This window comes from Haliotis cracherodii, unplaced genomic scaffold (assembly GCF_022045235.1).
Source record: "Haliotis cracherodii isolate W230 unplaced genomic scaffold, xgHalCrac1.p SCAF_29, whole genome shotgun sequence".
NCBI lineage: Eukaryota > Metazoa > Mollusca > Gastropoda > Lepetellida > Haliotidae > Haliotis > Haliotis cracherodii.
Genome location: NW_027266285.1, coordinates 4,207,571 through 4,279,659, shown reverse-complemented (window position 1 = coordinate 4,279,659; position 72,089 = coordinate 4,207,571). Strand labels below are relative to the sequence as shown.

The 72,089-nt window shown below is 39.5% G+C and overlaps 3 protein-coding genes across 3 annotated transcripts; all 3 read left to right on the top strand.

Annotated features, from left to right (window-relative positions):
- The first annotated feature begins 9,048 nt into the window (after positions 1-9,048).
- LOC139473464 (lysozyme 3-like) lies at positions 9,049-12,445 on the top strand. Its single transcript, XM_071256054.1, has 4 exons — positions 9,049-9,152; positions 9,451-9,485; positions 10,209-10,320; positions 12,193-12,445. Exons 1-4 carry the CDS (start codon positions 9,104-9,106, stop codon positions 12,390-12,392), a joined length of 396 nt encoding a protein of 131 aa, XP_071112155.1. The 5' UTR covers positions 9,049-9,103; the 3' UTR covers positions 12,393-12,445.
- Positions 12,446-18,847: 6,402 nt separating this feature from the next.
- LOC139473438 (putative nuclease HARBI1) lies at positions 18,848-38,143 on the top strand. The gene is made up of 2 exons (XM_071256009.1): positions 18,848-18,866; positions 37,437-38,143. Exons 1-2 carry the CDS (start codon positions 18,848-18,850, stop codon positions 38,141-38,143), a joined length of 726 nt encoding a protein of 241 aa, XP_071112110.1.
- Positions 38,144-45,587: 7,444 nt separating this feature from the next.
- LOC139473474 (dnaJ homolog shv-like) lies at positions 45,588-69,669 on the top strand. Its single transcript, XM_071256072.1, has 10 exons — positions 45,588-45,678; positions 52,423-52,579; positions 55,733-55,824; positions 56,000-56,126; positions 58,071-58,213; positions 59,914-59,996; positions 63,423-63,480; positions 63,762-63,873; positions 65,609-65,768; positions 67,039-69,669. The coding sequence occupies exons 1-10, from the start codon at positions 45,608-45,610 to the stop codon at positions 67,101-67,103; spliced, it is 1,068 nt and encodes a 355-aa protein (XP_071112173.1). The 5' UTR covers positions 45,588-45,607; the 3' UTR covers positions 67,104-69,669.
- The last annotated feature ends 2,420 nt before the right edge of the window (positions 69,670-72,089 follow it).

Below are 72,089 nucleotides of genomic sequence, written 5' to 3'. Positions count from 1 at the left end.
GATCTGCCACGCGCTTTCGGCGTGATGGTGACATACAACTGAATAGGGCCATAAATAAATCCATTACATTTTACGCAAAAATCGGTGGATTGTTTTAAAATCACCTACGTCTCTGCAGTTAAATTATTTTTTAAGTAAATAGTGAGAAAAGTTCAACATTACCTCCCAATTGCAGCAGATATCACATGCGGCCCTTGTAGTGGTCAAGAGGGGATATTGCTTAACCGCGAGAAAGCGATAGAGCGAGAAAGCGATGTCCCCTCTCGGCCACCATACCTAACACATCGAACCGCATTACAAACAACCCTCAATCTAAACAAGGCTCTCACTCTAGAAGCAATACTAAAACCCACAAAATAAACTAGAAAACTTCAAGGCCTTAGGCGTATTCTTAATCAAAACGGAACTAATAAAACGCATCTAAAAACAAAATAATCTACCAAATCAAAATCACATAAACAAACAAACATCCACCATACCCAGCTCCCTTAGTTCTCCTCCCCAACCCCATCGGCATCTATTCCAAATCTTAAAATTCCCAAATTCGATATAAGCAACCCCTAAAGCCCCCTCTTGGGTTGCACACACCACTTTCGCCCCTTTCGGAAACACATTAAATGGCCTGGCCGGGCCCGTTTGCGAAATACGCATCAGTCGGAAAGCGCACGTTAAATCTCCAAAGTAAGTAAGTAAGTAAGCTAATAACTATGGTATTCGAATAAGACTTTTTGACGGCTATAAGCCGTCTCCTTTGTCTAAATTCCAAATCGTTTATTACAATTGTTTATATTTTAATATATCTAGAAGTTGTATTTCAAATGATGTAGTTTATGTATCACAGTGTAGCGGCAACACACATGCAGGTATATTAAAAGCATAATGATATCCTCCGATGCTGAGTGAGTAACGCAGTTCCGGAGGCTGTGTTGCGATCTAGTGTTTTATTGAACTCCCCTCAACTCGATTTGTATATAATCCATATTACCCATTCAACAGCCTTCTCAAACTCTATAATCTATGACAAATATAAACCTCATTTTAGGTATCCATGTGTCTGTGGTGACATTAATACCTCTTGTAAAGATTCATTTATGGTCTTTTTATTGATTAAGCTTCAATTTATATCCATAAACGTGCAAACGAGACAAAGAACGTGTTATGTGTACTAATATCTGACCTGATTTACAGGGGCTATATGTGGGTGAAACTAATCAATATGAAATATATTTGCAAATTGAAATAAGAATCCTGCTTCATTCTCTAGTTGATAACCAGCACGGACATGGAAACTTGCATCTAAATACTAGCATAATAATTCCACACCACTGCTAACATTTGATAGCAATACATTCCTTTTTCATGGCAATGTTGGAAAGCAATGCGATCGTACATACTGTGAATGAGTACATATGTACTGTCTATATCAATAACACAACTTTGATATTTTCTGAGAGTAATAACATTGAATGATACATTACTTTTGAAATATCAACTTCTACAGTGTGTACGTGCGCTTTCACGTATGGGGTGATGTTATATCAAGAGAACCACTTCCCTTTTCTTGATAAAGTCCTGTTTTGCACCACTATTCTGTCAGTGATATCTATAATATTATATACTCATACGCAAAAGAAACGCAAGTCGAGTATGCAGTATACATGTTATTTATTTTCAACAGTAAAGGCAAGAAATACTAATAGGGCAAGATTGACAAAAAATTGACTGAAGACAGTTTAATGGATTATAAGGCAGATGACATAATTGGGTTTTTTTCAAATGTTAAGGGCTTACACAGTTTCAGGTCAATACCCAAAATGTCAATACCTGGTGTGACCACCATTAGCATTGATCACTGCCACACATCTTCTGTACATTGAGTGGATCAGACGATTTGTAAAGGCCCTAGGGATCCTCCTGCACCCATCCAGAGCAGCTGTGCGTAGTTCATTGGCAGTCGTAGGGACTGGGCGCACATTGTGCAGACGCCTTTGAACCTCATCCCACAAGTGTTCAATGGGGTTCAGATCAGGGCTGTGGGCTGGCCACGGTAGAACGCGGATGTTGTGTTTTTGCAGAAAGGCCATGGTAGCTCTGGCAACATAGGGACGAGCGTTTTCCTGCTGGAAAATGTGTTGATGTTGTGCAAAAAATGGAACAACGTTGGGTGTGATCACTTGGTCGATATACCGCTGAGCATTGACGCCGTGTCCCCGACCTTGACCAACATTCAGAAAGCACATGGGTCCCAGTCTCGCTTTAAGCCCAATCCCTGCCCATATCATGACGCTAGGTCCAACCCATGGATCCCTTCTCACAACGTTTCTGTCAGCGAAACGATCAACTCGGCGCCGCCAAATTCCGACTCTTCCGTCTGCCTGGGAGACACAAAAGCGACTTTTATCAGAGAAGATGACACGCCTCCACTCACGATGATGCCAATGGTTATGTTAACGTTGAAATGACGGGCAACATCTTGGACAGACTCTCCAGCTTCCAAACGTCCGATAGCCTGGTTTCTCTGAATTTGAGTTAGGAGTGGCATTGTTGACCAAGGAGTGGTAGGTCCAAGAAACGGCCACAGTTTTATACCCACTACAGTTCGTGCATTTTCGATTTCACGAGAAATGGGTGCATAGTACCCAAGTATTCATTGAAATGGTGCGTTTCGGCGATTCGTTTTTTATGTTGTGTTTTTACTCGGGGCTTCCAAAATGCAACCAAAAATATTGATAACACCATCAGGCTTCACTACATGCTAAAACTTGTATCAATTTATGATTCCGTGTTTGTTACCTATTTGCTTAAAACCACTTGCGTTTCTGTTGCGTGTGAGTATATATAACAAGTAACGTTTGATACCATTCACTAACATAACATGAAGCATGACTTAGCAGCGTTTTGAGAAAGACAGAACCACAAATCTGAAAGCGAGGTAAGGTGCTTCAGCATTTAACACATTTAATTTGGTCAGTGGAAGACCATGTTGCATGTTTCTAATGTCCATGAAGTGATAATAAACATGAAAATCCAGACAGGTATTCAGTGATATGTGATTCTCACATTCACAGATTTATCCAGTGATATGTGATTCTCACATTCACAGATTTATCCAGTGATATGTGGTTCTCACATTCACTGAACACACAGAGGTATTCAGTCAAATATGTTTCCTCACATTCACAGATGTACTCACTTATATGTGAGGTATTCAGTGAAATTTGGTTCCGAAAATTCAAAGAACATACAGAGGTATTCAGTGAAATGTGTTTCCGCACCTTCACAGTTAACACAGAGATAATCAGTGTGGGTGGTTCGCAGATCACACAGAGGTATTAAGATATATCTGGTTCGTCACATTCACAGAACACACAGATTTATCTAGTGATATGTGGTTCCTCACATTCACAGAGCATACAGATATTAAAACAAGAGTTGGGGAATCTCTCTTCGCAGAGGCACCATTGTACACGACAACCCACATAACAACACAAGACCTGAGTGAATAAACAGTCAGTTTATTTAACAACCACAGAATAGGTTTATGATCAGTCAACAATAGAATGTTTACATTCCACTATTAGAGAAGATTTACAATCATGTATATATCTACATGTACAACATTAGTCACGATACATATTCCAAGGTACACAACGTAAAACATCAGTTTATATATAATTGAATATAATTTGCCCGACACACTTTAACTAATACATTACCCGAGTGTGCACTCACGCAAGACAGATTCTAGTTCAGCCATGTATTCCAGAAGTTAAACAGCGTAACAAGGTCGACAGAATTGGCATCATCTATTTACAGCAGTAGTAAAATGGGATTATCTAAGAAATACACACATCTATGATATTTTCAGTTACCAATTAAACTCTCAGGTACTGCCAAGGGTAATAACATATAGTTAAGATTTAATATAGTACAAGATAGTAACCTTTCTTACCCGAGTGAATGAAGTATTTGTTTATTAGACAGCCACAGAATGTTTGTGACTGCCTGTCTGTACACCTATTCAAACTACTACAAATAATCTCATTTACTGATTAAATTGACGATAAAGTTGTTATTGTGAACATTAATGGCGCTATCCAGACAAAATTATATTATAGGTGATCAAGGTGTTTATGAGTGAAGTTTAGTAAGAATAATAACTTACCAGTTGCTAGTATGACACGAATGTATACGTGGTACGGGTGATTTGATAAGGGTGGATCATAAACAGCTGTAGATACAAGATAAAGATGATAACGTCTTACATTTGTTCGCTTACCTCTATCTGACCAGCACAATGAGAGATACTGGTTCTGTCCGATGTGCGTTATCTGGTTGACCCTTGGCAGTTTAAAGACAATGGAACGTGGTCGTTTGTGGTCACTATTGCCTAATTTCAACATGTGAAATTCCCTTATTAATATGTGGCATTTTTCGTGACAAAATATGTGTCAAACTTTGTCCATTTGCCCATGTTGATACAGAGGTATTCAGTGATATGTGTTTCCTCACATTCACAGAACATACTGTTGTATTCAGTGATATGTGTTTCCTCACATTCACAGAACATACTGTTGTATTCAGTGTTATGTGTTTCCTCACATTCACAGAACATACCGTTGTATTCAGTGATATATCGTTCCTCACATTCACAGAACATACCGTTGTATTCAGTGATATGTCGTTCCTCACATTCACAGAACATACCGTTGTAATCAGTGATATGTCGTTCCTCACATTCACAGAACATACCGTTGTATTCAGTGATATGTCGTTCCTCACATTCACAGAACATACCGTTGTATTCAGTGATATGTCGTTCCTCACATTCACAGAACATACCGTTGTAATCAGTGATACGTCGTTTCTCACATTCACAGAACATACCGTTGTAATCAGTGATATATCGTTCCTCACATTCACAGAACATACCGTTGTAATCAGTGATATATCGTTCCTCACATTCACAGGACATACCGTTGTAATCAGTGATATATTGTTCCTCACATTCACAAAACACAAGGCGGTCCTCAGTTATAGCTGTTTCCGCACAATCATATTTGACACAGAGATAAACAGTTGTGTGTGGTTTTGCATGTTCACAGAACGCGGAGGTATTCAGTTGTATGTGGTTCATCACACTCACAGATCACACAGAGGTATCCAGTAGTATGTGATTCCTCACATTCACAGATCACACAGAGGTATTCAGTTGTATGTGATTCCTCACTTTCACAGATCACACAGAGGTATTCAGTAGTATGTGGTTCATCACAGTCACAGATCACACAGATGTATTCAGTTGTATGTGATTCCTCACAGTCACAGATCACACAGATGTATTCAGTAGTATGTGATTCCTCACAGTCACAGATCACACAGAGGTAATCAATTGTATGTGGATTTGCATGTTCACAGAACACAGATGTAATCAGTAGCATGTGGTTCCTCACATTCACAGAACACAAGGAGGTATTCAGTTGTATGTGATTCCTCACATTCATAAGTCACACATATGTAATTAGTTGTAAGTAGTCCCTCATATTCACAGATCACACAGAGGAATTCAGTTGTATGTGGATTTGCATGTTCACAGAAGACAAGGAGGTTCTCAGTTGTATATGTTTTTTTGGCACATTCACAGTTAAAACAGAGGTAGCCAGTTGTGTGTGCTTTCGCATATTCACAGAGCTCACGCTCATATGAGATTGTTTTGATAAGCATAGTTAATTAAATAATGAGTAGAACGTATTTACATGTCCTTTGTATCTTGACATTACTTAGTGCATTTCAACATCGATGTGTCTGCACAAAACGGACGCGAGCTGCTGAGGAAGCCCGGGGAGCTGGGCACTTCTAATTGGGCAATATTATACTATATTGACTGGTAGAAGAAACAACACATGATCAAAGGTAGTGTTATATGGCAGTATATTATATTGTTTAACAATGATTGCAACTGTGTTACATTGTTTCTGTACAGATACGGTAGGTGTTCATTGCATAGTATTTGGGCAGTGATTAGTCGTCAGGAATGTAGTTCTAGTTAATGTAAGCAATCATCAGTAAGTTACGATGTTTAGATGCTAGAGTGGTGTGGTAACTTCCGGAAACGGCGAGACTCGTCCAGCATTATACAGAGCCTTACGGCATTGTCTAGGACGTCGTGGAAGCTAGTTGGACGGTACATAAGGGGACAAGAGCATGCCTCTCGGATCTCTCACACATTTCATCTATCACGCATTTCCATCGCTTCAAAACCAGCTTTCATGTGAGGATCGCTAATCATCTCTGATTCCCTGCCTAGCCCATCACGGAACTTGACCACTGTCAAGATTCAAGATTCAAGATTCTTTATTCAGTATTTAGGGCCATGTGGCCTAGAGTACAATTACAATCACAATAATTGCTGCGTCACGTGGTGTCAGGAAATTATATACAGGTAGTCTTATTTCACATTAAATACATGATTTAAGTATAAGGACAAAGCCTTTACAATGTTGATATGTTTGGAGTTGAGTAGATTACATAAACTGTAATTATCATGATGGACATTGGATAACCAAGGCAAATAGTGGTTTCTGACAGAAGAATATTTTGAACATATAAACAACACATGAAATTCATCCTCTAATTGCCTCCCTTTACATTGGGTACATAGATATAGACTCAAGTCTTCATTTGTATGTTTTAATTTTCGTAGCATGTTAATCTTAAAACCGTGTAGCGATATTCTGAATTTACAATATGCTCTCCTGAGTGATTTATTCGTGAGATTATTGATGTAAAATTCTGGCTGTAAAAGTGATTTCAAATTTGCATGATGTGACAGATATTTTGATGAAGAAATAGAGTCATGCCACTCTTGTGAATACGTGTCAATCAGCCTTTGTTTTATTTTTATTAAAAGTGACTCCAGTGTTTACTGCCATCGTAATTGCTGTGTAGTAATTTGTATTGATTTGTGAATTTAGTGAATTTTGTAATATATTTGTTGATTGTATACCACTTGTTGGGTGTTTGTTGGTTTCACACTAGGTTACGACAAAATTTCTGGATTAACACATTGTTTTAATTTGGAAATCGACACGTAACAGTAGTAAGTAAACTAAGCGTCAAAAGAAAGACGGCGCTCGTGCGGAGACAAAAAAAAGAGAGAGAGACATCGATATGGCCGAAATGGGGGCAACACAGGTCCAAATTGCCAGAAGGTTTGCTTGTACACCATTGACAGTAGCCAGGCTGATTCAACGGCACAGGCAGACAGGGAGGACACGGGGCAGGCCTAGAACCGGACGATCCCGAGTAACAACACTACTGGAAGACGGTCAGATACGGCCCATTCACCTGCGAAACAGATTCGTAACGTCCCATTAGCCAACGTACAGTACTACGACGACGTCGTGCTGCTGGAATCCGAGCGTATCATCCTTTCCTAGGAATGGTACTGACTGCTCAACATCGACGCCTGAGACTGCGATGGGCGAGGCAGGTTCGACGCTGGCAAGTGAGAAATTGGCGTCGAGTGCTGTTTACTGATGAAAGTCTAGTAACTTGTTTAACTTGTTTCGAAATTACGGCAGAGAACGAGTTTATCGATACAGAGGGGAATGTTTGGCTCCGGCGTGTATTCGAGAGGTCCATCCATTCGGCGGGTTAGGTGTCATGTTGTGGGACGGTATTTGTGGAGATGAGAAGACACATTTGGTGATTATACAGGGAAACCTGAACGCTGTGCAGTACAGAGGCCAAGTGTTGCAGCCAGTTGTGCTTCCGTTCTTACAAAACCAACAGCAGGGGACATTGTTTCAACACGACAATGCCAGGCCCCATACTGCAAGACTGACTCGGTACTTTCTAAACCAGCAGAACGTTGACCTGCATCTGTGGGATCATCTTGACAGACAGATTAGAGCACGCCATCAGCCTCCCATCAACAGACAAGAATTGCAGCAGGCCCTGAGAGACGAGTGGCAACAGATTCCAGTCCACGTCATCAGTAGACTGACGTCATCGATGAGGCGGCGTATCACAGCATGCATTGAGGCAGCTGGAGGTCATACACGCTATTGAAGGCAACTGTGTCGACAATGAACTTGTAGTGTGTCTGACAATGTTTTGGTGACATTTCAGACACCTTTTGAAAATGAAATTTCTTACCCCACCATTGTTTACCTTGAGCTTACATTACCTGTGATTGAACAATTTCATTCAAACTGTGGTTGATCAATCATTTGTTACCCCTCCCTAGATTATATTATAATTCACTACCTCTTCTTGTAATTTTTTTATCGATCATGGAGCTCGACCTATACTTTCTTTTACTGCCCAGTTTAGTCTGCTGTAACACAGTTGCTCCTCACAAACCACGGTGTTCCTCTTAATTGTTTTTCTTCTTGTCAATGTTCCTCCTACCTCTTGGTGTTCCTGGCACACATTAGTGTTCGTCACAGCTCTTGGTACTCTCAAGTGCTTGCGTCCCTCTCAAATCTTAGTGTTCCTCTTCTTTAGTTGTTCCTCAACTTTAGTTGTTCTTCTATCAGTTCCTTTCAACTCTCAACTCTTTGTGATCCTCTCATATCTTGGTGTTTCTCTGAACCCTTTTTAAGCTCCCCTCAAATCTTAGTATTCTTCTCTGTCTTTCTCTCAACACTTTGTAATCCTCTGACATATTGGTGTTTCCCTGAACGCTTTGTTTTCTTCTCAACTATTGGTGGTCTTCTCAACTCCTAGTGTCCCCCACAACTCTTTGGGGTCTTCTCAACTCCTAGTGTCCCCCACAACTATTGGTGGTCTTCTCAACTCCTAGTGTCCCCCACAACTATTGGTGGTCTTCTCAACTCCTAGTGTCCCCCACAACTCTTTGGGGTCTTCTCAACTCTTGGTAATCATCTAAACATTTTGTGTTTCCCCCAAAGATTTTGTTGTAAACTAAGATTGAGACTTCATACTTCAAACTTAGTTCTGGTGAGTCGCACCTTCACGGAGATAAGCTTTGCTAGTCCGCGTGGCAATTTTGGAAGATTCGTGTGTGATAAGAACAGGGTGCGTAATTTGTAAACCTATAAATACCATCTGGCATAAGTAACTCCTCACTGTCGTCATGTTGAAGCTCGCAATCTTTGCTGTTCTGGTCGCTGCTGCAACTGCAGGTTTGTGAAATACAGAGCCCTTTGTAGCAAAACCCTCGTTTAGGACAGGGACACATCTGGTTATATTTCAGAGTTATTTCATTTTGACATAGCAGTTCATGTGACACGTTGCGCGGCTGAGAACATGAGATCCCTGGCGGACAAACGTACGATACAGCTTTACTCATTTATAGCAAACGTACAGAAATGTATATGTTTCTAATTCAGGATCAGAGTTAGTTTATTTAGTTAAGAAAATCGGTGCTTGAAATCTAGTGGGATATGCAATGCTTTTTTAATGGCCTTAATATCTTTGCAGCTATCTCATCTTCATGTCTTCACGCCATATGCGTGGTAAGTGAATTATTGTTTCATGTATATTTTGTCACACAGATAACCTAAACCATACCATTACTAATTTACACAGACACAAGGCGTGTATGTGGTAGGTAGTTATTATCCTACTTGGCGTGTATGTGGTTGTTATTCTCCTACTAGGGTTGTATGTGGTAGTTTGTATCCTGCTAGCAGTGTATGTGATTGGTAGTTATCATCCTACTAGGCATGTATGTGGTATTATTATTACTAGCTATAGGGGTGGTGGTTATTGCTATTATCCTCCAAGGCGTGTATGTGGCAGTTAATATCCTACAAGGGGTGTTGGTGTTTGTTATTGTTATTCTCCTCCAAGGTGTGTATGTGGCAGTTATTATCCTACTAGGGGTGTTGCTGTTTGTTATTGTTATTCTCATACTAGGCGTGTATGTGGTAGTTATTATCCTACTAGGGGTGCTGGTGTTTGTTATTGTTATTCTCATACTAGGCATGTATGTGGTAGTTACTATCCTACTAGGGGTGTTGCTGTTTGTTATTGTTATTCTCCTCCAAGGCGTGTATGTGGTAGTTATTATCCTACTACTGCTGCCGGTGTTGGTTATTGCTTTTCTCCTACGGGGCGGGCATGTTGTTGTGCTACGGACGTCTGCCTTCCTATTGTTGTCGATGTTTCTTTTGTCTACTGTATTCTGCCTTCCTTTTGCCTACCACTCTCACTCACTCAACCCTATTGTTGCACAGGTGGAGTCTGGCTGCCAACCGCTTGGGTGTAAATATGACGTTAATGGTGATGCATGTGGCTACTATCAGATCCATGCGGGCTATTATTCTGACTGCGGTAGTCCTGGATCAAGTGAGTGGTTTCTATTCTTACAGTACATCATATTAATAATACACTAGACATGTGTACAATGAGCGCCATAGCAACACGATCTGCTTTGGAAAAAGCCAGTTGAATTGAATGATTGGTGATGTGTTGTTTGATGGTGATGGACTGATTAATGATGAATTGTCTGATGGTGATGGGCTGATTAATGATGAATATTCTGATGGTGATGATGATGACGGATTGCTGTTGTATTGTTGGATGGGGATGGACTGCTTAATGATGAATTGTTTGATGGTGATGTACTGATTGATGATGTATTGTTTGATGGTGATTGACGGATTGATGATTTATTGTTTGATGTGATGGACTGATTGATGATGTATTGATTGATGGTGATGAACGGATTGATGATGTATTGTTTGATAATGGACTTATTGATGATGTATTGTTTGATGGTGATTGACGGATTGATGATATATTGTTTGATGGTGATGGACTGATTGATGATGAATTGTTTGATGTGATGGACTGATTGGGTTGTATTGTTTGATGGTGATTGACGGATTGATGATGTATTGTTTGATGGTGATGGGCAGATTGATGATGTATTGTGTGATGGTGATGGACTGATTGATGATGAATTGTTTTTGATGGTGATGGACTGATTGATGATGTATTGTTTGATGGTGATGGAATGATTGATGATGTATTGTTTGATGGTGATGGACTGATTGATTATGTATTGTATGATGATGATGATGATGATGATGACTGATTGATGATGAATTGTTTGGTGATGATGGAATGACTGATGATGAATTGTTTGATGTTGTGGACTGATTGATGATGTATTGTGTGATGATGACGGACTGATTAATGATGTTTTGTTTGATGGTGATGGACTGATTGATGATTTATTGTTTGATGATGATGTACTTTTGATTATGAATTGTTTGATGTGATGGACTGATTAATTATGTTTTGTTTGATGGTAATGGACCGATTAATGATGAATTGTTTGATGATTATGTACTTTTGATGATGATGAATTGTTTGATGGTGATGGACTGATTAATGATGAATTGTTTGATGATGATATACTTATGATGATGAATTGTTTGATGGTGATGGACTGGTGAATGGTGAATTGTTTGATGATGAACTTTTGATGATGAATTGTCTGATGGTGATGATGATGTCGGATTGCTGTTGTATTGTTGGATGGAGATGGACTGATTGATGATTTATTGTCTGATGATGGGCGTATTGGTGATCTATTGTTTGATGATGATGATGATGTTGAATTGTTTGATGGTGATGGACTGATAAATGATTAATTGGCTGATGGTGATGAAATGACTGATGATGTATTGTCTGATGGTGATTGACTGATTAATGATGAATTGTCTGATGGTGATGAGGGGCGGTCGGGTAGCCTAGTGGTTAAAGCGTTCGCTCGTCACGCCGAAGACCCGGGTTCGATTCCCGACATGGGTACAATGTGTGAAGCCCATTTCTGGTGTCCCCCGCCGTGATATTGCTGGAATATTGCTAAAAGCGGCGTAAAACCAAACTCACTCACTCACTCACTGATGGTGATGAACTGACTGATGATGTATTGTCTGATGGTGATGGTCTGACTGATGATGAATTGTCTGGTGGTGATGGACTGATTAATGATGAATTGTTTGATGGTGATGGACTGATTGATGATATATTGATTGATGGTGATGGTCTGATTAATAATTAATTGTCTCATGTGAAGGACCTATCAATGATGTATTGTCTGATGTGATGGAATGATTAATGATGTTTTGTTTGATGAAGATGATTTGATTGATTATTGATTGTTGATGGTGATGAAAGGATTGATGAATAATATATTGATGCATGCAGGTTGGCAGGCCTGTGCCAAGGACAAGTCCTGCGCCGACAGTTGCGTCAGGGCCTACTTGAATCGTTACGGCACCTACTGCACCGGAGGAAGGACTCCTACCTGCGAGGACTACGCCAGGATTCACAATGGCGGTCCCAAGGGCTGTGTACACAGCAACACACTCGGGTACTGGCACAAGGTCCAGACACACATCGGTTAATACGTCGAGTCATGTAGCATTCCTAGCGTTTGTTAATACACATGCTAATTGCGTTTGCATTTTTTGTCTTGATAAAGCATTTGATCGAATCTTGATGAGTCACGTATTAGGGGCACATACGTGACGATGTTTTTATGTAAAACATGCACCAACCACAGAAGTGTGAACGTTTCTGTTCCGTTACCTTGTCTGCGCTCGTTGCTAAGGTGTAATGTTGTCCACTGCGGAAAGACACAATCGTTACTGAGCCGAAGGGGTCTTCACTGCGGTGGTCAACGCTCCTTGCAAAGGCGTTAAGCTCTTCACTGCGGTGGTCAACGCTCCTTGCAAAGACGTAGGGTTCTTCACTGCGGTGATCCACGCTCCTTGCAAAGACGTAGTGTTCTTCACTGCGGTGGTCCACGCTCCTCGCAAAGGCGTTAGGCTCTTCACTGCGGTGGTCAACGCTCCTTGCAAAGACGTAGGGTTCTTCACTGCGGTGATCCACGCTCCTCGCAAAGGCGTTAGGCTCTTCAGTGCGGTGGTCAACGCTCTTTGCAAAGACGTAGGGTTCTCCACTGCGGTGATCCATGCTCCTCGCAAAGACGTAAGGCTCTTCACTGCGGTGATCCACGCTCGTTACGAAGCTGAAAGTTTGTTCACTTCAGTGATCAACGCTTGTAATGAAGCTGTAAGGTTATGTACTGCGGTGGTCAATTCTTTACTAAACTGTAAGCTTGTTCACTGCGGTGATCCTCGCTCATTTTTAAACTGTAAGGTTATCTACTGCGATGGTCTACTCTCCTTGCTAGGATGTAAGATTGTCCACTGCTGTAGACCACGTTCGTTACTAAGCTGTAAGTTTGTCCACGCTCATTACTGACACCGGATATACTGGGAACACCGTATAGACTGTCTACCGTGTAACGTGAACACCGAATAGACTGGGAACAACGTATAGACTTTCTACTGTGTAAAGTGAACACCGAATAGACTTGGAACACCGTATAGACTGTCTACTGTGTAAAGTGAACACCGGATAGACTGGAAACATCGTATAGACTTTCTACTGTGTAAAATGAGCACCGAATATACTGGGAACACCGTATAGATTGTGTACTGTATAAAGTGAACACCGAATACACTGGGAACACCGTATAGACTGTGTAAAGTGAACACCGGATAGACTGTAAGCTGTGTTATGTGAACACTGGATATACTGGGAACACCGTATAGACTTCTACGGGGTTGAGTGACACTGTATATACTGTATACAGTGTACAATGAACACTTAGTAGATTGTAAACACTGTATAGACTGTATGCTGTGTAAAGTGAACACCCGGTAGACTGTATACTGTGTAAAGTGAACACTGGATATACTGGTAACACCGTATAGACTGTATACTGCGTAAAGAGAACACTGGTGGATTGCGAACACCGTATTGACTGTCTAATGGATAAAGTTAACATTCAGAAGATTGGGTGGACTGTAAACACCGGATAGGATGTGTATATATACTGTTTACTGTAGAATGACTGCATGTTAACTAGGCAGAATGAACACGTGGTAGATAGTGAACACCGGATAGATCAACACCGGGAAGCGTGAGCTGAGGACAGATTTAAACAACGGGTAAACTATGAACACTGGATTGAGTGTGAACACAAAATCTCCGAATTACTGCTTATCTGTCTTACGATCAGCATAGGCTAGTGGTAACCTTATTCTGAAGATGAATATTAACACAAACACGGTTTATTTAGCAGCAGTTGTTATAAGAATATAAATAACCATGTCATTCAAAGAATAGGAATTACACAATAGGCATCCGGTGAGTTATCACTGCTGTGATCAAGAATTCTACCCACTCTAGTCAAACTGGGCATCCTTGACCACTCCAGCAGTTCAGACAGACGCTACGTGCGCAACACTTCGTCAAAGGCCGACACGACCCAACGCGCGTCGATACGTTTCACCACGCTCCTCAGATTTACAGCCTTTATCTTGTCATCTGTCTCCAAATTTGTTGACACCTTCTCCTAATATCAATCAGTGAATTGTTGTTGGTTCAATTATTTTATTGCCTTTGAACTTCCTTAATTCCAGTCAACAGAATAAACATATAAACTATGTGTGTGTTGATTTTTAGGAAAACACTGTTTATTGCTTTTACGGAAGTGCTCTACTGAGCGCTATTTTAGGTTTGTGTGTGTGTGTACGTGCGTGCGTGCGTGTGTTTTTGTGTGTGTGGATGTGTTGTCGTCAATGATGCATATAATGTTGTGATGGTGATACTATGTATATGCCACATGTATATTTAGCTATTTTAGCCAAATTAATCATTCTTTCATACCTGTAACTTCTTGCAGGAACAGGGATATTCCGATTGAGGTTCAGATATCCTTCATAGGAACAAATAATCAATGAACCTATTGCAGTGTCCAGAACGTCAGTAACAACCATTGTACGTGTGTGATTTCTCCTTCTCCGCTGCGCCCACAGCGTCCATAAGATACATCTGTATTGTGTACGTGTGTGCTCTGGCCTTGTCTACAACGTCCATAAGAATAAGTGTATGTGTGTGACCTGTCCTTCTCTACAACGTCCGTAACATACAGTGTACTTGTGTGACCTGTCCTTGTCTACATAGTCTATAAGATACAGTGTACGTGTGTCACCTGTCCTTGTCTAATACGTCCGTGACACACAGTGTATGTGTGTGACCTGTCCTTGTCTACATCGTCCGTAACATACAGTGTACTTGTGTGACCTGTCCTTGTCTACATCGTCTGTTAAATACAGTGTACTTGTGTGACCTGTCCTTGTCTACATCGTCTGTTAAATACAGTGTACTTGTGTGACCTGTCCTTGTCTACATCGTCCATTAGATACACTGTACGTGTGTGACATGTCCTTGTCTACAACGTCCAACAGATTCAGTGTACTTGTGTGACCTGTCCTTGTCTACAACGTCCAACAGATTCAGTGTACGTGTGTGACCTGTCCTTGTCTACAACGTCCAACAGATTCAGTGTACGTGTGTGACCTGTCCTTGTCTACAACGTCCAACAGATTCAGTGTACTTGTGTGACCTGTCCTTGTCTACAACGTCCATCAGATTCAGTGTACGTGTGTGACCTGTCCTTGTCTACAACGTCCATCAGATTCAGTGTACGTGTGTGACCTGTCCTTGTCTACAACGTCCAACAGATACAGTGTACTTGTGTGACCTGTCCTTGTCTACAACGTCCAACAGATTCAGTGTACGTGTGTGACATGTCCTTGTCTACAACGTCCAACAGATTCAGTGTACTTGTGTGACCTGTCCTTGTCTACAACGTCCAACAGATTCAGTGTACGTGTGTGACCTGTTCTTGTCTACAACGTCCAACAGATTTAGTGTACTTGTGTGACCTGTCCTTGTCTACAACGTCCAACAGATTCAGTGTACGTGTGTGACCTGTCCTTGTCTACAACGTCCAACAGATTCAGTGTACGTATGTGACTTGTCCTTGTCTACAATGTCCATCAGATTCAGTGTACGTATGTGACTTGTCCTTGTCTACAACGTCCAACAGATTCAGTGTACGTGTGTGACATGTCCTTGTCTACAACGTCCGTAACATACAGTGAACGTGTGTGATCTATCCTTGTTTACATCGTCAATTAGATACAGTGTACGTGTGTGACCTGTCCTTGTCTACAACGTTCAACAGATTCAGTGTACGTGTGTGACCTCTCCTTTTCTAATACGTCCGTAACATACAGTGTACGTGTGTGACCTATCCTTGTCTACATAGTCTATAAGATACAGTGTACGTGTATGACGTGGCCTTGTCTAATACGTCCGTGACACACAGTGTCTGTGTGCGACCAGTCCTTGTCTACAACGTCCATAACACACAGTGTATGTGTGTGACCTGTCCTTGTCTACAACGTCCATCAGATTCTGTCTACGTGTGCGACCTGTCCTTGTCTACAATGTCCATCACACACAGTGTATGTGTGTGACCTCTCCTTTTCTACAACGTCCATACCATACAGTGTATGTGTGTGACCTGTCCTTGTCTACAACATCCATCAGACACAGTGTATGTGTGTGACTTGTCCTTGTCTACAACGTCCATCACACACAGTGTATGTCTGTGACCTGTCCTTGTCTACAACGTCCATCACACACAGTGTATGTGTGTGATCTGTCCTTGTCTACAACGCCCATCACACACAGTGTATGTGTGTGACCTGTCCTTGTCTACAACGTCCATCACACAAAGTGTATGTGTGTGACTTGTCCTTGTCTACAACGTCCATCACACAACGTGTATGTGTGTGACCTGTCCTAGTCTACAACGTCCATCACACACAGTGTATGTGTGTGACCTGTCCTTGTCTACAACGTCCATCACACACAGTGTATGTGTGTGACCTGTCCTTGTCTACATAGTCTATAAGATACAGTGTATGTGTGTGACCTGTCCTTGTCTAATACGTCCGTAACATACAGTGTACGTGTGTGAGCTGTCCTTGTACACATCGTCTATAAGACACAGTGTACGTGTGTGACCTGTTCTTGTCTAATACGTCCGTAACATACAGTGTACGTGTGTGACCTGTCCTTGTCTACATCGTCTGTAACATACAGTGTGCGTGTGTGACCTGTCCTTGTCTAATACGTCCGTGACACACAGTGTGTGTGTGCGACCTGTCTTTGGCTACAACGTCCATAACATACAGTGTACGTGTGTGACCTGTCCTTGTCTACAACGTCCATCAGACACAGTGTGTGTGTGTGTGTGTGTGTGACCTGTCCTTGTCTACAAAGTCCACCAGATATATACTGAGTCAAATTAAAAACTTCACATTTTTAAAGTAATCCCATATATGATATATTCATTTTGAGGAGGATGCCAAAGTCTGTCATGTTCAGTATGATGGAAAGAAGTTTTCTAAGGACGGATACCATAAGACCCCATACCATCTTTCCAACGATCTTGAAAATTATCAACATAATCACAGGTTTGATTTATGTAAATAGTTACTAAATATCATCCATGTATAAAAGAAAATCGATGCCTGACCGCAACCAGGTGCAATCTTAGACTACATTACTACTATGTTATTATTTGTAACACTTTGAAAAGGAATGTCACCTTCATACTGCTGCCACTCAGCTACAACGTTGTACAAAGTTATAAGTGATGATAGGGTGAATGAATAGAAACCATCCATTATGATTCTGTCCATTTGTTGAGTAATGGACATTGATTTATTTCGTTAGTATTAATAAATGTATTTCATTTGAATGTTGCTTTAAAAAAATATAGCTAGAAAATATCAACATAGGCCATGGTTTTTTGCTATTCTATTCCAATTTCAATGTTTTCAACAGAAGTTTCATCATTTTAAACGTAATCATCCTATAAATATATGAGTCGTACAACATATTTCTATTTTGTCAGAAGAGTCACATCATATATAAATTTATTACGAGCTATTCCTTATTTCTTAAATGGAACACAAACCAACTTAAACATAAAATTTTTGACGTCATGGAATGGAAAGGCAAAGTTAGGAATATTTTCAATGCGACATTTATATTGTATGCATGGCTCTATATATAATGAGTCAAATTAAAAACTTCACATTTTTAAAAGTAATCCCATATATGATATACAACGGACAAATGTATCAGAGAAGGTAATTTTTAATCATTAATGTCCAAAGAAGGATTTTAATTAACGGTGGTAACCATAATTTGTTCCAAGCACCTACGGTATTCGGTAATAACATCAACAGTTTAAATCATAAGTCCCAAGCACGAGAATCTGATGGCACGCAAGTTCAGTAGCGTGTATTGCCACCATGTGCGTTGACAACTGCCACACAACGCCTCCGCATGATTGGGAAGACGATGCCATTGTTGGTGCAAAATGGTGCCAAGATCTTGCAAATTCTGTGGTTGGTTCTGAGGAGTGCGCAGACTTCTGCCAAGAGCTTGGGATTGAGGTCGGGAGACCTTGACGGCCAGTCCATGACGTTGACTCCCGCATTCTGAAGGAAATTCCTTGTCAAAATTGCTGTGTGGGGTCTGGCATTGTCGTGTTGGAAGATCAAACCGGGTCCATGTGCTGCCATAAAAGGCAGAAGTTCTGGTGCCAGTACCTGGTCGCGGTAAGCAGCAGCCTTGAGGTTGCCACGGATGACATGAAGCCTTGAACGTGCATTGCCTCAGAAAGCACCCCACACCATGACACTTCCGCCTCGAAATCTGTCAACTTCCTGTACACAACACTGGGCGTAACGTTCATGACGGCGCCTCCACACTCTCGCCCTGCCATCAGCAAATCGAAGATTGAATCGGGATTCATCACTGAAGACGACTTGATTCCAATTCCTCTGAGTCCATCGTAAGTGTCGCTATGCCCACAATTGACGTTGACGTCTGTGTAATTGAGTCAGAATCGGCCCGCAGTATGGCCATCGTGCTTGAAGGTGAGCAGTTCTCAGGCGGTTTCGAACAGTTTGCGCACTCAGTCTACCCCTAAATAGTTCATTTTTGGTTGATGTAGCCGTCAAAAATCGGTTACGGAGGTGACGTAAGACAACCTGACGATCCTCTGCATGTGACGTCACACGTGGTCGACCTGGCCGAGGGCGATTAGCGTTGGTACCCGTTTGCTGTAGACGCGTCTGTAAATCATAAACAGTCCGTCGACTACAACCCATCGTCCTTGCGACTTCAGCTACGGACGTTCCCGTCTGCAACATGTCGATGGCACGTGCACGTTGCACATTTGAAAGGCGTGGCATGACAAATAGCCGTAAAGACTTTTGTTTTCTTGTGTTTTTCTGTTTTTGTTAATGACTGCTAACAAGTATGGCTGAAAACACGTGCGGTATTATGGCCACCTGACCAGTTGCACGTGAAAAAACACTTTTGCCACTATAGTGCTGTGCACATGATTTTGATCGATTCACCTGCACAAAAACGGGTGTTATCTGAAGACTATACCAGGCCATTTAAGAATTGACCTTCACTTTGTGTGAGTTCATTGGAGTATGAACCTTCATAGACTGAGGGCCAAACTGTATGAACGTCGGAGCTTGCGACGACGTACATACAATGTTTGATATTTTTACAACGAATGAAGTTCATCAGGCTGACCTCTTGTTTCTTTCCCATGATAAGGTAAGACGCAAAACGTATAAATACGCTTTAATCGTAGTGGATGTGGCTAGTCGATACAAAGAGGCTGAGCCATTAACCTCGAAAGATTCAACAGAAGTAGCTATTGCACTGAGCCGTATATATAAACGCGGACCACTAAAATGGCCTAAGCTATTTCAAGTAGATCTCGGTCGCGAGTTTATGGGATCAATAACTAAACTGTTAACAAAGCACGATGTCGAAATCAGGCATGGTGAAAGAGAGGCCCACCGTAGTCAAGCTATCGTCGAAAGATTTAACAGGACATTAACGGAACGTTTGTTTGGCTATCAGTATGGGATCGAAATGAAATCCGAGCGATTGAGATCAACCGAATGGGTGACACGATTATCAGCTGTTGTATCAGCGCTGAATAATGAAGTAACGAGATTAATCGGGAAGAAACCATCCGACGTGATTAAAATAAATGAAATCTGTGACTTCCGAATCTTCAGCACCGAGGAGAGGCAAAGAACGAAAACTTCCGGATAGAGTAAGCGTAAGATATTTATACCAGCCCGGTGAACTCGAAGGAAGCCTACGTCGCGCAACCGATCCGATTTGGTCTCTTAAGACATATAACATTAGTCGATTGGTTATGAAAGAAGGAGAGCCTATTCTTTATTATCTTAAAGATGGACAGGGCAGGGCATTTGTACCAGAAGAGTTGTTCATAGTTCCCAACAATACAGTATTACCGCCCTAAAAAACCATAAGCATACGTAGCTACACCATCCTTATCAATCCATCTCTTTGTATCTACGGGGGATAATGATGTCTTGTTCATTCTTAATCCATATATCCTGTGATTGTAACTTCTTAAAGAGTTCATCTCGTGTTTGAATGTTCTACCATTGAATAATGCTTCTTTATACTGTTCGTGTTTGATATGCTTTTTTACCACATACTTCTTAACACCCTTAGCTTTTCTTATCTCTCCATTATCGGACTTCTTTATAGAATACATCTTAGGTCTTAATCCTACATACTCGGCTATAGGGGTTCCAGCACATTCATCCTTTATCTTACCTAACATCTTTTTATTTACTACGCTGTGCAGTGGATTATCTTTTGGGTAATCGCTCGTGTTGTACATATCTATTTTTCTGCCATATCTTTATACGCATCCTCGGTTTGTATTTCCATCAACAAAGAATCTGTGTCGGTATATAACACCTAACATCTATCGCTGTATTGCTCCTTAAGTTCGTTGTAATAAAAGTCATACCTTAAGTGTTTTGACAAGTCAAGAATACTCATACCGACGTACACCGGTCTGTTGAATTTTATATAACTCTTCTGCATATGCAATGCGGCTAAGTCATTATCAAATATCTTGCTTCTGTTAAAAGGCGGACTGGCTATAAGTTTCCTAAGTCTTTCTTCCGCATTAGATCTGACTAATTTAACATCAACACGCTTCCTTAGATTCTCCATAGTTTTACCAAATACTGAGTTATTCATGAGCTTATATAGATTCTTTTCGAAATCCCTGGTGGCTATCTTTCTTATATCTGTGTTCATCCTATTATAGAGCTCCATCCAAGGGCTTTGATCAAACTTTAGAACTCTGTGTATTTTCTTTAGTTTCATACCTAACGATAGATATAACTGGAGATTTCTGTAGTGAACTATATATTTTGCCTTATCCATCAAATTTGGTACGAGTTTTTCTACGTTAGCTAACCTAGTATTACCCATCAAGGAGTGTTGATATTCCGACATCCAATCTTTATTCACCATTAATCTTTCGGGAGCTAGCAGATAACTGTTATGGTCTTTATGTAACGAATTTGGATATTCCAAGTCAATTTCTAGTATGTACCACTTATTCACATTGATATTATGGATATCATTCACTTCGATATCATGCACATCGACCCACTCAAAACCACCCGTGGGTAAAGGTTTACTTATAGCCCATCCGTACAAATTGTTGGCATCGAGATATAATATATGTGTGTCGGGTTTACTCGGATCATATCCTTCCACTAATTTATTATTAGCCTTAGAATACCTTTTCGCTACCATCGATAAGCCACCGTCGGTCTTTGAGATAGCTTGCATTATGAGATGTGAATCGTATCCTCTAAGGTTGTGAAACACAACAGGGATGGGTATTGTTTGAGAATTCATTTTTAGTTTCAAGTTACCCTCGTTATATGCGGCTCCCCGATAATTACCCATGACGTGGCAATGATCTCTTACGGAATCCCCATTCAGGGGTTTATTACAAACATGACAACTTGTTGACCTCTTATAGGCCCTCCAATTATCCCTCGTCATACACATGAGTTTCTTACGTGATAAATTTTCCCTGATTATTCTCTCTTCGTTTTGTAGATATTCTAGGAACTTTCCCGCTGCATCGGAACCTCTGTAAATCACGGGAGTGTTTGTTTTCCCATCATACCTTACAACTATATATCCAAACCCACAAGGAATATGTTCTTGAGTTTTGTACATAAAACTGCTATCTTGATTATTATCTTGATTATTTTCTATAGGTTTGATAAGCACTTCGAAGTCGGCGTAAATTACGCATGGTACTGGCATTTGATTACAATAATGTTCAAATCTTAATATATTTTTCCCCTCTTTAGGCATATCGATCCTGATAGCATTCTGTCCAACACCTCTGCAGTCTTCTTTATGCGCTTCTAATAGATCTTGTCTGCTGTACCCATGCAGACATCGTTCGCAGAAATATTTCTTTTCTTTATGGGTTGTTTGACCGTATAATAGTCAGCTTAAACTCTTTATCCACATATAATGATATTTACCATCTTTTTTTATCAGAAATGAATTGATTCTGGGAATATGTTCCGGAGCGGAGCTTATCCTGTGTACAACAATTCCTTTAGAAGAATGTCCGAAAACATTTATAGCTAAATTATTTTGCTTTTCCACCTTATCAATTTGTGAGATTGGTGTAGGTTCGTCTATACCATCGAAGTTGAGTCCATCGTTTTGAGGATAACTCAAAGGTCTATCCGGATGTTTGTCTACGGGGAACAATGCAGATCTTATCATCATTCTTAAACAGTCATCGGATTTATTTTTTACATTAATTATGGCATTTTTCTTTTTATAATACGGGGGTAAATTTATATAAGATCCACCTTTGAAGGGCATATAATTTGCTATATCTTAATATAAACTATCAATTTTATCAACACCCCAACCCGAACCTCTATTAGTCCAGCGTTCTAAAGTTTCCTGTATCCTCTGAATTGATGTATCTAATGATGCGTTTATAGTATCGGATTCGGTTATAACTTCTTGATTGCTTCGGAAATATGGTTAGGTATATTCAGTGCTATCGTCTGTGTTACTTTTACTCAATGACATTTTAATTGTCAGCTGGTATTTTATACTATGTAAATAATCTAACTCCTCGTTAATTTTGCTCGATATGATGGGCTTAACATCATTAACATCCATGTTGGAATTAATATCCATCTTCCAACCTCTTTACCAATGCCGGCGGATGTGGATACAAAGTTTAATTCTTGTTGTTTTTTCTAAACATCATCTTGTTGATTATTATCTAGTAAAGCGATCAATTCGGCTTTTCTCATTAGAGAATAACCTCTCAGCCCACTGTTTTTCGCTTGAGCTTTGAGTTCTCTGACAGTCTGGGGTTTGTTGTATTCCAAACCGAGTAAATCGATCAATTCAGCTTTTCTCATTCGAGAATATCCACATAGACCTTGTTGCTTTGTTAAAGCTTTCAGCTCTCTGACAACATAAGTCATTGTGATATATAAATACCTGTGAACTAATGTCTAATTGGTTTGAATTCTACCCAATCTATTTATCTCATTTCGGTAAGCCTTTTTCCTCTCATAAATAATTTGAAACCGTTTCTTGTCAGCACCGTGACTCTTACATAAACAGTAACTACCTTTGACCCCAATCCCACATACAGAACACGAATAATTAATGTGTCCTTTTCTAATTGCAATGGAGTGGATTCCACAAAAATCCGACATACAGCTCTTTCCACAAATTTGTGATTGGCCCATGTGTATGAATTTACATGTTGATGTGCCTCTCGCCATTGTGTTAAATATACACTTCTAATATCATTTGTCTAAATGCATGCCCAGCCTAACATCTCCACTGGTGAGGTATTGATTAGCAGTCAGAGCGCTCGCCCTAACTAGGTCATGGTTTATGCGTAGTTATTGTGTAACCTAAAATCAATACAGCAGTCAATCCCGACATGATAAATTTAATCTCGCGTTTTTTTCTGAGCCTCTGACTGTGTATAAAACTGATTCATTGTTGGTTTTGGCATAGGGTCAAGTTTTTTCCCATAAACGAGGAAGTATTCGTGCATGGCAGATTCGACATCCTTAAATGTTTGAATTGAATGTCCCTGTCTACGCAGTTCTTCATGAATAAAATCTAATCTCTCTATTCTCCGTTGGGTCCATTGTTACTGGGCTGCTTCGAGTTGTTCAAATGCTTTATTATGTCTTTTCTGCTCAGAACCTCTCATACTAGAAAATAAAAAATTACTCCCCGAAAAAGCTAGAGCATTAACAACAGCTCCACCGACCATCATCGCATCATGTTTATATGAATATAGAATATTCAAATGTTCAATAATATAAAATATTCAAATGTTTAATTACTTCATTATGTCTTCCGGGATAAGCCAATCCAATATGAAGAATGACCATACCAATATCATAACCATAAAAATCTAGCTTGAGTGGTGTGGCTTTAGTAATCATTTTAGCTATATGGGCATAGCCAATGGCCAAGCCGCTGACCACTGCTGAATGATACGTTGCGTTTACCAACATTTTACCGTCTGTAACTGGAGTAGTCATGCTTCTTATGGCATTATATGAGGGCTAACCTCTAACTGAACTTGTTGTTGTGACATCGGGGGTGACGTTTTCTCTTCTCCGGTCTTATAAAACAACCATACAGCCGCTATAGCAACAACTCCTACTAGTGCCCAAGTTTTAATCGGATCAATATTTGAATTATTCATTAGTTTCGCTTTCCGCGCTAGCCCGCACATTCTTCCAGCCGCGAGTTTTTTTGGGTTCCTAGTAACTCTGGCTTGTTTTTGTGTTTGTGGTATTTCCTCATTCACTATCTCTTGTGCAATCGGGGTTATTTCCTCGTTCGCAATCTGTTGTGGTGTCACTTGTTGAGTCTCTATTATTATTAAGTGGGCATGTATGTTTAAATTGACAATACCTAGCCCTTATTAAAGCTGTGGTGAGTGGAGCTAAGAACATTCCGTATCTATGATAAAACTCACAGCTTACTGAGCTTATAGCGTGTTCGATGAATGGGTCCTTCTCTAGAGATTCGCATAAATACATGCAATGTTCTGCGGGATATGAAGAAACGTACTAGCTACGACTGTGTATAGTTGTAATATAGCCGACCCTATCGTTTTAGTCATGGTAGCTCCCAGTCTAGACTCGTAATGCGTGTACAGTTTTTTAATTTCTTCGTCGGTCATGTTATCAATTTTTTCGATGTTATAATTTTCCCCAAAATATTGGGTATATTTTCCACCGGCTACCAAAGCGGCAAGTCTTTCTCTATATTTATCTAAAGATTTATCTGTCATAGGTTCTTCTACATGTTGATGTGTATGTTGATCAGATTCTTTGAGCATTTGTTCGATGAGTTCGTCACATTCCATAATGTAATACCTACGAGATATTTAAGTCTAACATAATATAATATGACATATCCAATACATCCCGTAATAATAAACTGTTGCGAAAGAATGAGGATTTCAAACCACATTATGTCATATTAACCGCTAATGTTCAATTTATCGCATTTTTCGCTATATTTGCTATAATTTTGCTATATTTGCTATAATTTTGCCACATTTTGCTATCTTTTTGCTATATTTGCTATATTTGCTATAATTTTGCCACATTTTGCATAAATTTTGCTATATTTTTGCTAAGCAATTGGATAAGCAGCTGGTTGATCGTTTTTAATACGAGTTTACAGTGCTTCGTGGAAGCTAACAGTTTTCTGACTTTACCTCGTTCGAGCTTGGTATAAATAACATCATTTTCATGTAGACATTCCTCGAATGAATCTCGGTCTTTGCAATGAAACAGGGCTACCCATTTGGTCTGCTCTCTGAGATCTTTCAGGACAGAGTTGTATTTTTGAGTAATTACCCAAACGCTATGCTGAGTATGCCATCCGGAGTACGCTAAATATGAAAGCATATCTTTCTTTTTGGTGAGTTCTTTACTCACACTGCAATCATCTATTATGAAAAGGGTTGATTTTCCTTTGTATTTTTCGTGACATATTTGTAAACAGTCTTGTAAACGATCGCCCGGATCGTCATTCATTACCCAATCTCTCGATAGGTATGTTTTATTAACGTTTATAGTCGCGCACAGAATGATAATATGATCGAAAACGTCCCGATAATGACTTTCTAAAATATCTAGAATAAAAGCTGTTCTTCCACAACCCGTTTGCACACATATGATAGCGCAGTGCAGTTCTTTAGGTAAAAGATTATTAATAGATTGCTTGCACGAATCGTCCATTCTGAATATTAAGTTGCGCATCCATAATCACCTACAAATATACGTTTAATTTACCAGCCGATTCCTGGAGCTTCGTTATCTGTATAGTGACACCCTCGCTGGCATTTTCTATTCTCCGCCCACTGCCGTGTAGTTGGTCATCGTCCGTTGTTCGCATGTCGAGCCATAGCGTGTACTTCGTGGTGAGGTATTCGCCCATCGATACACCCGAGAGACAGATCTTTCACGACCGCGTTAACTTCTGGGCTTCGTTTTATAGAAGGATGTTTTTTAATCTCATCCCACTGTTGATATGCTAGCATTCCTTGACGTTGATTAGGAACGCCCTCGATAGTCAATTCTACTTTTGTAATCTTGGGATTGTAGAACTTCTCGGTATTTCTTTTAAATGCATCAGTGGGGTCCTCGAACAACATTAAAATAGCCTTCAACGACCTCGTGGGGACGTTTAGATTGATATTCCACGTCGTATCTTTTTTGTTCCTGGTGATCTTTCGATGTCGAAGCACGCGATCGTACTAAATGGCTAAACTTCCTGTATACTGGTTTCGAATTTGTCTGGCTAATTCAGGATCTGTTATCATATCATACTCCAGCGAGATATTGTCAATGGAATAGCTAGCATCATCTACAGCTCTGATTACTCTGCCATAGTCGTTTAAAGTGAGTTCGTATTCTAACCTATCACCTAGGGATGCTTGATAAAAGGGCATGTGGGAATCTAGTAATTCAAAGTCTAGGGGAATATAGAATCGGTTACCTAATGCATCGGCAACGGCCTAATCTTTTACGACGGTACTATCACCACTAGAAGCATCTACACGCAGTCTCAATGTGTTCCGATTACAAATACCTTGGTACTGTAAGTTTTCCCGCTCTTTATCCGTTCTCCAGAGATCCATGTAACAATAGTATATATCTCTATCGTCAATACTCAAAACCTCACTACTGCTAATTTTAATGTTCTGAACAGGCTCCCTGTTAACGTCGGCAGAAGTCAAAATAATCGTAAATGCTAGTCGGACAGTTCCCGGAACTAACACATCTTGTGCGCCGAGATTATGAAAGCGAAACAGAAGCGTTTGATTCTGATCGATGGTACTAGGGTTATTAGTTATAGTTACAGACTGACGAATTGCTTTGACCCCTAATGGATCTCGAAGTCTACGTTGTGGGTTTAACTTGCGTCCGTATTGCGAAGACATTGTAATATTGAAATTATGTAACCTTATGTTTAATATAAAAATGGATGATTTTAATCTAGATGATTTTGATAAACCTAGTGCAATCGAAGAGGGTACTGATGAAACCAGCTTTGTTGGCATGAATCTTAACGATGAACTTTTACAATCAACCGTCAATGGTTATTACGATACCTTTAAAGATGTTAGTCCTTTTGTTTGTGAATATTCAAAGTTTACGATAGATAGTAAAGGAATATTGCGACTGAGTAGCAAACCCGATATTGATCTTATGAATTCTCGTACACGTAAGCCCCTAGCTTTGTCTACGATAGACAGTAAACACAGAATCAACATTGTTCGTGATGAATTAGGTTTTGTAGACTACTCACGAGGAGCAAAACTTTCCACGAAGACTACTAAGGTTCTTCAGACTATGCGTACTGAACTCGGTAACATAGATAATTTGGAAGAAAGCTCGAAGGTGGCCTCGGATGGACTCGGAGAAATCTTGGAAACCTACTACGATAATTCCACGGTCTCGGAGTTCAGTATTAGGGAATTACGAGGTCTTGACAAGGCAATGCAAACAATGCGTGGAGAACTCATCAATAATATAGCCAAGCTATCCGAAATCGACAAGCATATAGCTTATGAGAAAACAAAACTTGAACAGGCGGGTGATGAATTCAGTAGATGTCACGTTGCAGAAAGATTGCGTAACTTAGAAGACGAAAGATCGGCCCGCCTTGAAGCAGCTTCCAGTAATAGAAAGGCACTTCGTTCACAAATCAGTCGAATTTGAGAAACTATCGATCAAGTCCTCAATGATGACACTACACTGGCCGATAAAATCAAAACATTCTACAGAGAACAGGGAATAACCATTGCCAGTATTTAAACCGCATTGGGATTTATTATATCGACTTTGACTCTCGTGTTAACCGGTGGCAGTACAGGAGGTGGTGCACCCCCTAGGTCGGATGGTATAAAAGAGTGGATAAAAAAACCATTTAAAAGCATTAGGTTCAGCACTGGGAAAGCCGCGTCTGCACTTCCCGGTATAATAGGGAGTATTGTTTCCTGGCTCTTGAATTTATTAGCTAAGACCACCACTTGGCTTTGTCAAAACTTGTGGGCACTGATCGTAGCAATTGCAGGGCTGTTGTACGTATCTGCTAAAGACTATTTAACCAAATCAGTTCGCTAACCAAATCATGAGTAAACCAGCCGCGACTCCACCTACTACAAGCGCTGTTTTTTCATCGATATGTTGTTGATTTTTAGCCGCAATATGTGGTTGTGCGTTAGTAGATGTGTAAGTATATATCTGTGGCTTGACTATTCCCATTTTGCCTGTGTTTGTTTGCGTTATTAATTCGGTGTTAATATCTGAATTTATACCTGGTTTTTGTTGATCGGTAGCAATAACAATTCTATTATTATAACCTGTCACTTGACCGATCTTAAGATCTTAAGTTCCATATTACTCGGAGACATGTATAGTCCCAGAGCATAAACGTAGTCTACCTTGGATTGAGCGAAATGTAATACATCTTGATAACGCTTTATAGAAGATGGTATGTCAACTGGTGAATTAATAGCATCCTCCACATTTGCAACAAACTGTTTTTGCGCATCGGACGCCGTCCCAGAACCAATAATGGACGTTCGTGTTTGCGATTGTGCACCAAGAATCGCCCATACATAAGTTCTTATTGATTCATTAACTCTTACAACTCCTGGGTTAGTAAAATTATTTTCTGTTTTATCATTTAGAAATTCATTCCAAGCGTTTGCGGTTGTTCAGTTGTACAATTTTTTTAACAATATAAGCCAAACCACCCTTAAAACTCATAAGAGAACCACTCCAATCGTTACTCGAAAGTTCCCAGCCATGATTCAGATTATCTAATCTTACAAAAAGATTGTTTTTCTGTAACAACTTAAATGGATTGAATGATTGATGAGTTTTTTTAACTAAATCATCGCTTTCTTCTTCCAATCGTTACTCGAAAGTTCCCAGCCATGATTCAGATTATCTAATCTTACAAAGAGATTGTTTTTCTGTAACAACTTAAATGGATTGAATGATTGATGAGTTTTTTTAACTAAATCATCGCTTTCTTCTTTAACAGTTTTTTGTCGTCTGTACGGAACACCTAGACCATGGTTAATTCCTTTAATACGCCAATCTTTACCCATAGAAATATTAAATTCCTAACAAATATGTTCATACGCGAACCTATTGTACCGATAATTTGATGCATTCCATGCTCAATCCTGCGGTAATGGAGCACTAATTTCTTTAAAGGGGCACTGATCTAACGCAATTCCCCGGACTGGTTGTTGCCTTTGTTATTGTTTTTTTCCCCGTGAGTACCCGGATGATACGCAACGCAACTGAGCGTGACCAGAGACTGGGCTACCGTCTGCAAGGACAGCTAAATGAACTTGGCGGCTGGAGGCAATATTTGTTTTACGCATTTTTGCATAAACACTGATTGGTTAACTGTGATCTATAAAGATTTCGACAAAGGGCGCATGTTAATTAATTTCTTCGGCCTAATCAAAGAGACAAAAAGAACGGCAGAGCTCTTCGGATGTCGTCATTTGGAAATACCCCAGATGGTTATAGTTTAATACTAAAAAAAGTATCCATGCAGTGAAAGAATTTTCGGGTTTTGGATTGCGTCGATAATACGATTACTACTCCCTTGTTGTCATCCACGTTTTCTCGTCTAACCCTACACTTGTGTATTTGTCGTCATTCACTTGATGCTCAGTTAATGAATTTATTACAGGTACAATTAGTGGTAGCACCACTTAGATTACCTGACAAAGGTTCCCATTTGGCATTTATTGTGTCTGGGGTAATTATTCAATCTAAATCCAGGTTTGAAGTGAGGTGAAATGTGTGTTATGTAATATGCACGTGGCAGCCAAGCAAGAGATGAATGATCAGTTCATTTACTTTTTTTGTATATCAACGGATCGTTCCTGGTCATCAAAGGATTAACAGAAAATACGTTGATTGATTAATCACTGTTATCTTGCACAGTGGATATGTCAAAAGTGAGTGTTTACATGTCTAGGTTTACTAAAACAAAGGGAATACACTCAAATCCTTGCGTGAAGTGCCGATGTTAAAACAACATACTTTGTTCAAAGGGATAACTGATAATACGTTGATTGATTGATTATTGTTATCTGTCACTCAATGGAACCGTGGACGTTATGAAAATAGTTGTCACGTGGGCTTTCTCAGCCGACCCTTGAAGACTTGACACCTATGTGAAACACCTGAAACAATCCAAGTGATCAGTTGAGAAACGAACACGGTTATAATATCCCGAAACGATATATGTTTTTTAAAATATTTGATTGTTACAGAAACACATGACATCGAATAAGTTTCTTTGTACAGCTGCAGACGAGTGGGATATTGTTCCTTTGTGTGGATATTCACGGATACATTCCTCGAACAAGGAAGCTGCCTAAAATTTATACACATAAATTTGGTGGGTTGTAATTATGGTATTTGCATTTTGTTTTCCTTCATTTGAACCGATTCGTTCTTGTTTCTCTATGTCTTGGTTGGGAAATTCTTCAATGCGCGATAGACGTTGTTTTCTCCGGTCTTTTCCTTTGTAAGCGTTTATATATTACCGCCAATTTGTAAAATTTGATTCTCTCAGGCAATTTATAAAATGTGTAAATATTTCAGCCATTTTGACTAAGAAATCTATCCAGATTGATTAAGACGAACAAAAGGGCCTACAAACATCACAACAGATTATTATGTAGGATTAGAAGCCAAACAACATAGACATGTACTTTTCAACGAAATGTTTTTCAGTCACTTTGTAAAATATTTAGACGTTTAATAAATATGTTACACATTTTGACAGTAAAAAAATAAACACACTATAAAAAAGCAATGCTTAGGTGAAATATTTACTTTGTGTTGCAAGTAAAAATAGTGTAAACGAAAATCGCAAAATTACCAAGCAAGTGACTTATCAAAACTTTGTCACCATTACCGATGCTACCCCCAAAGATACCTACATTTCCTTATTATCTCGAAAACTGTATTTCATTTTGTTGATCAATGTGACCATACGCCCTTATTACTACCGGTATCCATAAACGTGACTAATGCGCTTACGAAAGGCGCAGCAGAGGTCGCGAACTAGTCTAGATTTCTGCTATACATCCGGGTACTCACTGGGAAAAAACAATAACAAAGGCAACAACCAGCCCCGGGGAATTGCGTTAGATCAGTGCCCCTTTAAGTATACGTCTAATCTGATAGTACATGTGAAATGATAAAACAGACTTATTTAGTTCAAATCCTGGGGCATAAAGAGATACACCACATCCCGTTGTTGCACACCATATGGCAAAGTTTAACTGATTCTGCCAAAATTGCATCGGATGGTGGAACCAATCGTGCACCATTTTAACGCTAGTTGCTGTGAACCTGTATTTTTCAAAGATATCAGGGAATTTAACAGCAAAATTAGCACCAGAGGCACTTACTAAAATCGACTGATTAGTAATATAAGTTGATTTCATATTTAAGTTATGATATAGTATCATTGTATATTGAATATGTATGTCACACTCCCGGGAATAACAAATGGTCAGTCTATTGAACTGCTTCATACTATCGATAACTCGGCTGGTCAACTTGAAGTCGCCCGATGCGATGTAACGTATTACCCGCGGTTGGTCAACTTGAAGTCGCCCTATGCGATGTAACGTATTTTTCCGCGGTGGACCAATATAAATGCTGTGAGAAATAATAATAAGATACATATATAAGATGGCAATGGTATAGACAAATACATTATTATACCTGATGGGTATTACAGCGTATGCTCACTCAATGATGAAATTTTTAAGCCTAATGGAATTAGTCTCACACAAAATGAGTCGAATGGGATACTGATTTTAAGCGCTGGAGAAAAGGATGTAAACTTTACGAGAACTTAGCAATTACACTTGGATTTGAAATTGGAGATATAACATTAATCAAGTCAACATTTGATGGAGATAAATTACCCGATTTAGTTCCCTATAAAGAGTTGTGCATCCATCTTGATCAAATCAGTATGATGGATAATATTCAACTATAAAGTCCTTCAACTCTACTCAGATCTATTCCAGCGAAAGATGAAAAATATAAAAGTGGTAGAACGGAATCTTTCTCATCATTACAATATAAAAAATTAAAGCGTGGTATTATTCCTGACCTCAAAATTTCTGTATTAGATGTAAAACACCAACCTGTACATATAGGATACTTAAGTGTAACACTCAATATTATAAATAATGGTTGATTCATCAGGCCCTGGAACACTCAGACAATGTAATACAATTGCGCTTTCCGATCTCAGAGACACAGAAGGATTCGGTAAATCTGGTACCGATGGTAAGTTATACGCTTTACACTTACAAGATAATGTATACAAGCGGAAATAAGTTACATTCACAGGTAATCTAGGAGATTTAAGCAATGTCGACGTTAGTAGACTCCTTAAAAAAACACTTTGTACAATCTTACTCACAACGATGATGATAAATGGACTATGGTCGAAGCAAACATCGAGTGGCTTCTGAATATCGTTATTACCCCACCGTATGTGATGATGGGTAAGGCACATGATTTAACTAAGATAATAAATAGTGGGATCGTTTTCGGGGCTTATATCCCATCAAAACGAAAAGTGTGTTAGTCTCTCCCCTGCCAGAAAACCCATGTCATATGTTATATAGTCGTCCAGCAGTAAAAAATGTTAGTTTAAATTTGGTTACTGAATTCAATGATATTAAACAGAACTTGAGTGCAATGCCTAATATTTCTATGCTTATTATTGAAGTCTTGTTCGGAGATGCACCGGAAAATGCCTTCAAAATATTACCAGGTCTATCGATTAAATGGCTAAAGAGACACGAGCGTCGATGTTGCAGTATTATTCATATTGGAGCATCACCCGTTGCAACCCTTGAGGGGGTCCAAATTATTAAAAGTGACAGCATTTCTCTTACTAAGATATTCATTTCTTGTAAGTTGCAAAAGAAAGCATTAAAACACGATAATATTCGGATACTCGCCGAAGCAAAGTTGAACAGCACTGAGGATCATATTTCAACAGCAATGGCTGATTGTAAGATATCCGAGGAGTTTCGTTTAGTGTTGTCGGAACTCACCAAATACAATGCAGTGAAGCAGGAGATTCGATCAAATTCTCGTAAGACCAGTGGTATTAGCGAAGACGAGAAAAAAAAGTTCATAGAACAGGGGAGGAAACAAGCGCGTCAATTATTCCGTGCCAAAACCAAAGAATTGGTTGGAGATTAAAAATAGATTGCTTACTATCATTAGATCACATTTAGAAGAATGCTTACATAAATATATAATAATGGAATTTATGCTCAGGGACAAAATTATCAAATGGAGAGAATTACCACAAGGTATATATTATATTTGTGATGTCAAACCAACCAAATACGGTCATCAATTGTTTCTTTCCAATTACCAAGAAGAGTATATAGTCTGGTCTCCTAGTAAAATGAACGAAGAATTTAGTAAAAATGTTGAATATCACTTTGTTAAAAATAATGGTATACGTATTAGTAAAAATAATAGAGAATATTTTCATTACAATTTAGTTTAGTCTCATCATCGTTTTTGTACTAATGGTATCATTGATTGACTCCAGGTGGTGGTGAGCTAGAGTCAATTTAACTTAATCTCATGACGATCGTTGAATCGCATCATCATTTACACATAAAAAATTCCATCTGTAGTGGTGGTATAGGTATATAAATCCGGCTCCAATGGAAGTGGTCCAGAACCCCCATTACCTATACTACTCAATGTATACTGAAAGGCTGAGACCAAGAATGAAGGTTCTAAATGATCAGAAAGAACGCTTATTCATGTTTTCGTGCTAGGGAATTCCCAGGGGTTTCCCCAGGAATGTGGAAGTAGTCCGTCAGTGTTTACGTCATTTCAAGAACACGGTCTCGTGAAAAACGTAAGAACGTCAAATTGTGTCGTTCATACACTTATGAACATCCATTTCGCGGTCAAATGACCGACCTCTCGTCCAATGGAAAAGCCGAATATCGTGTAAACTTCAAATTAAAAAATTATTACTGTTTAAAAACACAATAAAGGCCCACAATGATAACTGGTCAAAAAGTTGAAATTTTAGGATTGTGAAGTTTTTAATTTGGTTCAGTATAGCATGTATATACTGCATACTCGACTTGCGTTTCTTTTGCGTGTGAGTATATATCAATTATATTATCAACAGCATTTGTTTGGCTCTTCTTCAAGTATAGAGCACTAGCTGCTACACTTTATTTAGTTACTCAACCTTCTCTGGTTAAATCGGATCAACCATCATTTGAGTATCACAATCCAACTTCCACCCATATATTTATAAATATGTATTCAGGCCAACCTATCAATATCCCAACAAAGTTCCGTGTTAACTGCTTTAAAGCTAGAGGCATTCGTGCAATCTTAAAACATCCCTTTTCAGCTACTATTTTTATATCCCATCATGGATTGTACAATATTCTTCATCCAGACAACAGTCAAATATAGGTAACAGACTTCCATGCTAATTGACCACACATGTGCTAGTAATTAGAACGGCAAACAGTGTGTTATCAGTATATCATACCAGGAAAATATGAACATTTATTGTGAAGAACTTTGAACAAACATCATTTGATTTTGAGGACAAAAGCTTGTTGTCACCCGAGGGTATTGTGACAGTGCACAATTTATGATAAAATATTTCACATTTTTATATTAATTTGTATGTATATATATTTTGCACATATTTGCCATATATTTCATGTAATTATTTCTATACTTTATTTGTATGTATATATTTTGCAAATATTTGCCATATATTTCATGTAGTTATTTCTATGCAGTTACTAACATTGAAATGTCACTTTAATTACCCATCATGTCAAGGCCAAGCTGACCTAGCAAACCTAATTAATATCAACCATATGCTGTTGCCAGTGTCCACTTTAAATCCAATCTATTGATTTCTTTACCTGTAAATTACCTTAATGACCATTGTATAGCCATCCCGACTATGTAGTTAACGCAGTTTCCACCGTGTCACGGTCACGTGACACACCCTCTCAAAACTCATTAGACATCCTAACAGCAGCTGTAACAACAAACTATAATTAATCTGATCTAACTAACGCAATTACCATCGTGTCACGGTCATGTGACACATCCTATAAGAACACATTTCGGCCTGTCCAATCAAATTCCTATTAGTAAAGTACCTAATCAACCAACCAAAATTGTAATTAAAGGACACATTGTATGTTTGGGCCAGTCAAGATAATTCCGACATTGATCAGTTGTGTTTCCAGTACTTTTTAGACTATAAAAAGAGGTCCTTGATTTCATATCAACACCTCCCCCGATTAGAACAAGACATCAAAACGGGCCAACTAAACCGACAATACACAGTAGGCATATTTCTAGACTTCTCTAAAGCTTTCGATATGGTATGGCATAACGGGCTAATACAAAAACTTAAAAAAGCAGGACTTAAAGGCCAAATAGTAAACTATATCCAAGACTTCCTAACTAACACTTTTCAACATTATAATTAATGACCTATTCGAGGGAATACCCAATAAAATTGAAACTTCCAAATACGCGGATGATGGAACCCTCTGGGTCCACACCAGAAGCATAAATATGGCTCAAAAATTACTGCAGAATGCATTAAATAAAATTCAAATATGGGGAATTAAATGGGGTTTCTCACTAAACGCCGAAAAAAACCACAGGGATAGTATTCAAACACAGAAATATGCGTGCAAACACCCCCAGACTACAACTTAACAAAAAAAACATACAATTCCAAAAAGAAACCAAATTCCTTGGACTAATCTTTGATGAACACCTCACCTGGGGTGCTCAAATTAAAAACCTAACAAATAGATGCACTTAAGACCTAAACACACTACGCTGCCTGACAGGTTCCAACCGGGGGGCCTCCAAGGAGACCCTACTATCTCTTTACAAATCACTAATTAGAAAATAGACTATGGATGCCAAATATACAACACCTTAAACTCCTCAATAAGCGATAAACTAAACTCAATTCAATATCAAGCACTCAAGATAATCACACGCACTCAGCATGGCACGCCTCGCATATCGTTACAGGCACTAAAGGGGCCATTACACCAAACGGCGATCACTCTGCGCTCCTTCTGGTCCTAAAATTTGACTAGAGCGCAGTGGGGTCGCCATACTCAAGAAAACTCTCTTTTGGTGTAATCGCTCCTACGACCGTTCTGCCTTCCTTCTGCGACTAAATGTTACTTTTGTCAATGTCACTGCGTTCCCTGAACGACCTAGGCGTTCGCTGTGCGATATCTCTGCGCTCCCTCTGGGTCTCCTCTGCGTTCCCTCTGCCTCCCCTCTGCCTCCTTATTGCAACTAACTACCGCGCTGCCACCCTTCTACGACCAATGGCGATCGCTCAACGACCTTTCAGCGATGCCTCTGCCTCCTAGGCGATCGCCAAACGACCATTCAGCGATGCTTCTGACGTCTTTGCGACAGCTGAACATCCTGACTATAAAAGGCTCATCTGCAGACGATTTTTTATCAGTCAGCTCCTGGTGATACAACTAGTGATGGACAACCAGCACTTAGAAATTGCTATCATACAAGGTCATCAAGCACTGTTGTTACACCAAATGAGTATTGGTATAATGGAACGCAAACTGAACAGATGAAGAAGGAAAATGAGAACCTGTTGGGTTCGCCCATGGTTGACGCATCAAAGAAGGTTCCAATTCGGACATTATAGCCAATTGTTGCACGAGCTACGTATGGAGGACGAAGGTTCAATTACCTTAGAATTGAACCAAGAATGTTTGATGAAATACTTCAAAGAGTAAGCCCAAGAATATTAAGACAAAATACTAATTACAGAGAAAGTTTGGACCCTGGTCTTAAACTTGCTGTGACTCTCCGATACCTTGCTAAAGGAGACAAGTATCCTTCGCTACAATACCAGTATCGTGTATCACATAGCACTATCTCTGTGTTTGTACCTGAGGTTTTGTAGAGCAATCCGAGAAGAGTACAAGAACGAAGTCGTCCAATGTCCAAGAAACCCCAATGAGTGGAAGACAGTTGCAGATGACTTTAAGAACCGATGGAATGTACCTCATGCATGTGGTGCTATTGATGGAAAACATGTGACCTTGCGATGTCCCCCAAACACAGGAAGCTTGTATTACAATTACATAGGATTCTTTTCTATTGTGCTCCTTGCGTTGGTGGATGCTAACTACAAATTTCTATGGTGTGATGTTGGTGGGTTTGGTTCGATGTCAGATTCCCAGATATTTAATGAATCTGAATTGAAGGAATGTCTTGAAGACGATACAATCAATTTTCCAGTTTCGGAGCCTCTGTCACATGATGACATGGACATTCCATTCTTCATTCTAAGTGCTGACACATTTGCTCTTAGGACATACATGATAAAACCTTACTCTACTAGAGGACTGACTAAAGAGCAGCCTATCTTCAATTACCGTATTTCTTGTGGTAGACGCGTGGTAGAGAATGCTTTCGGCATTTTAGCTCAGCGTTTTCAAGTATTCCTCACAACAATGCAGCTGTTACCAAAATTTGTACAGGATGTTGTAGAAGCATGCATCTGTCTACACAATTTAATGCGCACGAGATATCCAGCACTACAAAATGCAGCACTTATGCAATACAGAGGATGAGAATCATAACCTTATTCCTGGAAACTGGCGACAGCTAGTAAACATGTGTGATGTCGATCAAGTAGTCGGACCAAACTGTGCAACACAAGCAGAAAACAACAACGAGAGTATCTCAAGTTGTATTTTAACAGTGCAGCTGGATCTGTACCTTGTCAGGAACGCATGATTTGAACATTTATGTGACACTTGGTATGGAGTTAATCATACTTAACTGATAAATTTTAAATTGGTAGCATTTTGTACATTTGGAAACGGTTGTTATTGTCTTTATTTATTATTTATTTTCTCTGAGTTACCAACATATTAATTCATTTGTTGTTTTTAATGTTATTAAACAAATTATTAAAACAAATGTGTTGAGAATGCTTGAATTAATTTTATAACAAATGAAACATACTCTTAGAATAAGTGAAGGGAAACATGCTTTAATAAACTTTATTTAATCAGAAAAAGCATAGCAAGCATTGCTATGAACACTCTAATGAAAGTTTACAATTAATTGAACACTGAAATGAAAAAAAGAGAAAATAAAGATATCTGAAGTTCAAATATAACGCTAATTAAATGTAAAACAACACCAATTATTGAGGCATCAATACACATCCGTAGGAACAGTCAACACAATATGTTTCCAGAATGTATATATAATAACATCAGTCGTTAAGCTTTTTTAAAGCAGGCAATATAAATATATTACGAACAGTAAAACATGTGTCAAGGTAAAACGCTGTTTATCAAATATTAATTACAAACACCTTTGAAATATGTTAGGACATTTTACATAAAACACCATTTAGAAGATAAAAAAAAGAACATAAAGGATATGCATATGGTACATATTGTAACAATGTATGAGTCTAAAATGGTCAATATGAACACAACTTGCCCTAATCAGAGTCACTTGTATTCAATCGCAGTTGGGGAGTGTTCAGAGTCTGGTGAACTAGACGACGACCTTGCGTGTGACCTCCATTACCAGTTCTTGTTGTGCCTGAGTGATTGACGACTTGTAGAGTGTCAGTATCAAGATCTTGGAGAAGGCTCAACCGTGACGTTTCTGGTGTGCTTGATGGAGTAGTTATCCATGGACGTGGTGATGATCCTGGCAAGTTTGTCTGGGGAAACTCCTGCTGCAACCAGTGTGGATCCATTGAACCCCAGACTGAGGTGCGATTATTCACCTGTGCTGGCCACTGGCTGGGCGGGGGCTGCCACATATGCTGACCACATGATGTTGATGACGTTCCAGGGTAGCTTGATGATGCAGAATGTGCAGGAGGTGGAATTAAAGCAGATGACATGGGTTCTGATCTGCGAGTTGACTCATTGTCATCAATGTACCGCATCAACAGTTGTAGCATGTCTTTTTGACATCATCGCCAACAGTCATGATTCAGACTGAGGAGCGTAGATCGCACAAACTCTACGAACCCAAGTCTCTCTTTGTCACCTGGTGGTTTCAGATGCTCCAGAAGTTTTTCCTGCATTGTCATGAGATGTGCTCCTTGATATCTAAGGGACGACAGAAACGCATCATCTGCTTCATCACCTCGTCTTCCACGGTTACTGACTTCGTGTCGAGTTGCTGTTGTGTGACTTGAAATACTGCAAGGTGGAGTAGGGTCTCCAAGATCTTGGGTATCCATGTCATTATTGAGATTGTCACAAGTAACTCCAGCATGTTCTGTTGTCGACGCTGTGACATCTTGAGGGGCTGTGCACTGGTCAAGCTGGAAAAATATACATAAGAAGTTGGTCAAGAATTTTCAATGAGATACACAAATGGAAATGTGTTTGAAAATGTGCAAAACAATACAATAACAAATACTCACACTTACTACTGGCCGCCTGTGAACACGTTCAATGTGGACCCTTAGAAACTCTAGGTTACTGAGTATCCATATATCCCGTTCAGTCAGCTCTTGGTCTGCCGCTTGTCCAGATTTTGTCTTCAAGAGTCTTCCAAGACGTGTTCTAAGACTTTTGTGCCACACTTTTAAGAGCGTGACATCTTTATTAAACTCGTTGGCTTTATCTTTCCACAATGATTCTTTTTTTTGTACATTTTTATAGTCAATCATTCTTTTGTCATAGAACTATGGATGATCCCTGAGCCATTCTACCATTGACTCTTCTTCTTGTATTGTCATAGTTGATGTCACCTTCTCTTTTTTCTTTCTCTTTTCCAGTGCTGTGCTGTCAGATACTTCGGATTCACTAGTTGATTCAATAACACCCTGTTGTCTTTCATTGTCAGGATCACGACGCGCGCGTTTTAGACAACTTGTTGCTGGTATTTCATTTCTACCCTGGGTATTTACTTCCGATTGTTGCTGAGCGCCTGAACCACTTTCAATTGGTGTTTGGATTTCTTCATTTACGTCATCCTTATTGGTTTGAGGTTCTACATTACCCCTTACACATCTACGTCTTTTTGCTCTAGTTTTTGGAAGCATTTTTATCGACCCGTGTTCTCTGAGCGTCTCAATAGAATGACTCTAATACTCTATTTATAGATATTATCCGCTATTTAAAGCTGTCATGCTCTATTTTTAGAAATAACACGTGGCTTTATGAAGGCAGAGGAGACGCAGAAAGGAGGCACAGGGATCGCCGAGGACGTACAAGAGTCGTTATGGTCGGCGAATAAAGGCAGAGAGGTCGCAGAGAGGACGCAGAGAGAAGGCACAAGGTAAACAGGATTACAACAGACGAAATACTCCTGGATCTACGTCGAGAACATCTAACAATAAATTACTGGGCCTCAATCCAACAAAACCAACAAATCCAACAGATCCTTAAAACTAACATAAGCCCCAGACTCCAAGCTCCAGCTCGCAAAAAAACTCAATTAACATCAATCCCGCAACCCATAATAAATTACCTACATACACACAGCCTAAATAATTTACAATTAAACACAGCCCCAAATAACACCTTCACGCCCAAACTCCAAACCCCAAAAATCTACATATCTCTCTCCACCAGACTAAATAAAGAAACTGATCCAAATACCGCTAAATCCATCACACTAGCATACATTCACGAAAAATGGCCAAATTGGTGTCACATTTACACAGACTCGGGCTCAAAACGCACAGGATTCGGCATCCATATCAACAAACCCCCAAAAGAAACAAAATCCTATAGGCTCCCAAATAATCAATCAATTTTCACAGCCGAATTAATGGGGATAATAACAGCCCTGCACAGCGATCAAATAAATAGACACCAAAAAACCCTCATCCTTTCAGATTCATTAAGTGGGCTCCAGGCCATAAAAAAAACACAAAAAAACGCCCAAAACTAATACAACATATAATTAAAAGCGCCAACAATCTACGTAAACATGGTAAAGACATAGAAATAGTTTCGATCCCTGCCCACGTTGGAGCGTTTGGCAACGAACACGCAGACAAAGCAGCCAAATCAGCACTAAAATTAGAAGAAGTAAGCATCAACCTACCTATATAAAAAAAACGAAATTTAAAGTATCACAAAGGAGAAAATCTTCCAAAAGTGGCAACAGATCTATCTGGTGCCAATAAACCCTAAAATTCTAAACCTCTGAATACACACAAACTCCTTTTAGAGTGTTTAAAGAGTCTATGATTTTAAAATGTAAACCATCTTGACAATAACCATCTCCAGCATAATAGTGAGTGAAAGTTGGGTTTAACGCCGCTTTTAACAGTATTCCAGTATCACGGCGTGTCAGCTTAATGTGGGAGGAAAGCCCTAAGTGATGCAGGTCTCAGACGTTTACCACTTCTAAACAAACGTGTAATGAACTATGATTACTAACCCCTAAACGCCAAGTTACAGTATTTTGAGGTGAATGTTTTAAAAGGACTGAGAAAAGTATATGATCGACTGCGCATTTGGTTTTTGTATTGACATTTCAAAATAATGCGGACATTTGGTTGTGAAAGTCGAGCCTCCATAATCGTGCTACGGGTGGTTGGTTGGCTGTATGGATAGATATATGAGAAACCCTATTTGTCCAAACACTGTAAACACACGCAGTTCAGCTGCAGTTGTCGGCCTTGGTCGGACGTCATTCAGCCGTCTTTGAATCTCGTCCCACATGTGCTCAATGGGATATAAATAGGGACTGAGGGCAGGCCATTGCATAGTTCTGATGCCATTCTGCTGGAGGAAGTCTTGTTGCTCTCGCAGTGTGGGCACGGGCGTTATCATGCTGAAACGCGTGGTTGCGGAGATGTGCCAAATGAGGTATGGCGTGTGGTCTCAAGACTTGATCCATGTACCGAGCTGCTGTGACACCATTGCCTCTCCCTGGACCGATGTTCTGGAAGACCACAGGCCCGACCCCTTCTCTCTCTCTCTCTCTCTCATACATATTTTTACTAAGCAGGTTGGTGCAGGTGTTCTCCGGTATCCCTATGATCAACACTGGTAGCTAGCCACGGGAACGACGCAAGCTGCTCAAAACATCCAAGTTTGTCAAAATATTCCAGGCGGTGTCGAAAGTGATACATATATTTATCAAGCAAGTGGTAGATATTAGGAATAATCATTGTATTTAGCGAGCCTTGGCGAGCTAAGCCCATAGTGTTTATTCCTAATACATGATATTTACAATCCAAAACTCGCAAGCGTGATAACATCTATATTATATGATGCCATTGTTAAATCTGTCATCAAAATAAGTACATTGTATTTCCATCTCTCACAAACGGTATCTAAACATTGCAAGTTTTCCTGAAATGTGCGCATGAATATAACAAGTCACAATGTTAGTGGTTCTACCATGACATTGAAGAATGCTTGACTCTGATTGGTTAAAAAGAGGTTTCCTTTCTTCTCCGGAAACCCCTTTTAAATATATTACTTTTCACATAAAAAAAACGTGCGCACGAATACATCGGTAGCCTATAGCCACATATCGATTCATAAAAAATGGCTGCCGATCGACCATACATATAGGAAATGTAAAACGCATCGATATTTCCTCTATTACACGCTTGGTCTATAAAACAAGCCGGGTCTAAAATACTTGCTGGGTCAACAGCTCCCGCAAAATTAATAGACGGCCTGGTGTCTAATAGAGGAAATACGGTAGTTTGATGTCGGATGTTTTTGGCGACGATATGATGTTCTAGGCCGTAACACTGACTGCTTCGATCATGAGACTACGAGACTCTCATTCGTGACCAACTCGTGTTATTCCGGGACAAGCCGAATAGCGACTCGTGCCCCTCTCGTGGCCATTTTTGCGACCGGGTTCCGTCTTAGCGCAAACGGGCATACCTAAAATAATTGGCAATTCGTTGCGTAATTCTTCTTGCAGGTTACGGAAAGGGGCGAGTGGTGACGAATGCGAGACTTTACGAAGGTATATCTTTTGCAGACAAATGAAATATTCATGAACTGTTAGGGACATGTTCGAAGCGAACAGACTCGTAACAGGCCTTTTCGTCATTGAAACAATCGACAATGAAAGTAAAATATAACATTATAAAATGTGTGTGAAGAAGTTTATTCATGACAACATGTTGTTTACAAACCTTTTTGTGATCGATATTCATTGCCATCTCAATCAACCACCACCGTAAGGATTTGGCAGGAGGGGATTTGAAAGTCCATCAGAAAACACTAGTCCCTTCTACAATGTCCCGACATCATTGAAGACACAGCTTATCAAACTTGATGAAATTCATTTCAGAATACGCACATTTAAAAAATAATACACGAACTAATATATCTGGGCCACAACTGTTGCATTGCTTTCACACACTGGCTTTGTATCCTAGAAATTTTGAAATTGACAGGTCAAATCATCCAGATTCCTTGTGTCAACAACATAGCCGGCTCGTCTGTTCAGCCATACTCCAGTTCCATTGGTAATCACATTGTACCAGCAGGCTCATTCCCAGTGAATCTACAGGTTAATGTTGAACCACATCATAGATCGGGGTTGCCATACTGCTTTTCGTAACGTGTCTCCGGAAATGTAGACAACAACATTGTCAGTCATGTTGACAGTTGTGAGGTGTGAATAACCGTGATGTATGTCAAGTTCGGCCACATCCAAGTTCGGGGTGGAGAGACATTTATTTTAATTTTTATTATTTTTTTACCGGGGGTAATTGCTAACTACTTATAAGACTTACACATGTAAAATAAATAGTAGAATGTTTAGTTAATAATTAATCCCTTAAGTTTGTTGGAGAAATATATTCGTATAGCATTGTTAAAACTATTTCTACAACCTGTTACCCCTACAACGGGAAATGGCATATTCGATTTTCAAGAAATGACTTGGTGAGTCCAAACAATGCACAGCAGGTTGCGATGAAATTAAAACATCTATCTTTGGACTAAGTTCGGAGGGTTATTTGTCAACTTCTTTTTGAAAAAACTATGTGTTTTGAACACTTATTTTGGACTACTCAAGACTATGGGTATTTTAGTAATAGTTGTTATATATGTAACTTCCTGTGACCACTTTTCGGAATGGTCTTAGATTGTGGAGCTTTGTCGCCTGTGTTGTTACACGTTGCAAGAGAGCAGCGTTTTCAAAGCATTGTTGCCGTCATGGTAGAATGGAGATAAACCTACTGTGTTTTAAAATTTGATGTAGTCCCACTGTAGAGTAGATACCTCTTATTTTAATTTGGCACCGAGAGCTTTAGCGCGAGGTTTCCAATGTATAAATAACAGGTATCTACTCTACTTTTCGGACTACATCAAATTTCAAAACACAGTAGGTTTATCTCCTAATTTACTAGTCAGTCAGAAACAACAGTCAATTAATATATACTTCCAACAGAAACTTGTCTTTTAGACAGTGGCGTAAAGGCAAAATGAGAATTGCCTACAGATAATTATTCAACTTTTGCGGCAATCGAGTAATTGCCCTTTATCAAAGGAAATCTACTCTAGTCTATAAAATGTCACGTATTTTTAATAGTTTGCCGTGTGCGAAATACGCATTAGTCGGAAAGCGCACGTTAAATATCCAAAGTAAGTAAGTAAGTAATAGTTTGCATGACCTGTCATAATGTTTCGTTTCGAGATTAACGAATAGCAGTGAGTTATCCCAAACAGCGATCTATTAAACAATTTGTACATATTTAGATTCCGAGATTCAGATTTTGGATATATTTCGGGCAAATCCAACCCTATAGGTGTGAAAGACCTCAGCTTCGCCTCGGTATCTTACGCCAATAGACTAAGGCAACGCCACATATGTTTGTAAAAACGGAAGGTAGTCGTAAGTACCTGACCTTTTATATTTGCATATTTATCTGTAAATGGGATACCTTCTTTATCCGTTGGCTTTATATCCCGCCGATAAACCTACCCATGCTATTATAAATGTAAATTCACCAAACATTAATGTTTCTAATAATACTGTTTGCATCGCCAAAACACAGTCGCCGGAAACCCTTGTCTTACCCACAATGCATCTCGTCAGTTGTGCCAGGAAGTGTAAACATGGCGTCGTCTGTATCGTGGAGTGTTGTCGCTGTCACTGTTATATTGCTGACAGTACAAGTTTTGGCAGGGTAGGAATATTCATTGTGTTGTGGTCGTTGTTGGAATAGCGTTGATGGCAGGTTCTGTTCGTTTAAATAAGTTTTTCCAGTTTAGTTTTGTTCTGAACAATGTTTTAGACTTGATGCCGGTGAAATGAATGCGTGCTCGAATGCCATTGGCCCACGTGTACAAGTGTATGTGTAGTTCGTGTTGTTTATTTACGTTGTCCTTTTCTTGTATGTATATGTTAATTGCGTCCATATGGATTGACTATTTCTATTTTGTGGTTAAATAATCTCTATGAATTCGAGTTTTAAACTGTTTATATATTTCACTGAGATTCTAATTCGTCTTCTAAATTTCTTCACTGAACGTATCCTAATTTCGGGATGGTTTAATACATATTCTTCAGTGTTAGATGGTGTGGTTTTGGTTTTCTAACCCGTGACGATTCCGGCTTAGAATTGTTCCCTAGCGATAGATTCTGGTCGTAAGAGGCGACTTGCAAGCCGACTAATGAAAGCTGACACACCGCAACATAATACTGTCGTATGTCTACAATACACAAGGAATCGGGCTGAAAAAAAACCATTGAGAACATAATCAAAAACTAAGAAATAGCATCATAAATCTGAGAGCATGCTGTTGAAAACATGGAAATGCCATCACTAAAACACACAGACCGCAACCTTCCACACTAAGCATGCACAGAACAAGAAGGAAGTTATCATGCACGAGGATCAGCAAACAGCGAGTAAATTAACATCTGCAGTTTCCGCCAGGTAATATAGTAGCCGTTTTCGCTTGAGGCGAGGGGACGTTTTCGCCAATCAGTGCAGTTTTGCTGAGGTGCCGTTTTAGCTTTAACCCGCAAATATATAATAATACACATAAAAAAGATATTCTACATTAACATTGTAAGATGAAAAGGTCCTTGCAGTTTGCTGATCCTCGTCAACAAACTTTGATTTGGAAGTACCACACACACTTTTTCAGTTTCCATTTTCTCCACTAAACTTGATACACATTTACAAATTTCCCTCAAATTACGTCGAATTAATTTATTAAGAGTGATAGCTAATCCAGTACCTACCTCACAATTATCCCGAAGGATCGTAATGGGGTGTCTCAGTGGAAAGTGATACCCAACAATAGGGATCATTAAGAGAAAAGTAAAGTATTGGTGTGTTTATCCAGACCTAGTCTCTAATAGAAATACAAAGTTCTGAATCCCTATTCCATGGTATTGTTTTAATAGCTAAATAACTACTCTTGTATACAAACAGACAGATTGGATAGATGTTATCTCATCAATTTGGACTTAAAGGGGCACTGATCTAACGCAATTCCCCGGGCCTGGTTGTTGTCTTTGTTATTGTTTTTTCCCCGTGAGTACCCGGATGTATAGCAGAAATCTAGACTAGTTCGCGACCTCTGTTGCGCCATTCGTAAGCGCATTAGTCACTTGTATGGGTAGTAATAAGGGCGTATGGTCACATTGATCAACAAAATGAAATACAGTTTTCGAGATAATAAGGAAATGTAGGTATCTTTGGGGGTAGCATCGGTAATGGTGATAAGTTTTGATAAGTCACTTGCTTGGTAATTTTGCGATTTTCGTTTACACTATTTTTACTTGCAACACGAAGTAAATATTTCACCTGAGCATTGCTTTTTGATAGTGTGTATATTTTTTACTGTCAAAATGTGTAACATTTTCAAATTTATTAAACGCCTAAATATTCAGTTATTTAACAAAGTGACTGAAAAACATTTCCATCTGTATTATTATGATAACGAATTCAAAACATTTTGATGTTTAATGTCATCACCAAGAGACTGAAAATGTTACGTTGAAAAGTACATGTCTATGTTGTTTGGCTTCTAATCCTACATAATAATCTGTTGTAATGTTTGTAGGCCCTTCTGATCGTCTTAATCAATCTGGACAGATTTTTTAGTCAAAATGAGAAGGGAAAAGGCCTGTGAAAACAACGTCTATCGCGCATTGAAGAATTTCCCAACCAAGACGTAGAGAAACAAGGACAAACCGTTTCAATGCTACAGCAAATGAAGGAAAACAAAATGCAAATACCATAATTACAACCTACCAAATTTATGTGTATAAATTTTAGGCAGCTTCCTTGTTCGAGGAATGTATCCGTGAATATCCACACAAAGGAACAATATCCCACTCGTCTGCAGCTGTACAAAGAAACTTATTCGATGTCACGTGTCTCTGTAACAATCACATATTTTAAAAGATATATATCGTTTCGGGATATTATAACCCGTGTTCGTTTCTCAACTGATCACTTGGATTGTTTCAGGTGTTTCACATAGGTGACAAGTCTCAAGGGTCAGCTGAGAAAGCCCACGTGACAACTATTTTCATAACGTCCACGGTTCCTAAAAAATCCATTGAGTGATAGATAACAATGATCAATCAATCAACGTATTATCAGTAAACACTTTGAACAAAGTATGTTGTTTTTACATCGGCACTTCACGCAAGGATTTGAGTGTATTCCATTTGTTTTAGTAAACCTAGACATGTAAACACTCACTTTTGACATATCCACTGTGCAAGATAACAGTGATTAATCAATCAACGTATTCTCTGTTAATCCTTTGATGACTAGGAACGATCCGTTGATTTTCAAAAAAAAGTAAATCAACTGATCATTCACCTCTTCTGCCACGTGCATATTACATAACACACATTTCACCTCACTTCAAACCTGGATTTAGATTGAATAATTACCCCAGACACAATAAATGCCAAATGGGAACCTTTGTCAAGTAATCTAAGTGATGCTACCACTAATTGTACCTGTAATAAATTCATTAACTGAGCATCAAGTGAATGACGACAAATACACAAGCGTAGGGTTATACGAGAAAACGTGGATGACAACAAGGGAGTAGTAATCGTATTATCGACGCAATCCGAAATCCGAAAATGCTTTCACTGCATTTTTTTAGTGTTAACTATAACCATCTGGGGTATTTCCAAATGACGACATCCGATGAGCTCCGCCGTTCTTTTTGTCTGTTAGTTTAGGCTGAAGAAATTAATTAACATGCGCCCTTTGTCGAAATCTTTATAGATCACGGTTAACCAATCAGTGTTTATGCAAAAATGCGTAAAATAAATATTGCCTCCAGCCTCCAAGTTTATTTAGCTGTCCTTGCAGACGGTAGCCCAGTCTCTGGTCACGCTCAGGTGCGTATCATCCGGGAACTAACGGGAAAAATAACAATAACAAAGGCAACAATCAGTCCGGGGAAATGCATTAGATCAGTGCCCCTTTAAAGCAACAGTCAACATGGTCAGATAATTTGTTCTTTTGAATTTATGGGGGCCGGGGGGATTTGTCATTTTCTGAATAGGCTTGTCTTAATCATTTTAATAAAGGTTATAGGCACGATAGGGCAACATGTTCTTGTACTTGCAGCGCTGCCCACACTCCTAACTCCGGTGATCTAACAGTGGGTTTATTGTATTAGATGTACTCGGCAACAATGTGAACATACAGTTGGGCAGCTGTAAATCATATCTCTTACAATCGATAAGACTTTACATAGGCATACCTTTTACCACCTGCCAGTGGGACTTCACAGCTTTCAACTTGAAGAATTGTATATCATACGGTTCAATCATCTTCCACAACAGTCTTATCATGCTTATTGTCCTATATGATCGTGGTCCCTTCATCTAAGGCATCACACATCTAAGGCATCACAAATCTAAGGCACCCAGAAACATGATATATGGGTATCCCTGTTCGCTGCAATTGTTTCTAGGTTTGTCAGCACCTTGTCCCTGGCTTTCCTCCCACATCACGCTGACATGCTGTGATATAACTGGAATACTGTTCAAAGCCACATTAAACCCTACTCACTCCTGACTGTGCTGTTAATAATACAAGAAGCTAATAAGAACAGTTAGTACCCCTAAACATATTATTAGGGTCTGCTTATCATCTCATGGGAACTAAGACATCACCACAGGAGTACTTATACAAGTCAAACCAGTCATTACCAGGGAGATAAACACGATAATGATATTACCGGTAGCTGATTTTTATCCCCCCCTGGCTTAATCATGATAATCACAGCCTCGTCTGTCAGTCCGTCCGTAATCATTTTGTTTCTTGTGTGTAACTCCAGAACCATTCAATATTTTTCAACAAAACCTGGCAGATATATCAAACAGATGCCTTTTGCTATTTGCAGATTTTTGGCATTTTTCTTTTTCTTGATTTCCATGGAAACAATTTGGACTTAGTCTCAGAAGTGGGGCGTTGAAACAGCACACCTCGAAAACTTTCAATCCACACCTGGTACATGTATTAACCAAGGGCTGAAGTAGTGCCTTTTGCTACTTAGTAAATTTTTCTAAATTTAATTTTTTTTTTCCCTGTTCCGTGGAAACTAGTCAGACTTGGCTGAAACGGAGATAGGTGTCTTTTCGGGAGCAGAACTAAGGCGACATTTATTTTTATTACTTGGTTTATGGATGCGCCATACTTTCAAAGTCCAAATGATGAATTATTTTTTTTAAAAACAACTACTCCTTTTTTATTACCGCTGATCTCCACTTTAAAAATGCATAAAAAGTTCAAGCAAAAGAAATGATTTCCATTTGCTCTGCGAGTGTAAAGCAAAGGGAAGTCACTCAGATATTTCTTGTTGGGATACTTCTCTAATACCATGAAAGCTTGTCAAAGCGCAGTGGTGACCAATTTAACACTTTCAACACTGTTGGCCAGTACACTGGCCAAGAAGCCACGAGTCACCAGAAACCGCAGGGTAGGCCGGCCAAGTCACGTGAAAATAGTTTATAAGTTTTATTAACCTACCTGTCATATCATTCATTTATTAAATCTGTCACATTTCGCAATGTCTGAAATACATATTCCATTTGATTTTATCATTTTTTGTCGATAGATTAAGATTAAAAAATCATTTACTATTTCCCGCAAAGTTATTGAAAATAAAATTCTCGGCCATGCTTTGACAGCGGGTCCTCATCACACATATCAAACAGCAAAATAAAAATGTTTCAAGCAAATCTTTAAATACATTTTACAAAGTAATAAAATCAACAAATATATATATAAAAGTTGCCAAACTGACATCTAAGTTATTATTTCCATCTTTTTGTGTAATCTAGACTAAATGACATCTCAGCTTTCGTCACCTCAGTTTCTCGGCTTGGACACGATGTCTTTAATGTCAAAATATATGCATAAGAAATCTTTGTCACTGCTCGTAACCTAGAACTACAATCCATGAAGTTCCATATTTTTAATATATATCACGATTTCATGCTTAAAAGGTTCAGAATAACATGATTTAACCCAAACCTTTCAACAAAGTCTGAAAATTATCATACATGAGGACAGTGCCGTTGTTATAATTTGATTGGCTGCCTTAGGTCACATGCTTAAATTTGACCTATCACGAACCTGGTAGCAGATTATGTTCGTGAAACAATATAAGTTTTTTTAATGTATATTGACCATGTTGACTTGGCAGCCTTTGGCGTACAATTTATTCATACGAAGCTTATTTCCTCATGTTAGTGAGCGGACAGCCCCAGCCATCAGGAAATTGGTGATGACTACACTAACAAATGAAAATAAATAAGAAATAGATAAGTGGATTTTATGAAATCTTTTATTGCTGAAAATCATTAAATTTTCACTTCATTGGTCCTTAATCTGGACGTTGTGAATGTTTTAGCTTACATTATTTACTTAAAACAAACTTTATTAAGTTGTTAATGAATTATTTAAGTAATGTAATACACATAACTTTCATATTTATAAACAATAGGATTAATTTGACCTTTCAAATAGTGTATAGCCAAACACGTAGTAGTAAAGATGTTTTACAAGCAGATAATTTCCTTGATAAATGTTGGCTTTATCTATCACACAAGAGTCTCTGGGAACTCTCTTCTGGTTGGCTGGTGTCGAGAGAGTTAAACATCACCTATGTTGCCAAAATAGCCGCGTCTTTCATGCATTTCCACCCATGACATGAATGTTGTTATATTGCCATTTGTGCACAAGCCTAGTGCCAGGGATATGATAAAATGTTCTTCAAAAATTGAGTTGTTATACTTTTGTTACTCCAGAATAACGTTTATATACCTACCTAACTTTTAAGAACAAAATTCAAGTAAAAAAAAACTGAGGCTTTTTTCAAATTGGCCTGCCTCACTTTTGAAGTGTATTTAAAATCTGTAAACCAAGATATTAAAAAAAAGTGTCGCCTAAAAAGCTATTCAACATATTTCATCCAAACTTGGTTGAAGTGGTCCCTTTTGCTATTTACATGATTTAGGAATTTTAACAAAACATTTTTTCCTGTATGATTTTGACTCTTGTCATAGTGGTGTGTGCCTGACATAGAAATTCTTTGGATTTTGTGGGGGTCAGGGGGATTTGTCATCTTCTGATGACTCTTGTTTTGCATAGTCAGACAATCTTGACAGTTGGTAGAATATACATAAGTTACATTTTGTTGGGGACAAAGCACTTTGCACCAAAAAATTCCCAGGATATGCTTCATGTGTTATGACCAATTAGTATTTAGTTGACATTTAAATGGTCACATGGTCAGCTTGTTTACGGTAAATAAATCAATGTTTATTTGAAGTGTAAACCTACTGACTTTACATTGGCATCTAAAAGTGATAGAAATAGTTATGATGCATGGCTTTAGATACAGAAGCATCATCAGTGGTTCTTTTGTTCCAGGAGAGACTTCTACAACATTCTGGGAGTGTCCAAGTCAGCCACGACCAATCAGATCAAGAAGGCATATCGGAAGTTGGCCAAGGAGCTCCATCCTGATAAGAACCGCGATGACCCTGAGGCTGCAGAAAGATTCCAGGATCTTGGTGCTGCATATGAGGTGATTTTTAACAAGGCCTCATTTTGTAGCCCATTTTCTCATGTCACAGCATCCGCATTAGTACATATATATGATATAAATGTATGAATACAGAAAATGTTTACTTATCCAGTATTACTTCTTAATGCATTCACTGTTTACCTTACAACAAAAGGACAGCGCAACAGCGATGGTCTGAGTGAAGAAATTTTTACTGACCACCACCTGTCCTGTGACCTGTCACCTTCTTCACATCACTTCTTGTCGCACTACAGCAAGGATGTGTCCCAGCGGAGCTCTCCTTTTTGATTAATTTTGACCTTCAGTTTTCGTGATGGGTGATGTATTCTTTTCATATTTCAATCAGGGAACAACGCACTCCCACTCCCTGTTTCAACAGACATTCAGGTAGTTCCTTCTAGTGGATTATCTGGAACTACAGCTCATAGTTCAGCGCATTCCCGAATGTCGGAACTTACGAGCCGATGCCTTATCGCGCTAGACAGGGTGGCTCCCACCGAGGGGAGACTTCACACAGAAGCATTCCAGTTACTGCTTTAGAAGTTTGGGCTTGTTTGCTACTTGCCTAAACCACCAACTCATGATGTATGTCTTCCCATTACTGGATCCGCACGCTTGGGCGGTGGATTCGTCTGGCATTCCTTGGGAAGGACTAAAAGAGTACACTTTTCTGCCACCAATTTGACTTCCCACGATGATACAAGGGATCAAGGAGACAAGGAATCTTGGTTGCGTCCTGGTGGCAAACGAGAGGGTGGTTTGTCGAGCTCGGAAAAATACACAGTGGTCGAACCTACTCATCCACCCTCACAGCAAAATGCCTCACCCAACATCAGACAGGTTGCATTTGCACGCTTGGTTCGTCTTTAAAAGGTGTTAAGTGCAAAGGGCTTTTCAGCATGGGCAGCGAGAGCTATAGCTTTAGCTCATCGTTCCTCTCTCAGAGGACTATACGATGACAAGTGGGGATCATTCGAGACTTTTTGCAAGGCAAATGAATAAAGACCCTTCGATTGCGTCACAACAATTCCTAGCGGAATACCTCCTACATTTGCGTACCCAGAGACGCTTGAAAGGTAGCACCATTACTTCGTGTTTGGTTACATTTAACTCAGTATTGGCCATTCTGGAAAATCAGGTTTGAGGATCAGAAGGTCAAGTTCCGCCAACCTGCTTGGGACTTGAACGTGCTACTTAGAGGTTTGTCAGGGCCCCGCTTCGTGCATCCTCAATTTATGTCCTCACCAAGGGAACAATATTTTCTCTTGGCATTAGCCACGGCGACACGGGTGAGAGAACTGCTTCCAATTAACATCAAGTGGGTCCGTTTTGAGCATGGGACGCAAGGAGCGGTACATCTCAGGTTGTGCTGGGATTTTATTGCAAGAATCAACTACCAGACCAACCCGAACGTTCCTTCACCATCCCACCAATATCGACTATTGTTGGCGCCGTAGATAAGGGTGAACTTCTCCTGGGCTCGGTGCGAGCACTTTGAGTTTTCATCCGCCACTCCAAGACTATGAGTGGTTCGGGGAAACGGTTATATATACCCATGTCTCCTACGTCCACAGTCGAAATTACTCACAACACCATATCCCTATGGTTATGCGCAGTCATCCTTCAGGCTTACAAGATCGCCAAACTGAATCCGCCGAGAGCGAATTACCCTGATGAGTTCAAAGTGTTAGCCTCTACCTTGGCTTTAAACAGCAACTGTTCTTTTAGAACAATCAATGAAGGATGTTTTTGGAGGTCCTACACAGTTTTTGTTAGTCATTATCTTCGCAATGTGGCTTTTGAGGACATTGAAGGTGTGCGAAGTTTTGGCCCTCTTGTTGTAGCCCAGCAGGTTACCAACCCCCGACGCTAATAATGAACTCGTCCTATACAGAGCCAGCCTACTTCCATGAGCAGTCACTTTTTTTTACGCCAGTGGAAGAATATTAGATAATCTTGTTTATCAATGCCGGCTCTATGACATAGTAAGTAAAGAATTAGTTGATTAGCTATTATTTTCTTTATTACTAAATGTGTATAGGTAACTACTGTTTAATTCTTATGTTCAATCTGTTTGATATTTGAACAACCCTACTGTAATGGCGTTTTTTCTGAACATTTCCGCTTCACGGTTTATCGACCAACTTGTCGTGTTTTCAGGGTGTGAATTATTGAGGTTTCTGTATTCTGAAGGTTTACCCACCTCCAAACTGTTCCAATACAGATGCATTAAGGAGTAATGCCATTAAGGTGTCATCAAGGTCACAGGACAGCGGCAGTGGTCAGTAAAAGTGGGACAACAACTGAACAACAACTTCATTTCTTCACTCTTGACCATCGCTATTGCGCTGTCCTTTTGTCGTAAGGTAAACAGTGAATGCATTAAGGAGTAATGCGGGATAAGTAAAAAGTTTCTGTAATCTTATATTTATATCTTATATATGTACTCATTCGGACGCTATGACTTTATTTCTTCACCCTGGGCCATCATTGTTGTGCTGTCCTTCTTTTGTCGCAAGGTAAGCAGTGAATGCATGAAGGAGTAATGCAGGATAAGTATGCAAATGTAAAAAAATATTTAGATTTTACTAATTTCTATGTTTTGATCTTTGATTTCTCTTTCCAGGGTATTCTATATTCAGTTGTGGCAATGAAAAATATTAATGATTGTTAATGGGAAGATGAGTTTTTAAGAAATGTTGGATAACCATTCTTGCTACCACTCTGGATACAAGATTAAAACATGACAGTTAACATTAAACAGATCAAGATAATGACAATAAGTATTAAAAGGTCAGATATTACCCATAGACAATTGCTTATTAACGGTGTAAGTATTAAGTATTCCTGCAAACTGATTGACTGGTTCCATTCTTTTGTTTGTTTGCATATAGGTACTGAAATATTTGAGACAGCACCATCCTCTGTTTATGATATTTGATCATGTTTGTGAAGTTGTTCCAAAGGTAGATTGACTGAGTTTGTTTCTCCTCATTGGTTGAGGAAACATCAGGATGATGTGGTATGGCACAGATACGTGTAATGTTTCTGACTCAGTATTTAAACACCATTCATTCCATGATGTACCAGTTGTAGGAGTGCCACATGAACTTTATGAGACACAGTAACCACTAATGACCCGACTCTCCACAGGTATTGTCAGATCAGGAGAAGAGGAAGGTGTATGATCGCCACGGGGAAGAGGGACTCTCTAAAGGTGACATGGGAGGAGATCCCTTTTCCAGGTGAGAAATATTCTTTCTACTACATCCACATTAACAATGCACATGATGGGTTGTCCTTGTTAGCCATTGAAGCATTTGTGCTGCAACAGTTACCCCTTGTTCTATGTCATGTTCTCACTACGTTTGTCTGTGTACAGTAGTTTCCTAGACATAAAAGTTGCATATTTCTTGACAGTTTCTTTGGTGACTTTGGCTTTGGGTTTGGTATGAAGGAGCAAGAGCAAGAGGTTCCTAAAGGAGGTGATGTCATCATGGACCTCGACGTGACACTGGAGGAACTCTACTCCGGCAACTTTGTTGAGGTGAGGGGCTTAGAAACAAATTACACTTCAAGTGTTTTGCTTTCAAAAGGGTAAAAAACAACAACAAAAAACATTTACCACCTATACTATTTCTAAAATTGTGTGTGGGTTCGAATCCCATTTAGCCCAAATTATGTTTCTAGGTTTGTCAGCACCATACCCGTGCTCGTGGGTTTCACCGAAGTGGTAAATGTCTTGAGACCTGCATCACTTCGGGCTTTCCTCCCACATTAAGCTGACACGCCTTTATATAACTGGAATACTGTTAAAAGCGGCGTTAAATACAAAATGTCACTCCTTCTCTGTGTATATTTGATTTTTATCCCCCCGACATATAATGACGGGGGATATAGCCATCAGTATGTCCGTCTGTCCGTCTGTCCATCTGTAATCATTGTTTGTCCGGAGCATATTTCCTAAACCGTACAACCTAGCTTCACAAAACATGATACACTTACCAATCAGGCTCAGTAGTAGTGCCTTTTGCTACTTAGAGATTTTTAGAATTTTATATATTTGTCATTTCCATGGAAATATGATGAACTTAGGAAATTTGAGGGTAGTGCTCTTGTCCGGACCATATCTCCCGAACCATACAACCTAGCTTCTCAAAAGTTTTTACACCTATCAAGCAGGTTATGTAGTGGTGCCTTTGCTATTAACAGATTTTTTCTTTTTTTTCTTTTTTCATTTTATATTGAAAATTGATGAACTTAGGGTAATGTCCTCATCTGGAGCATATCTTCTAAACCATGCGACAGAGATTCACCAAACTTTATGCACATATCAATCATGTTCACTAGTAGTGCAGTTTGTTATTGATAGATTTTAATCTTTTTAATTTGTGGCCCCTGACATAATTCTAAGGTGTACTATTTACTGATATCATATACTATATATGATGTGAGCTACATAACCTAGTATATTCTCTTTATGTCTGTGTGTCATGAGGCTACTACAGAGCTATTCATATGTGAATCTGCGAAGTTCTTGTTATTACAATTTCATGAGATCATCAGAAAGTGAGCTACATGAACCAATATTTAATAACCTTCATTATATTTCTAGTTTCGGCATCAAGGAAAAAGATTTCCTTGCCAATCTAAATACATTTGAAGGTACACACAATTTACCGACATGCCACGTCGGGGGGCTATGTCATCTTTGGATGACTCTTGTTTCAATTGGCCACTGCTCGTGAATCATGTAATTTCAATGAGAAAATATTTAGGGAGGATGAGGTCGTGTTAATAATTAACTCAAAGAAGGACATATCCCGATCATCACAATAGAATGACACAACTGGTGGCCATTCTGTAATGTTGTGTACAACATCTTTATTTGCTCATAAATCGCCACAAAATGAGGCAAATGGAAGTCAAGATATAATCTCAGAGTGCAGGAAAAGACGTTTTAGGGGTGACATGCGTTTTAAAAAATTGGTAAGTAACTTTTGAAAGGAGCAACCCCTGCTGGCTATATACAGATCTGTTGTTAAATCTACCCCTGCTGGCTATATACAGATCTGTTGTTAAATCTACCCCTGCTGGCTATATACAGATCTGTTGTTAAATCTACCCCTGCTGGCTATATACAGATCTGTTGTTAAATCTACCCCTGCTGGCTATATACAGATCCGTTGTTAAATCTACCCCTGCTGTGTGTTCAGAGTGTGAAAAAGGTAGTGACAGTATGATACTCTACATTTCCTGGTCAATATTTATGTAAGCCATAAACAAAACCTCCCAGTAGAAATCACTAATCATCAATATGGACATCACTTTCTCTCATGATCAGATTATATGTTCTCTAACAAAGCTACCAACCAACATGCAAGTCTCTTAATTTTCAAATTTTACTGTCAGTGCCAAGTTGGAGAGAATATCATGTGAGAAACCAATAAAACATACCCAGATATATCATGTGTACAATATTCATATCCAGGTGGTGAGATACAAGCCCGTTGCGAAACCTGCTAAAGGAACGCGGAAGTGTAACTGTAGGATGGAGATGGTGACACAACAACTGGGGCCAGGAAGGTTCCAGATGATGCAGCAACAAGTCTGTGACGAGTGCCCTAATGTCAGGTCAGTTACTGTAGAGACAGGTCAGTGACACCAGTGGTAGGTGAGGTGAAATGGGTTTTAACGTCACATCCAAGATTATTGCACCTTTATGGCGGTGTGCGTGCGTGCGGGCTTGCGTGCGTGCGTGCATTGTTACTTGTACTAGTCCGGACCGATTTATAGTGCTAGCACACTGAGATACCATGCCGCAGTTTAACATGAATACCCCACTCAGACACAGTATGCTGACTCCGAGCTGACCAATCCTTGTTTTAGCCCCTTAATGCTGAGTGCCAGACAAGGTAACAACAAGTACCATCTTTTAACGTCTTTTGATATGACTCTCAGTGATAGAAAGGTGTCAGTGACACCAGTGATAGAGAGGTGTCACTGACACCAGTAATAGAGATAGATCGGTGATATGAGAGAGACACTTGGTGAAGGATTTGTGTTATCAAAAGGGATTACACTTGATATGTTACAATGGAACAGCACATCAATGACCTTGTGAAAACATGATGTACCCATCTCTGTAATATTGGCAACATGTACCACCTTCTCAGTAGACAGCAGCAGCAGCACTTGCAGCAGATGATTGTAGTAGCCTGCTTGCAGGAGCTTCAGCTATACGCAGATACAAAACTAAGCTACAAGAATTGTAACCATGGTAACAAAATACCGGAAATCATATCACATCACTCCGATTTTGAAGTATCTTCACTGGCTTCTGGTCAAGCAATGGATACAGTACGAGATCCTCACATATCAGTGTGTCAACAGCACAGCCCCTGCTTATCTGTGTGATGTAGTGATAGAACTGTCCTTCAACACCCCTACACTCATCATCAGATGTTACTTGATGTAATCATGTTACTTGAGGTCTCTTAAGCATGTTAAGTGCAGCTTAGTACATCCGGAGTAAGGTCTTTCGCCTATAATGCAGCCATTGAGTAGATTTCACTTCCTGTATATATAAGACACACTTTCTACACTCAGTCAGTTCAAGAAACAGCTAAAGAAATACCTGTTTTGTTGTTTGTTTAATATTAATACATATTGTTAGTTGCAGGAGTATCAAGAGGGGTAAATTTGGTTTTATTCCCCTACGTTAGCTAAATTGATAAACAGCTGTTTAATTGAGCTGAGGTTAACTTGTGCTGTGTCACATGACTTACATTGACTCAGTGAAAGCGTGCAGCTTTTTCCTTTGAAGCATGGTATAAGGGATTATTCTGTCTCTCAGAAATCCATGTGCAGCCTGTGTGCTTTCTGGCAGGGTATAAGGGATTTACTCCTCCACTCTGGGATGTATTTCCCTCCCAGGCGTCATACATGGTATTTTATCAAGATCATGAAACAATCAGATCTCATCATTCTGACATGGAGGTATGATATCGACTTTTGTAAGCACTTTGAGCACACTTAGGTGTGGAGGTTAGTTTATTATCATGTCTCCAGAAACATTACTGTTACACCTTGCATTTCTTTATACTGTAGTGAATAGCAAAAACTGCTACAGATCTTCTGTGTGTCTTCAGAACACAACTTTTGGTTTCAGATAATTTTACCACTGAAGTCTGTATAAACTTACTTGGTAAATGCATATGTTGGGGAAATACACAAGCTATTTACATGACTTGAACATCCAGGTCCCTGTCACATCTTCTTCATCAAGTTAGTCATTTACATGTTCACATCACACACATACTGGTTTGTTGCAGGTTTGTACCTGAAGAGAAGCTGTTAGAAATAGAGATTGAATCTGGCATGAGAGATGGGCAGGAATATCCGTTTGTTGCCGAGGGTATGTATGATACTGCAGCAATGATAGTAGTGTCTACCGCTGCACTGATAGTACGGTCTACCGCTGCACTGATAGTAGTGTCTACTGCTGCACTGATAGTAGTGTCTACCGCTGCACTGATAGCAGTGTCTACCGCTGCACTGATAGTAGTGTCTACCGCTGCACTGTTAGTAGTGTCTACCGCTGCACTCATAGTAGTGTCTACCGCTGTACTGATAGCAGTGTCTACCGCTGCACTGATAGCAGTGTCTACCGCTGCACTGTTAGCAGTGTCTACCGCTGTACTGATAGCAGTGTCTACCGCTGTACTGATAGCAGTGTCTACCGCTGCACTGATAGCAGTGTCTACCGCTGCACTGATAGCAGTGTCTACCGCTGCACTGATAGCAGTGTCTACCGCTTCACTGATAGCAGTGTCTACCGCTGCACTGATAGCAGTGTCTACCGCTTCACTGATAGCAGTGTCTACCGCTGCACTGATAGCAGTGTCTACCGCTGCACTGATAGTAGTGTCTACCGCTTCACTGATAGTAGTGTCTACCGCTGCACTGATAGTAGGGTCTACCGCTGCAGTGATAGTAGTATCTACCGCTGCACTGATAGTAGTGTCTACCGCTGCACTGATAGTAGTGTCTACCGCTTCACTGATAGTAGTGTCTACCGCTGCACTGATAGTAGGGTCTACCGCTGCAGTGATAGTAGTATCTACCGCTGCACTGTTAGTAGTGTCTACCGCTGCACTGATAGTAGTGTCTACCGCTGCACTGATAGTAGTGTCTACCGCTGCACTGATAGCAGTGTCTACCGCTTCACTGATAGTAGTGTCTACCGCTGCACTGATAGCAGTGTCTACCGCTGCACTGATAGTAGTGTCTACCGCTTCACTGATAGTAGTGTCTACCGCTGCACTGATAGCAGTGTCTACCGCTGCACTGATAGTAGTGTCTACCGCTGCACTGAAAGTAGTGTCTACCGCTGCACTGATAGTAGTGTGTACCGCTGCACTGATAGTAGTGTCTATCGCTGCACTGATAGTAGTGTCTACTGCTGCACTGATAGTAGTGTCTATCGCTGCACTGATAGTAGTGTGTACCGCTGCACTGATAGTAGTGTCTAGGGATGCACTGATAGTAGTGTCTAGGGATGCACTGATAGTAGTGTCTACTGCTGCACTGATAGTAGTGTGTACCGCTGCACTGATAGTAGTGTCTACCGCTGCACTGATAGTAGTGTCTACCGCTGCACTGATAGCAGTGTCTACCGCTGCACTGATAGTAGTGTCTACCGCTGCACTGATAGTAGTGTCTAGGGATGCACTGATAGTAGTGTCTACTGCTGCACTGATAGTAGTGTCTACCGCTGCACTGATAGTAGTGTCTACCGCTGTACTGATAGTAGTAGGGGGGCACGGGTAGCCAAGTCGTCTAAGGCGCCGCGATTCGCTGTGCAGAGTTGCGTCCCTTGGGTACTTATGATTGTGGGTTCGAATCCCGGTTCGCCCTGATTATGTTTCTAGGTTTGTCAGCGCCATACCCGTGCTCGTGGCTTTCACCGAAGTGGTAAACGTCTGAGACCTGCATCACTTCGGGTTTTCCTCCCACATTAAGCTGACACGCCTTGATATAACTGGAATACTGTTAAAAGCGGCATTAAACACAACCCACTCACTCATCACTCACTGATAGTAGTGTCTATCGCTGCACTGATAGTAGTGTCTATCGCCGCACTGATAGTAGTGTCTACCGCTGCACTGATAGTAGTGTCTACTGCATAAACACATAATTTTTTGTCCACTACACTCACTGTCGCACCTTTGCCTCACCTTTGAGAAGGTCTGGAGGGTAAAACAGGAGGCAGTACGTTGTGTCCAGCTGTTTGAGTGGATATAGGCATACTCACCTCAGAGAAAAGAACTGTGGCAGTCCAAAAATATCCCTTTTGTGTACACTAGTTTGCCATTTTATGTCAGTTAATCAAAATATGTGCTTTATTAATGACCATGAAAACTGTTTTATCGAACAGCAAATCTTTCAATTACTCAGAATCTTTTGTATGCGTTCAATGTTAATGTTGTGACCATGGTAACACTTAGTTGTAGTATTGAGTCACCACACCTCACATGCCTATAATTCACTATCAGCATGAGTCATTGTATCCATTTGCATATATCAATGCTCATGATGTTGATCAGTAGATTGTCTGACTTGATTATTTACAGACCACCGCGATATAGCAGGAATATTTCTGAGTGTTGCTTTTAACAAAAAATAAATTAACAAAACTATCGCTATGATGTGATTTCAACTGCTTTCAGAAACTAAGTAAAACAAAGATAGATATCAACCATATTTGTGTGGAAGCATTCTCCAATGGTGAGGATTTAAATTGGAGAAATGGAGGGGCTGAAGCCGCCCCTCCATCCTCCCTCTCCTCCATGCTCATTTTCATTAGACAATACATCCATGCCACCAGGACTGGCCTTCTGTTCATCTGTCCGGCACTCCCAAAGGAGTTAGAACCTTGACAATAACATACAAATCGATATTATCCTCACCCTGTAATAAACAGATACATTGTATACATTAAGAACTCCTAGATCAGTTCCGGCAGTTCAGTGCTCTGGGACATGAACTGACAACTAGATCAGTTCCGGCAGTTCAGTGCTCTGGGACATGAACTGACAACTAGATCAGTTCCAGCAGTTCAGTGCTCTGGGACATGAACTGACAACTAGATCAGTTCCGGCAGTTCAGTGCTCTGGGACATGAACTGACAACTAGATCAGTTGCGGCAGTTCAGTGCTCTGGGACATGAACTGACAACTAGATCAGTTCCAGCAGTTCAGTGCTCTGGGACATGAACTGACAACTAGATCAGTTCCAGCAGTTCAGTGCTCTGGGACATGAACTGACAACTAGATCAGTTCCGGCAGTTCAGTGCTCTGGGACATGAACTGACAACTAGATCAGTTCCGGCAGTTCAGTGCTCTGGGACATGAACTAACAACTAGATCAGTTCCAGCAGTTCAGTGCTCTGGGACATGAACTGACAACTAGATCAGTTCCAGCAGTTCAGTGCTCTGGGACATGAACTGACAACTAGATCAGTTCCGGCAGTTCAGTGCTCTGGGACATGAACTGACAACTAGATCAGTTCCAGCAGTTCAGTGCTCTGGGACATGAACTGACAACTAGATCAGTTCCGGCAGTTCAGTGCTCTGGGACATGAACTAACAACTAGATCAGTTCCAGCAGTTCAGTGCTCTGGGACATGAACTGACAACTAGATCAGTTCCGGCAGTTCAGTGCTCTGGGGTATGAACTGAGAACAAACTTTTATACACAGTAGATATAAGTATATTCTCTTATTTGCATATAAATCCATTCAGTCAAGTGTCCATGTTGTCATTACACCTTGTTGTTGTAGGTGAACCTCATATTGATGGCGAGCCAGGAGATCTTAGATTCAAAATAAAACAAACTAAGTAAGTAATTGATAATATCTTACTGAAAGATGGATATGTGTAATGCCTGCGATTATGAAAACCTGGTGTAAAGGTCCATTGCTTCCCATTGCATTCCCTTCTCATACCTGATCATGATATGATGAGATGTTAGTTTCTTATGGACTGCATCATGCTGTATCTATCTCTAATTTACTACTCTCTATGCAGCATTCATATTGTACTGGACATATCAACATGTGATGCAAGTGTAAAAGAGACATTTGAACATGTTTGCAAATTTGCTTGGTTTTCTTTTTTAGACATAAGAAGTTTGAGCGTAGAGGAGACGACTTGTACACAAATGTGACAATATCATTGATGGATGCACTAGCAGGGTTTGAGATGGACATCAAACATTTGGATGGTCACAAAGTAAGTCCCACTTCTCACTGATGTCTTTCAGTATTTATTGGAAGCATTTTACACAATTATTTGTCAGCTAAGGCGACACTGTTAATTTATCACATTTCACAATGTCTGAAATACATATTCCTTTTGATTTTATCATTTTTTATCTTGTAGATGAAAAATGTATTCACTGGACACTATTTCCCACAATGTTATTGAAAATAAAATTCTTGGACACACTTTGACAACGGGTCGTCATCCAACATGTCGAACAGCAAAATAAAGACGTTTCAAGCAAATCTTTGAATATATTATACAAAGTAATAAAATCAACAAAAATATATCTAAAAGTTGCCAAACTGACATCTAAGTTATTATTTCCATTTTTTCGTGTGATTGTCAAATGACATCTCGGCTTTCATCGCCTTGATTTCTCGGCTCGGACACGATGTCTTTATTGGATATCTCTTTTAGTTGCGGTTGTATTGGATTTTGATAAATTTTTTACCGAAATTTTACTTTAAAGATCATATTTTGTTAGTTTGTTGACAGAAACTATTGCAAGTTTACACGAAGTTGGTGTATCATATGCATCTTATTTTCTGCTCTTGGGTGCATAGAAAAAGTAACACCACTTGGTGGTAATATTTTATTAATATTTGGGACACGCCTGGAAAACGCCAATTTCGTAGCAAAGATGTCCTGCAAATGGTGACTATCTTTTGACAGAGTTGGTACAAACAAACCCTTTGAGGATTCGAACATGTTCGATGTTGGAAATGGGTTTAGAACAAATTTAGCACACTCCAATTTCGTAGCGGCGATGCCCTGCAAGTTGTGCCTACATGTGACGGATTTGGTATAAGGAAACCCTTTAAGGATTCGAACATGGACGTTTGTGCACAGTGTTACTTGGAGCCCGCCATTGCTGTTTTGCAGCTATATTTTAAATAAAGTAATACACATAAATTTCATATTTATAAACAATATGATAAATTAGACCTTTCAAATAGTATATGACCAAACATGTAGTAAGAAAGATGTTTTACACGCAGATAATTTCCTTGATAAATGTTGGCTTCATCTATCACACAAGAGTCTCTGGGAACTTGGTGTCCCAGCAATAATCTTCTGGTTGGCTGGTGTTGAAGGAGTTAAATGTTGCCCATGCTGCCAAAATAGCAACGTCTTTCATGCATTTCCATCTATGACATGAATATTGTTATATTGCCATTTGTGCACAAGCTGAGTGCCAGGGATGTAATAAAATGTAATAAATATAATAAAATTGAGTTATTTACTTTTGTAATTCCAAGAATTTTTTTTTCATACCTACCTAACCTTTTAGGACAAAATTCAAGTAATAAGAATGTGAGAGGCTTTTGTTTTCTTTTCTTTTTTAAATTGGCCTGCCTCACTTTTGAAATCCGTAAACCAAAAAATAAAAAAAGGGTCGCCTGAGTGTTATTTGTAGTGAAAATCTCCTGTTTCTACTGTTCTCAAAAGAAGCTCTTTTGCATATAATTAAGTTTACAACTTGACCTGTACGGTAATATCATTGATTCTCTAGCATTTTGTGCTCTTTTTTTCCATGGCAGCTTGATTTGTTGGCATTCAGTTTACACATTTCCATCACAACCCTCATCTGCCTCATGTTTCTTCAGCACATGTCCACTCCATGTTCCAACAGTTAAGTTTCCTTCAGCATGGCTAAGGGTGAATGTGGTGACACAGTGCGTTAATTGTTTGACTGCAACAGGTTCACATCGTGCGAGACAAGATCACCTGGCCTGGCGCCCGCATGAGGAAGTCCAATGAAGGGATGCCCAACTATGAGAATAACAATGTTAAAGGATCCCTGTACATCACATTTGATATTGACTTCCCAAAAGGAACATTGACAGAAGAAGTGCGAGCAGGTAACAGTCTTACAAGATGCGTGTTGGTTCTTCATCATCTACTGACATTGACAATTACAGATGCTTCTGGTCACATCAGCCCCCATTACCATACTTCATAAAGCTTATATTAAGCTGTAACTTTCTCATTTATAATATATTGCTAAACATCACAAACATAATCATCATTGAATTCTTTGTAAATTGCCAGGTAGGCACTAGAAGTCAGACTGGATAGATCCTGTTGTAGATTTCAGTTGCTCCAGACATGATTTACTCAAGCTAACATACAAAAAGGCCAAAGTCATAACTGGGTAGAATGAGAAATTCCTGCATCAAAGGGATGCAACTCTGCACAGCAAATTGTGGTGATTTATATGACTGCTTCTGGTGCTTTTTGGCTAAGGGTGGGTGTATATATAGTGCTGTTGGGAAACAGTTGTGAGTTTATTATCTACCACTGGTCATTATCAGTTCATACAAAATCATTATATATATTTTGAAGTTCAGGAAACTAAGTCAAATAACACTGATAACCCAGTTTTTACCAGATATGAAACTTTAAGAATCTTTGACCATAACTTTTGTTTCTTTGTGTGTTGTTAACGCTGCACTCAGCGATATTCCAGCTATATGATGGCAATCTGTTAATAATCAAGTCTGGACCAGACAATCCAGTGATTGATATCATGAGCATCAATCCTCGCATTTGGGATATGATGACATGCATCAGCAATCAAGTCAGCGAGTCTGTCACCCCAATCACGTTAGTCGCCTCTTACGACAAGCATAAGTTGCTGAAGACTTAGTCTAACCTGGATCTTCACAGGTTTGACCATAACGGAAGATATGTTTACAGTTTGTTGTGTTGTGATAATGAGTATGTATGGTTACTTACAACTATTAAAAAGGGTTAAACATCCCAAATATACTTCAATGATTATGAGCACTTATAAAGTAAGCATGAGGTAGCCAAACCATCATCTATTATGAGTGATTGCATAATCACTTGTGTTTAGTGTTAAATATACATTGTACTAAGGACATGTGCATTAGAAATGTAAGCATCTTTGATTAAATTGTCTGGTGAAGATGTTTATTATTGGCATCCCCTATTTGTAAAGTACTGTGACTAAAGTGAATTCACAGTGACACCCTCTTGTTTTCTTGAAGAGAAAACCCCCACAATTGTCATATGTCAACCAGACTTTGAGGTGATGTATATTTTGTCACAAATATTGAGCATGTCAAGGTAGGCGGTGACTGCTAATGCCCTGTATTCTTGTTTCAGACCTGAAGAAACTGCTCAATATGGAATCAAAACACACAGTTTACAATGGGCTGCAAGGATTTTGATTGCACACATTGTTAGGTTATTAATATTTTACAACATGCTCCTGTTCCTGTTGTTTTCAACAATAGCTGGTGTGTTTGATGGTTGACATACAAAGGACAATACTTGAATGAAGCTACATCCCAGTGGGGATCTGATGGGAAGGTTAGATATGCCATACCAAGAAAGGCTCTTATTGATGTGATAGGTTGCTGTGTGGCTGAAATAATGCTGATGCAATGGTAAATTTTAACTAGCTCACTTGTTTGATAAAGTTTTTTTCATCCTCAATTCATACATAAAAAAATTTAATACTATCATTATCCATGTTTGCACAAACTGTTGATATTATCAGTAGATGTTTATTTCAACATTGTGAAATGTACGACTGTTGTCTGCAGGTGGTTTGGAGTTGGTGCTGCAGTAGCTCCTGCTATACAAGTGTGAACAATTTACTATAAATATGGGAAACATCAGGATAATATTGCATGGTTTGTTATGTATATAAGAACTAAACCAATTGAAACAGTTTTTTGAGTCAAACACACCTCAGCAAATTTGCTGTATTGAACATGTTGCCATGGAGACTGACTGTTGTGCTGGTGTTTGATGTGGGAGATGGAGTGTTTGTTTTCTGATTGTTATGTAGCATGGTGTCTGGTGGATGGCCGTCTACTACGAGGTTGTACATGAGATTTTTACGATTGTTAAATTTGATTTATTTTAGATTTGTTTACAATCTGATACTGCCACAAGCACTTGATCATCAAACGTCAATATTCAGTTGTATATTTATATGCTGATGGTAAGAAGTTAAACAACCATAAATGTTCTTATCGCTAAAGAAACCTTGCACAGTAAGTAATGCAATGTATATGTATTGTCAAAGCATATATTTAATTAACTAATATTTTTTTTATGTGACAGATAATGCAAAATAGCAGTAAAGAACAAGTAGAAATGGGACCTAATTATGTTAAAGCATCACAAAGTGTTATAACTAATACATATCATCTGTAGTTGGTCAATGTGGATACTTCATTGTTACAATCTCCATACGGTGGTACAGAAGCAGAATGATTGACATTATTGTTGCTGGTTACACCTGACCTGCCTGGCAGCATCTCACCTTCATAAAGTGTGTTCTGTTACCTTGATTCACACATTGATTACAATGTACAGTTGCTTATTTATACAATTGCATTGAGTACTTTCATTTTTAGAGGTGCTGAAGACATGGAGATTGTAGGTGGTTGTGTATACCTCCGCTGCCATGCTATGTGAGACTGGGTGTAGTGCAGTACTTCATGGGATGTCACTGTTACAACCAACCATACAGCACTATTGCTGCTAGCTTTGTGTAAAGGGACAATAGTTTCATAAATTTAAGTATTAATCATGTTAAAGATTTCTCAATTGACTTCATGATATTGAAAAGATGACAATAAATTGTGTAGTGTGATACTATGGAGATATTTGTGGCACACCTATCAGTACACTTCCTTGTGTTACACCTGGTTACAACTTGTCTTGAATATACACATTACTGGTTACTGTGCTTGGTTGATCATGCATTGATTATCTATTATCTTACCAAAATTTATGACATGTATAAAAACAGTGCTCTAAAAGTTAAACAGAGATTATGTGAAATATTTAAAAGTATTACAAGGAATCCAGTGTGTTTACTACTGGGTTCCACTTGAAGAAAGCAGTCTTCGAACCATCCATTTACTGTGAAGCCATGGTAAGGGACTGACAGTCTTATTGCTAATGCCTCCATAAGGGGTGACTGTCGAGGGCTTTTTACTACACTCCGTTAACTGCAAAATAGTACCAATGAAATGCAAGGTGCGTATAATCTGTAAGCAACAATCCGTCTTAAATGGCATGAAAGTTATTTATTTGTCCATACTTCCTCGACACCATAATTTCAGACATTGTCATGAAGTGGAGAAAGAGTTATTTAACAAACTATCATGTAATTGTTGGGGTTTTAATGGCATGGAAGTTCTGTGTGGTTTAGTATCAGATATTGCCAGACTGTAAAAGAATTTAGCTACAAAAGCTGCTGCTGACTGGACATGATGCTTATGCTCAAGTTTTTTCAATCTGCATGCACAGGCCGCCATCTGGACATAAACCCTGGTCTGTGTTTGGTGCCTGGCGGTTGCTCATAACTCTGTTCACTGAAATCCATTGTGTTTTTATGTCACAGTCCATTAATAAAACAACCAGGGTGGGTAGTATTCAAATACTGGGCAGGTGTATCTTGGTAGTTATAATTCAAATGTAAGTGTATCTTCAAGGTACTTGGCATCACTGGTTGTTTTGGGACCAGGCTGTTGTTTTCTTACCTCTGTTGTAGCCATTGGCATGGTCTGCCCATGCTGAGTGAACACATTTCACTCAGACTGAATGGGACCAAATAAATGTGAGAATTCTTGACTTTCTGTAATGCCAATGAATCTAGGTTATGTGCTTTCTTAAGTAGATTTGAGATTTTACAACAATTGGTTGTGTTACAGCAGCACAGACCTGGTTTTGATATGAAACAAATAATTGTGAGACTGATGTATGAATGCTAAACTGAGAATAATAAAAGTATTTCAAATAAACCATATGGTTGTTTTTTCCTTTGCAAACATTTCATATGCAGTGATTCTTTTTGGACTGGGCTGGTTTTATCAGTAATGAATGAAGCAGTGAGTACTAAATGTGAGAGGAAAGCCAATAGTGATCATCGAAAAATGTTATATTGTATTGTATTGGTGGGGAGGGTCATGAAAATATTATATAGTCCAAAGACCAATCGCAATAAGCAGTCCGAAACTGTTCGTCTTCAAGCGAGGTTGCCCTTTCAAGGCAGAATTTCTGCCGCAGGACACATCACCATTTGATGCATTTTATAGGTGGGGATCATGAAAGTGTAAACTGCTGGCTGCCACTGCTCCGAAGCGGTCGTACAATATCGTGCAGGACCTTTGTTGTCTAGCGTTTTGTTTAACATTAGGGGGTATGGGAACTGCCGTTATGATTCGAATGGTTCCGTGTCATTTTGTATCCTGGTAGTTTCGTTACTCAGGTCGTTTTATCACCAGAATTTCTAATATAGTAGTATGTACAATATGTAAGTCTACTTATACAAGTATGCAAATATCGTTACAATGTATTGAGATTGGAGCCAGTGTTAAAATGTGTTACTAAAGTGTCCACTTCCACATAGGCATGATAGGAAATGTTCCGTGTTTTTGCTTATTGTTTAATGTTACTATTCTGTGAATAACTTGGTATACTTTCTACTGATCCTAACTAGCCAGGCCATCATTTCTTGTCTGGTGCAAACGGAAATTCCTGCCCTTGAACTTATGCTTATTAAATGGGATTCAAATCCATTTATAACACTTTCTTATAAATGGATTAATGGATGGCTAAATGGTCCAGGGATACAAAACTACCGATAACAAAATGACGCACTGAAATGCACAGGGCGGATTCCAACCCCAGTCACTCTTCATATAGTTTTAGCCTGGTTTATTATAGAAATAATTTCATTACATACGGCATATGCATGCTGGGTAAAGGCCCAAAACGAAAGTGAAGTTACATCACTCTCAAACTGGACACCCACGGAAAAGAAGTGCACTGATCTGGGCCCATGGACAACGTCATCAACAGGACATCGCTGTTAAGCACAGACGCCATGAACCAAGAAAAAAAACAATACAGCCACTCTAAATACAACTGTGTTGTTTCTGTCTTGTTTATGGCGAACGTGTCATCAGCGAGACCGTCTTTTCAAAAGACCAGTGAAAATGGTCATATGTGCTGCCGTGACTCGTGAAGCAAGTAAGAGTAACTATCATTTGCACATGCATGTTCATGTCTGGGTAGTTATCAGATGTGTTCACATGTTACCACATGCCCAAGACCGCCTGCGTGGTCTAGTGGATAGAGCGTAAGCCCAGAGCCACAGCTCGATGGTTGATGCCCTGTCTCGTCATACCAGAAGACGTTAAACATTGTACTTACCCTGCCGGGCGCTCGCCATTAAAGAGATAAAACAAGGACTCGGAGTCAACACTCTTTTTCCTGGATACATTTAGTAATCTAGTCAAATTTTGACCAACTCACAAACGCGTTTGAGACAAGCCAGTGCACACAATTTGGGCAAACATTTGGTTTGTTACAGGTAGAGAAGATGTACTTATGTTGTGTACGTGCAGGTCATGACGATGAAATTGACACGTGTTGCTCGTAAGACGATTAAGAAGTCTGTGTGACAAGTCGATACCAGAATTCTTTGAACGTCGTTTGATAGAAGTTAATTACAAACAAATACACATGTCAAAGTTAGGTAAGTATGGCCAAATCATACATTCTCAGGCTCGAGAATTGGGCTTTAATGTCATAAATTACATGTAAAGCATGTACAAATATATCTCAAGCATTGTCAAAAGCTAGCATTGCCACTGGTCTGTCTACGCTAAAGCTCATCAGAGCAGAAGATATCGCACGCTCTCTGGGGTAAAAATTATTCCATTTTAACCGCAAATGAATTCCTATCATTGTCAAGATACTTCTCAATTATTATCTTTGCAAATTTGCTGTCACCGTTTTCAGTGTCATCGGATACCTCACATTAGCAGCACCATCATGTGCTATTGAACTCGCCACAAGAACTCGCACATAACCATCGTACAGCTTTCTTCACAAGGGTACGCGCCAGTGGGCGGACCTCATACACAGTCATATGGGGTTAATTATTAGGTCACAATTCAACGTGTCCTGGGACCCTTGAAGATACGGGGTAGAATAGGTCTTCAGCAACCCATGCTTGCCGTAAAAGGAAACTATTCTTGTCGTAAGAGGCGACTTATGGGATCGGGTGGTCAGGCTCGCTGACTTGGTTGATGCATGTCATCGTATCCCAATTGCGTGGATCGATGCTCATGATGTCAATCACTGGATTGTCTGGTCCACACTCGATTATTTACAGACCGCCGTCA

Excerpts from the sequence above, each read along its gene's own strand:
- LOC139473464 (XM_071256054.1), top strand. The coding sequence starts at position 9,104 with ATGTTGAAGCTCGCAATCTTTGCTGTTCTGGTCGCTGCTGCAACTGCA. Across the intron at positions 9,486-10,208 it reads GTCTTCACGCCATATGCGTG|GTGGAGTCTGGCTGCCAACC; the intron begins GTAAGTGAATTA and ends ATTGTTGCACAG. Across the intron at positions 10,321-12,192 it reads CTGCGGTAGTCCTGGATCAA|GTTGGCAGGCCTGTGCCAAG; the intron begins GTGAGTGGTTTC and ends TGATGCATGCAG.
- LOC139473474 (XM_071256072.1), top strand. The coding sequence starts at position 45,608 with ATGGCGTCGTCTGTATCGTGGAGTGTTGTCGCTGTCACTGTTATATTG. Across the intron at positions 58,214-59,913 it reads GACGAGTGCCCTAATGTCAG|GTTTGTACCTGAAGAGAAGC; the intron begins GTCAGTTACTGT and ends GGTTTGTTGCAG. Across the intron at positions 63,481-63,761 it reads TTCAAAATAAAACAAACTAA|ACATAAGAAGTTTGAGCGTA; the intron begins GTAAGTAATTGA and ends TTTCTTTTTTAG.